Raw genomic sequence first — 72,089 nt, forward strand, 5'->3', positions numbered from 1 at the left:
GCCAGCTAGCCGCGCCGAGATTTGTTCCCAGCGAAGCTTAGGCCTAGTGTATCCGCCCAGTCTGTCTGCACGCTATCGGCGCGTCTAGGCTCAGGAATAAAGAAGTCTAACAAGGATAAATTATCGGTGTTCTGAAATGAACCATTTTTTCATGTCTACAGTGCCAGCAGAAGGCATCATTGAAATAAGGAAACGTTGCATATCCTTCGCGTGAAAAACAAGAAACGGCTATCGAAATCGGCAGTAATAGCCCATACAGGGTCCCGGGTCCGCGGTTCATTAAGGACCTTTTTCGAACTTAAAATACCAATTGCAAGCGAAAATCGATGTTGTGGCACTTCCGAGCATGCTACTGAAGACGGACACCAAATGTTTCTTTGTAGTACAGGCGTGAGCTTTACGTGTTGGGCGATAGCGCATCTGCCATGTCTGTGCGAGGCGTACCTCTGCGAAACTAAAGCTGCTTCGCGATTTCGACGCGGCAAATTATCCGTTCACGTTCACCTGCTGGCGTGGCGCAGAAGGTGAACGTGAACGGATAATTTGCCGTGTCAAAATCACGAAGTAGCTTTAGTTTCGCAGAGGTACGCCTCGCACAGACATGGCAGATGCGTGCGGCACTGGTGGACTCTATTTTCCCAGATCCTTTGTATCGTGCACCTTATTTAAACCGACCTTATCAGGATGTATTTAAGCGCGTCCGAAAAATGTGTGTACCTCCTGGAGTAAAAACATTTTTCTTTAAATTACATTCGGAAACACTCCCTGTTAAAACTTGGTTGAATTCGAGGGGTTGCTTTGTGCCGTGGTCAACAAACTGTCGGCTCTGTCCACGTGCCGAAACCATAGATCACTGCTTCATAGACTGTAGGGACGCTGTATTCTTTTGGGACATTCTCCAACGGACGCTCAAAAAGGACATTGACATGACCCCATATACAATTAGGTTTCTACCGTTTAAGGTTACGGGTGGTCCTCCCTATGACATGTTCATAGTACTTGGTTTACATAGCCTATGGAGAAGTAGACTGTGTGACCGCCATGCCGAAAGCCCGCGATCTACAAAGTCCTTCTTTCGCGAAAGTGCTGCTTATGTAAGAAGTGTCAACGCTGCGCAGGAACCTCCGCCAGACTGGATGCTCTTGTTGGATGCATGTGTGTGTTTGCCTGAGTTTTAAGTGTGTAGTCGTGTCCACTTTGTAATACACCTTCAGTTTGTAATACACCTTCAGTTTGTAATACACCTTCAGTTTGTAATACACCTTCAGTTTTCTTTTCCATGTATTAAAGAAAAAAAAAAAGCTGGCGTGGCGCAGCGGTGAAGTACCGTGTTTGGGCTCTGTAGATCGGGCGATCAAATACTGGCTGGAGCACATTTATTTTTACGTTCTTTTTCCTTTTTTAATTGCACTAAAACGCTCTCTGTTGTTTTCTTTTTGCAAAAAAATATATAGGGTCTGCAGGCATCGCGTATTTAACAAGCTAGAGCTGTTTTTCGCACCAGTAGCCAGCGCCTCCCAGTATATATGCTGCGCCTGCCCAGCGCCCCAGCATCAAGCGCGCGGCACTGGGCCATTAATCCGGCGCACTGGATACTGGGTGCTGGGTTTTGCAATAAGGTTTTTATACAAAGTCTATGCGTGTGTGAAGAATACAATAAAATATATGTGAAAAAGATATTTTACAGGGTGAAATGATGAGTATGAACACAGCAGCAGGGCGCAAAGAATTTCTAAGAAGTAACGTGGAAATACAGACGCCATTTCATAAACGTGCCTTGTTTACGTATGATCCCAAACCGTCAGGAATTGCATATGGCACAAGAGAAAATCATTGAATGATGCACCAAACTGACGTTTCGGCCGCACAATATAAATAAAAGAAAGTGAAAAGTAGGAGCGCGCATGGTAGCTTGAAATGCGCGTGCTCACCTGTTGAAGTTGGTCGACATGATGTCAAAATGCGTGCACGCGCATTTCTAGCTGTGATGCGTCCCTACTTGTCAATTCTTTTTTTAAGCCGCTTTTTTTCTGTCTTTTTTTATTGTACTGCCGAAACGTCAGTTTGGTGTATCACTGCCTTCCAACCATGTGGGGGTATTGGCCATCTTCAAGGTCGCAGCAGCGGCAACCCCTCTCAAACCTGTCACACGGACTGCATCTGTCATATTTCCTTGCGGTCACGACGGAATGGGCACCTCTTGACGCATGGGTCATTCACAAACTGCTTACCCATATAGATTTTCTTTGCTTTTCTTCTGATTCTTTTTTGTCTGTCACGGAAGTTTGTATTCACGGTTGTTTTCGTTGATTTCGAAGTGAGTTAGTGCTGGTATTAGTGCGGGTATTTTTGACATCACTCCATTCCTTTGTTATTTTCCTCTTTTTTTACAGGCTTAATTTCGTAAAGTTTGTATTCCCGTTTCTGTTTCCTCTCGCTGGCTTCTCTGTCTCCTTACTGAGAAAATGTACAAATTGAGCTCTCTGTGCTTGGTGTCACACTCTTGATGAAGGGCGTAGCCTGGCGGTAACGACAGTAAAGTCATGTTATTTCTTCTACGTGCTTCTATTCCTTGAACTATATATATATATATATATATATATATATATATATATATATATATATATATATAACCGCTAAGGTGTGTCAAATTACAGTTAAATTTTGTTGTTTAATCCCCTACAATTCAATTTTTACGACAAGAACGTAAACTTCGATTATTACTGCATGTTTTCTTTGGCACAAGCAGTAGTTCCTTGGGAAATAGTTAAGCAATTCCGGCAAAACAACTGTGTGTATAATATGCTTGTTCTATTATTTATTTTTATGATTTAGTTTTATTATTTATTTATTTATTATTATTTATTATTTATTTCGTGTAGCTATATATTATGGCGTGCGCGCGACTTCTTCTCTATCATTATTTACAGATGTTATGTAAATTTTTCTCATGTTTATGTGATTTGTTATGTGCACTCTTGCGAGTAGCTAGTTGTCCATTTTCCTGAAACTGATGTACTGCAATCCTTTTTTTTTTTTACTCTGTTGAACTCAAAGCGTGTGAGCTGCCACGAACTGCGGAGCGACAGGCACCTTTGTCAGGCTTGATTGCCTTTAGCCCCTGCCCCTGCAGTGAGCTTTGTATATTGCTTACTATTTCTATCGGGATGGTCGATTACTCGAAGAGCGCGGCCTAGCCTTTTACTCAGAAAAGCTCAAACATATCTTAATTTTTGCAAACGTGACTTGATGGTTTGCCATTCGCACGGTCACTGGTCAATAGTATATCGCGCAGAGCAAGAAGCAATGTTGAGCGACTGGCTAAACGGTAATCGTTCCGCGCTTGCCATTATAGTCGTCGCCACGGTGCACTATACACCCATCTGCTACACATGTGGCCTCATTCATCTCGTAGAGCACGCTGATGTCCATCGACACGCGTAGGGGATACCTGGCTCAAACTCCGTGCCCAAGCATGACTCCGATCATCACTGCACAATATCAGGCATCATCATATACGACGCTATCATTATGCGTACCCACCGCTGCCAGTAGTACGAACTTGTTGTCGAGAATGCTTGGGCAATGAAGTATATTCCGCAGCAGGATACAATGAGTGGTGAATAGTCGGCACAGCAGCAGGCTTGTGGGCACGTAGTTTTGGTGGAAGGTCGGCCTGTGCTAAGTTTGGCGGGTTTTACTTGTTGCATGCGCGCTCAAAATGTAAGGAGCAAATCTGCCTGTTCCTCAGCGGGGTCCATTCTAAGTGTCCAGAGACGCGCACAAACTGAGTACACTTATGTCAGTTGAAGGCTATCGCGGAGAAAACTATGCCTCGCTATTCCAAACCCTGAATGTGTTCGGCAGCAGTCAATGACGCAGCACATATGCGACATTGCGCTTTACTTGCAATTCGTGCATGGTAAGTGCAGCGCAGTCAAACTGATAGTGCGGCAAGTCCGCTGACACGACAAAAACTGTCGCCTAATTCTGCAGTTGCAGGAACACGGAGAGCGTCCTACCCCAATCAATAATTGAGAAGAAGACAACATTCAAGGAGGCATGGCAGCCAACGAAAACTTGTGACGTATTGTTTTCTCGGTTGTTTACATTCCTTTCTTGATGTCGATGTCGTGAGAGCCAGCGTTTTGCGGTTGGCTGCAAGCACGTACTTTAAAATTTAGTTTATATATGTTGGAAGCTTTATGCGCCGTTGATATATTGCAGACCATGTGGGGGTGTCCACGTTAATCGATCTCACTCGTTAAAACGGCTTCGAAATTTTTTGTCGGTACTCATTTAAGTACGGAATACTCTCCGGGAACGTAATGCCAGCAGGTTTCTCCGTAAATTAATGAATTTCTTTAACAGCATAACTACAAATGCGAGAAAAAGCAAAATCGGCGAACTGAGGGATCGCTATCGCAATTCATTGGGCCGAGTTAGGCGCATGTATAAGAATTGCCACTTTTGTAAGAAATGCCTTTAACAAAAGCTCGAATGTGTCACGCTACTACTTTCAGCAACGCTTCGCTCTCTCTCGACAAAGAAGTCCTTGTTAGAAAAAAACTTTTATTCTATAGAAGCGTGCGGCATGTGAAGTTCAATATTAACCTAAATGTCCATGTTACTGACGTAATCAGGAACATTAAGAAATGTTGCCTCCTCGCTTTTTTTTGTTTTCCTGTACTTGATGGGACGTCCTCATTGAAGTAAACGTGGTTGCATGTTTTATTTCAATAAGGGCGGCGTAATGAATACTATGTCGCCATAATTGAAAGAGACGGGGTGACATGAATTCAAGGCTGTATATATGTGAAGGGACGCGTGGCGTGTTTCTTTCCAGCTTCAACGTGGCCTTCTTGCATAAAAATGCGCAATTAAAAAAGCAACCAAAATAAACGTACGCAATTATTTGCTGTGCTCTCGAGCCCCAATTCGGTTTCCTTCCCCAAACGACACACCCACACACGTGCAGGCACACACGCACGCACACGCACAAACACATGCATACACGCCCACCCAATGTGGTAGCACGAACGTGAGCCCCCCCCCCCCCCCCCACCCCCCTATATATATAGCGCGTGTCTCGAATTCTGATCAGCGCATAGCGGTCGAGACAATTTTCACCTAGACCTACTGAAGCCCTGTCGCTGGCAGTAGCGCTTTGTAGGGTGCCCGTTCGCCCTCCTTGCAAGCGTCCCAATGTTCCCGCGTTCCCTCACGCAATTGGACACCTTTGCACAACATTGAATGACATGCATTGTGTATCAAATGCTTCGAATTTCCACAACTTGCTGGATGTAATTACTTTTATACCCATTGATGCTTTTGACAAAGGACCAGGTCCATTGCTAAGTTGAATGCGTATGTTTGGTGTGACCTGGAAGACGGTATACATTGTCTCGCATATGGTAAATACCGTTGGTAGGGATTTCTCCCAGGTTGGCTCATGTTACGGATGAAGTTGCGGTCAGGGTAGAATTCCAGGTGCATTTCTGTTTGGGTTGGGAGGGCAGTAATTGCCCGTTTATAGTAATTCTTGCATTAAATTGTGGGAATTTAGGGTACAAGTTGTTCAAGAGTGCTAGACATGGGAAGTAATCTTGAGGTAACCGATTATTCTCTATATCAGCAAGAACTCATGAGTGCACGGACGGGGATGCAAATGAGGTTCGCAGAAATTCCACTGAAACAAAATTGCCTTCAGGTAGCTGCATTGGTCTTCAATATAGCTGGCTGATTGTCGCAGACGGTTGTGCTGGCTGCTTCTTTTTGTATGTTGATATGTCATCTGTCTATAAAAGAAGTGGGCGACGAGGATAAGAAGCAAGAAATACTCGTGCTATCCTCACTTGTATGCCCTCGTCCAAACGAGTTGTTTTTGGGAACCAGGTGCATTAATAAACGCTGTCAGTACTAGTGATGACATGATTTATTTAGGCGTGTCACTACATTGAGGCAAAGAAGTCGCTAAATTTCCTCTTAATTTCCTCGTAAGCGTTTTGTAACTCTATATTATAAGCCAACGTGGCGTCGATCATTTAGCGCAACATCTCACTATCATCTAGGGTCCGTGTGGGTAAGATTGAATTTATCCGCGGTGTGTTGTGGACATTTAATTTATTTTTTGTGTACTTGGACAACAGCGGACATTGACAGCCGAAATTCCGCGTTCGCAGTCAGGTGTTGAGATAGCAAATGCAGCATGATTCTTAGGAACACGAGCAATCTCATCTTCCTAGCACGCAAGGATGCTGCTCCTTGTCTTGCTGGCGCACCTGAAAGGAGAGCTAAACTCTGTTACACACGCTTGTGCGAATGCTAACCTTACGATGACAATTACGTGGCCTTTATGCAGAAGCACTACGCTTTGCCTACTTGATCCACCTGAAAGCTCCTCGCAATACTGATTTGTCCGAAAGCTATCTGATAAGCAAGCAGTGTGCTTAGCATGACCTGAACGAGCGCCTGTGTCGTGTCTTACCTTCTGTCCTCGTCTTTTGCGCATATTGCAGACATGTCGATATTGAATCGCCAACTCGTCCTAGCTTCCCCTTTATCCAGCTGCTCCAGTTGATCGCTCTTACTATTCGCTTGCTGCGATGTATCACAATAAAATCTTGAGCAGCTTTTCTGCACATCAGGGACATCAGTTCGTGTCCGTGCCACCAACTGGCGTAGTGAGCTTAAAGTTTTCTAACTTCCCGCAGTCACTTATGATAATGTCGGCCAATCAAAAATAAAAGAATTACACGCCAGCCTTCCACACTGAACTTCGCCGCAAAGCTTGTCCCGCCGGCGTTATCAGTGTTCATGACAAAGCGTAGCTGCTCATCGGCTGAAAATGACTAACCAGACTAACCTGGACTTGCAATCAAGATTGACCTAGGCTAACCATGCTATGCCTTATCTTTCCTTACGTAGATCCTGGCACAGCTGAGCGAAGCCACTGTCATCTTTTTTTTCTTTTATGTTAGGAAGTAAACGGGCTAGGGTTATCTTGGGAAGCACTCGGAGGCGGCTTTTATTCAGTCGGCAAACATTCTTACCACCGTGTTCACAAACGCACCTCGTCTCGACCCTCCACTCGAGATGCTCCTTGAGGGCGGTTTTCATTTCACAAAACGCTCTCCACTTGAAACGCGCCTTGAGTGAAGGAAAGCTCGAGCGCTTTACTCAAGAATCGCAAGGTAGTGCCGCAGCTACCTTGCATCGCTCCTCGAGTGAAGTTAGTGCGTAAACATGACTGCCTTGTGATCTGTCGCCAGCCTCGTCAGCTTATTCCGATGGACGCCAGTTCCCTCCGTAGCTTTTCCTAGGTTAACCATGCTGCCCGTCTTGAAGGGCTTCGTTTCAGCGACCAGTGAAGTCCTCTGGAGCGCTTCAGCACCGGAATTATTCCACTACGGCGCCGAGAGAGATCGGCCGTCCTGTCAAGAAGGCTGCAAGCTGGTGCAGTGACATTCGTCTTACTGCATGCATGAGCCAGTTGATGACCTGCATATGGCTATTCTTCGTGTCAGTGCTCCAAAACTACTGTCGGCGTCAGTGCATTAAGGTATTTCTCGCAGCTGATCGTACAAAGCCACATCAGTTCAAGCATGGCGCAATACAGAACTGCGGTTGACTTCGAACTTATGAAAATAAACAACTACGACGATTCCTGTCATTAGTGCGTGCGCTGCCTGTGTGCGTATGTTGCTTGCGCGAGTGCCGGCAGTATGTTTGTAGTCGCGTAGATCGTCACTGCCTACGCTAATCCAAGGACGGCGAAGCACACTGCAGCAAAGCGAGCATTTCTATGAACGTGCAGGTGCGTCCACTTTCATTTCTGCAATTTTACTTAATTTGGTGAAGCTGGTTGCGCTAAGGAAAATAAGAAATGTACTGTAATTTTACGCAGACCATGTGCAGTTGGTGGAATTTAAAGTCATAAGAATAATTACGTAATCCGTGCTTAAAAATATTCAGTTTAATTAGCTTATCATCCCTATAAAGATTCGGCCTCAACGAGGAAGTCACCAAGCATGAAATGACATTCAGATTTATACCTGCTTGTATACACAGGTGAATGTAATGTTTCGTTTGAATAAAAGAGACAGAAAAACAATACAATAGAGTAGACTTTTTGGACATCACAGTATTTTTTATTGCGATAGAAAAAGGAGTAGCAGTGTAGCGACATCTCCTAATACAGACATTGCCAGCAAGTGGTAGCAGATATATCTCGCATATCTTTATTGCGAACATTCCAGCTCTCTACAGGGTGTTACAGTTGGCGTGTAACACGCCGGGCCAAAATGATGCTTGAAGACCATGGCTAATTGAAACGGAGGATGGATTCCTAATTTGCTATGGATGTCTCGAGTGGTTGCCGGGTTGGCAGGCGCCCCGCAGCGATGACAGGCCCCTTTTGTGTGTGTGTGTGTGTGTGTGTCTGGGGGAGATCCCTTTTCACAAACAATGTATTAGTGCAAAATGTAAATAAAACAAAACGACTACAGTACCTAAACTAGTTTTCCTGGACCTTTTTTTAACAAACATGGTATATTTATTACCAACCCCTTCTCTTATGCAGGAACCAGGTTGCCAACACACGCACGAAGAGCAACTGCCTTTCAAACTGTGCTGTGTGTGCTGCGCTTGCGTCGGTGTGCATGTGGAGGAGAGCTCCAGTTAATGTCCTGCTGAACTACAATAGCTGTCGGACTATTCTGCTTAAGAGACCTATCACCTTTCTGACATGCTACCAGCTCAAACATCACCACTAAAACAATTTGACCGCATGGATTTGCCTTCATAGACACGTTGTAGCTGAAGTCATTGTATTTTTCATCCAGATGTCTTTTCTTCAGTCATATTGATTAAGACAATATGTAACCCTTGATAATTTCTGGTAAACAGAAGTGCCACTTTCTTCTAAAACAATAATTTAACATCATTCTCGTGTTTTGTACTTTGATAGTATGCGAATACAGCGTGAACTGTTATCCTACAAACAAAGGTACAGTAATAAACGAGAAGAAAGGGGGTTAGTCGACGGGCGCGATGTTTAATAATCATATCATGAGAAGCCAACAAGAAAAAAAAAGTCATCAAAGACGACATAGGGGAAATTACTTGTGCTTACTAATTTAATTAAAGAAATTTTAAATTATTGGCAATGAAAGTGGATGAGAAAACAACTTGCCGCAGGTGGGGAGCGATCCAGTTCTAGTAGTAGTAGTTAGTTCTAGTAATAAAATAAAAGATACGCAAGAAAGTGGATGGGAAAACGGCGCCGCGGTAGCTCAATTGGCTAGAGCATCGCACGCGTGATGCGAAGACGTGGGATCATTCCCCACCTATGGTGAGTACCCATAGGTGAAGAACCGGCGCGAATAACGTATGACGTAGTGTCATGGCTGTCCTTTGAACACACACACGCACACGCACGCGCACGCACACGCGCACACACGCACATACGCACGCACGCACACGCGCGCGCGGCGCTTGCCTAAATCGCGCCGCGTTTGAACTAGCCCCAGAGCGCGCGTGACAGCTCCATTGCAAGGCTCAAGGACAGGCGACGTTTAAGGGCGACAGTGGTGGTCACTGTTTGAATAATAAAGTGACACTCGGCACAAATACTCAATTCACACTTACAGATTGTCCTTCGAAAAGTCTATTTTCTTTGTTTCGCGGTATGAGGTTGATTCCTATAGAAGAGAAACGGCACGAAGGTGAAAGGTTCATTCTTTTTAAAATCCCACGCGGATACACTAGCGGTGGTACCTCAGTCTGACGTCATGAACTTAAGATAGCTTTAGTGGTATTTTACACGTTTAGAGCAGTAAAATGTCCACAAAACTTGCCGAGTTCAATCGCTGGCTCTTTTAAATGATGTGCAATCCATCATCGGGGCGATAAAAAAAGTTTAATTCGGTTGGTAATATCGATGGATTGATCGATTAACGTTAGCTAGCTAATTCCGGTTTAATGGCCCAAAAACGACTGCAGCCATGCTGCGCCAGCCATAAAACGATCCCTCCAGACCTTCATTGACGTCCACCTTTCGTTTAATTGACCTAATCGATCAGGCCCGTTCGCTAAATGGTTTTAGAGAGTTTGACAGAAGACAAACGAAAATTTTAAATCGCACTCCACTCGCGAAGCCCGAGCAGTGAGCGTGCTGCTGTGGTAGAGCGCTCGTCGACTGTCCTCGCGAGTCTCGAGTGACGCCGAGCGTGGTGCCCCCCTTAAACGCTTTCACTCGCACGTACAGCTTGCGGCGCGCGGTGACGCCGCTATAGTCCTTGAAGCTTCATCAAAAGCGCGAAAGGATGCACCGACCACGATAACTGAAAGTTTAATGACGCTTTGGCTTCCCATACAGGAGCAGGGCGAGTTGGTGATTCAATATCGACATGTCTGCAATATGCGCAAAAGACGATGACAGAAGGTGAGACACGACACAGGCGTTTGTTCAGGTCATGCTAAGCACACTGCTTGCTTATCGGATAGCTTTCGGACAAATCAGTATTGCGAGGAGCTTTCAGGTGGATCAAGTAGGCAAAGCGTAGTGCTTCTGCATAAAGGCCACGTAATTGTCATCGTAAGGTTAGCATTCGCATAAGCGTGTGTAACAGAGTTTAGCTCTCCTTTAAGGTGAGCCAGCAAGACAAGGAGCAGCATCCTTGCGTGCTAGGAAAATGAGATTGCTCGTGTTCCTAAGAATCATGCTGCATTTCCTATCTCAACACCTGAATGCGAACGCGGAATTTCGGCTGTCAATGTCCGCTGTTGTCCAAGTACACATAAAAATAAATTAAATGTCCACAACACACCGCGGATAAATTCAATCTTACGCACAGGGACCCTAGATGATAGTGAGATGTTGCGGTAAATGATCGACGCCACGTTGGCTTATAATATAGAGTTACAAAACGCTTACGAGGAAATTAAGAAAAAATTTAGCGACTTCTTTGCCTCAATGTAGTGGCACGCCTAAATAAATCATGTCATCACTAGTACTGACAGCGTTTATTAATGCACCTGGTTCCCAAAAACAACTCGTTTGGACGAGGGCATACAAGTGAGGATAGCACGAGCATTTCTTCCTTCTTATCCTCGTCGCCCACTTCTTTTATACACAGATGACATATCAACATACAAAAAGAAGCAGCCAGCATAACGTCTGCGACAATCAGCCAGCTATATTGAAGACCAATGCAGCTACCTGAAGGCAATTTTGTTTCAGTGGAATTTCTGCGAACCTCATTTGCATCCCCGTCCGTGCACTCATGAGTTCTTGCTGATATACAGAATAATCGGTTACCTCAAGATTACTTCCCATGTCTAGCACTCTTGAACAACTTGTACCCTAAATTCCCACAATTTAATGCAAGAATTACTATAAACGGGCAATTACTGCCCTCCCAACCCAAACAGAAATGCACCTGGAATTCTACCCTGACCGCAACTTCATCCGTAACATGAGCCAACCTGGGAGAAATCCCTACCAACGGTATTTACCATATGCGAGACAATGTATACCGTCTTCCAGGTCACACCAAACATACGCATTCAACTTAGCAATGGACCTGGTCCTTTGTCAAAAGCATCAATGGGTATAAAAGTAATTACATCCAGCAAGGTGTGGAAATTCGAAGCATTTGATACACAATGCATGTCATTCAATGTTGTGCAAAGGTGTCCAATTGCCTGAGGGAAAGCGAGAACATTGTGAAGCTTGCAAGGAGGGCGAACGGACACCCTACAAAGCGCTGCTGCCAGCGACAGGGCTACAGTAGGTCTAGGTGAAAATTGTCTCGACCGCTATGCGCTGATCAGAATTCGAGACACGCGCTATATTTATAGGGGGGGGGGGGGGGGCTCACGTTCGTGCTACCACATTGGGTGGGCGTGTATGCGTGTGTTTGTGCGTGTACGTGCGTGTGTGCCTGCACGTTTGTGGGTGTGTCGTTTGGGGAAGGAAACCGAATTGGGGCTCGAGAGCACAGCAAATAATTGCGTACGTTTATTTTGGTTGCCTTTTTTAATTGCGCGTTTTTATGCAAGAAGGCCACGTTGAAGCTGGAAAGAAACACGCCACGCGTCCCTTCACATATATACAGCCTTGAATTCATGTCACCCCGTCTCTTTCAATTATGGCGACATAGTATTCATTACGCGGCCCTTATTGCAATAAAACATGCAAGCACGTTTACTTCAATGAGGACATCAGGTAAACGTCCCATCACGTACAGGAAAACAAAAAAAAGCGAGGAGGCAATATTTCTTAATATTCTTGATTACGTCAATAACAAGAACATTTAGGTTAATATTGAACTTCACATGCCGCACGCTTCTATACAATACATTTTTTTTCTAACAAGGACTTCTCTGTCGAGAGAGAGCGAAGCGTTGCTGAAAGTAGTAGCGTGACACATTCGAGCTTTAGTTAAAGGCATTTCTTACAAAAGTGGCAATTTTTATACATGCGCCTAACTTGGCCCAAGGATTTGCGATAGCGATCCCTCAGTTCGACGATTTTGCTTTTCTCGCATTTGTAGTTATGCTGTTAAAGAAATTCATTAATTTACGGAGAAACCTGCTGGCATTACGTTCCCGGAGAGCATTCCGTACTTAAATGAGTACCGACAAAAAATTTCGAAGCCGTTTTAACGAGTGAGATCGATTAACGTGGACACCCCCACATGGTCTGCAATATATCAACGGCGTATAAAGCTTCCAACATATATAAACTAAATTTTAAAGTACGTGCTTGCAGCCAACCGCAAAACGCTGGCTCTCACGACATCGACATCAAGAAAGGAATGTAAACAACCGAGAAAACAATACGTCACAAGTTTTCGTTGGCTGCCATGCCTCCTTGAATGTTGTCTTCTTCTCAATTATTGATTGTGGTAGGACGCTCTCCGTGTTCCTGCAACTGCAGAATTAGGCGACAGTTTTCGTCGTGTCAGCGGACTTGCCGCACTATCAGCTTGACTGCGCTGCACTTACCATGCACGAATTGCAAGTAAAGCGCAATGTCGCATATGTGCTGCGTCATTGACTGCTGCCGAACGCATTCAGGGTTTGGAATAGCGAGGCATAGTTTTCTCCGCGATAGCCTACAACTGACATAAGTGTACTCAGTTTGTGCGCGTCTCTGGACACTTAGAATGGACCCCGCTGAGGAACATACAGATTTGCTCCTTTCATTTTGAGCACGCATGCAACAAGTAAAACCCGCCAAACTTAGCGCAGGCCGACCTTCCACCAAAACTACGTGCCCACAAGCCTGCTGCTGTGCCGACTATTCACCACTCATTGTATCCTGCTGCGGAATATACTTCATTGCCCAAGCATTCTCGACAACAAGTTCGTACTACTGGCAGCGGTGCGTACGCATAATGATAGCGTCGTATGTGATGATGCCTGATATTGTGCAGTGATGATCGGAGTCATGCTCGGGCACGGAGTTTGAGCCAGGTATCCCCTACGCGTGTCGATGGACATCAGCGTGCTCTACGAGATGAATGAGGCCACAAGTGTAGCAGATGGGTGTATAGTGCACCGTGGCGACGACTATAATGGCAAGCGCGGAACGATTACCGTTTAGCCAGTCGCTCAACTTTGCTTCTTGCTCTGCGCGATATACTATTGACCAGTGACCGTGCGAATGGCAAACCATCAAGTCACGTTTGCAAAAATTAAGATATGTTTGAGCTTTTCTGAGTAAAAGGCTAGGCCGCGCTGTTCGAGTAATCGACCATCCCGATAGAAATAGTAAGCAATATACAAAGCTCAGTGCAGGGGCAGGGGCTAAAGGCAATCAAGCCTGACAAAGGTGCCTGTCCCTCCGCAGTTCGTGGCAGCTCACACGCTTTGAGTTCAACAGAGTAAAAAAAAAAAAAGGATTGCTGTACATCAGTTTCAGGAAAATGGACAACTAGCTACTCGCAAGAGTGCACATGACAAATCACATAAACATGAGAAAAATTTACATAACATCTGTAAATAATGATACAGAAGAAGTCGCGCGCACGCCATAATATATAGCTACACGAAATAAATAATAAAACTAAATCATAAAAATAAATAATAAGACAAGCATATTATACACACAGTTGTTTTGCCGGAATTGCTTAACTACTTCCCAAGGAAGTACTGCTTGTGCCAAAGAAAACATGCAGTAATAATCGAAGTTTACGTTCTTGTCGTAAAAATTGAATTGTAGGGGATGAAACAAGAAAATTTAACTGTAATTTGACACACCCTGGCGATTATATATATATATATAGTTCAAGCAATAGAAGCACGTAGCAGAAATAACATGACTTTACTGACGTTGCCGCCAGGCTACGCACTTCATCAAGAGTGTGACACCAAGCACAGAGAGCTCAATTTCTACATTTTCTCAGTAAGGAGACAGAGAAGCCAGCGAGAGGAAACAAGAACGGGAATACAAACTTTACGAAATTACGCTTGTAAAAAGAAGAGGAAAATAACAAAGGAATGGAGTGATGTCAAAAATACCAGCGCATGCACTAACTCACGTCGAAATCAACGAAAACAACCGTGAATACAAACTTGCGTGACAGACAAAAAAAAAATCGGAAGAAAAACCAAGGAAATCTAAATGGGTAAGCCGTTTGTGAATGACCCATGCGTCAAGGTGCGCATTCTGTCATGTCCGAAAGGAAATATGACAGGTGTAGTCCGTGTGACAGGTTTGAGAGGGGTTGCCTCTGCTGCGACCTTGAAGATGGCCAATACCGTGGCATGGTTGGAAGGCAGTGATACACAGTGATAACTGACGTTTCGGCAGCACAATAAAAAAAGACAGAAAAAAGCGGATTAAAAAAAGAATTGACAAGTAGGGACGCATCACAGCTAGAAATGCGCGTGCACGCATTTTGACATCATGTCGACCAACTTCAACGGGTGCGCACGCGCATTTCAAGCTACCATGCGCGTTCCTACTTTTCACTTTTTTTTTATTCATATTGTGCGGCCGAAACGTCAGTTTGGTGCATCATTGAATGATTTTCTCTTGTGCCATATGCAATTCCTGACGGTTAGGGATGATACGTACGTAAGGTACGTTTATGAAATGGCGTCTGTATTTCCACGTTACTTCTTAGAAATTCTTTGCGCCCTGCTGCTGTGTTCATACTTATCATTTCACCCTGTAAAATAACTTTTTCACATATATTTTATTTTATTCTTCACACACGCATAGACTTTGTATAAAAACCTTATTGCAAAACCCAGCGCCCAGTATCCAGTACGCCATATTAAGGGCCCAGTGCCGCGCGCTTGATGCTGGGGCGCTGGGCCGGCGCAGCATACTGGGAGGCGCTGGCTACTGGTGCGAGAAACAGCTCTAGCTTGTTAAATACGCGGTGCCTGGAGACCGTATATATTTTTTTGCAAAAAGAAAACAACAGAGAGCGTTTTAGTGCAATAAAGAAAGGAAAAAGAACGTAAAAATAAAAGTGCTCCAGCCAGTATTTGATCGCCCGACCTACAGAGCCCAAACACGGTACACGGTTCCAGTGTGACTCAACTCTTATCCAGCGTTCTCACTGACGTTCCAATAAGTCCCAGCGAGCGCCAGGGTACCCATCGTGATGCAGTTTCAAAAAACGCGCTGGTTTCACACGGGAAGGCACTGGAAGACGCTGGTTTTTTCTATAGGGAAACAGCTTGCCTGCATACAGAAATGATAACACTTGAGAAAAGACGGCGATGGAACGCAGCTTTCTTCAACTGAGGGGTCAGACCACGTCACGCTTTCAGGTGTCTGTCCATATGCAAGACACGAAATCCCCTCGTCCTTGTTACAGGACTGAATTTTTCAGCTTTATTTCCATGCGGAGGGAGCCGTGAAGAGCCATTCGATGGAGAAATGGCTCGGTGAAGCCAATGGCCGTGTCTTCGCCTGCATCAGGAGCCACAGCCCTTGAGCACCAAGAACTTGTCCCCGTTGGACCCCGAAGAATTATCAGGAACTCATAGGGCTCAGGAGTTGGCGTGAGGCTGAAGACATTTAAAGTTCCGTCTGTGTGAAACTGTCCAGTACGCTCATAGAGCACGGCGAAGACGTGGTCCTCATGCAGGAGCAAAAGGACCCGCGTGATGTGGTCTCTGCTTGCGGGGTCTTGCAGAACAACATCCGCACTTCCCTCTGCAGGACACAAGAGAGGACACAGCAAAAACTGGCATCAGGAACCACATCACCGCCTAGCTACAACACCCATCGCCGCTTTCTATCATGTTGGAGAGCGGTAATGTCGCTGCATGCAAGTGCTTAGACACTTTTTAACGCGATAGTGTCAAGGGCCCCTTGTCGCAAAAACTCCGGTGTCGGCTTCAGACGTCGCTTGACAAAGAATCGCTCCGAGCCGCAACCATGCAGTCGGTCAGCATGGAGCACAGGCCTTACTGAAGAAATCGAATTTCTCATAGTAAGATGCGTCATGAAAATCGTTAAGTACAGCCCAAACCCACGCTGCCGACATGATAGCTTCGGACTGTAATAAGAAGGTACCATAAAACGTTATCCTGTAACGCGGGACCCCGCACATAAACTCCTCTTCCAGCGTTTCTACCTTTCATAGAGCGACGCGGCCCGCTCGGTGTCGCCATACCCTGCTCCTCCGCTTACCGCCTCAATTGTTCCGCTGCACCCTCCGCCTTCGCTTTTCTCCTCGCGTTCTCTTCGTTATCGCCGTCTTTCATCCCTCGCAGCGCTCGCCGTTCGCTCTCTCAATCGTCGCTGCACTCGTTCGCTCGGATACGCTGACGGACACCGCCGACGCCGAGGGACGTCGAAACTCAACGCAGAAACGGGCGCCTAAGGGAGACGGTCTCAAACAGCTCATTTATTTTACGAGCTACTACATCCTTTGTCGTGTGCGGCACGTAAGCGTCAGACCCTTTTTCATTCTCATTAGGCTGACGTGTCTTCCTTTGTATTTAAGATGGGGAGACGGTATTCAACTACAAATAATGCTGAGGAGGTTCATGCCATGATGAGGCTGTGTAAAACATGCGCCTTAACGGGTAGGCGTCAGAGTGCTCCTGATGGCCCCTTCGCAATTCCTAATAGCTGAACATGACGGGTCAAAACATTCACTCACATCCGTTTGGCGCGTTAACATGCTTCCTGAATCCTTGTGATATAAATAATTTTTTTTCGACGTTAGCACTGAAGTTCATCAATGACTACTATATTTTAAAAGGTCGAAATCGATGCATTGCGGTTCCCTAGTCCACCTGGCACCTTAGAGCAGTACTCCTGCACAGCTAGCTCCGCATTGCAAAGGCCAGTTTCCAGGCTGCTGTTACGGTGACATGCAGCGCGAGTTATCACTCCCAATTGTTACATTGGAATACAGTTCGTGTTCACTTTCTTGTTGTACTGACTTATCCTGCACTTCAATCACGCTGACGTTGTGGTGCTGCGCCAGATGAGCGGCCAGCTCGTTCAAGCGGTGGACCCAGCCGCAGCCCTTGTGGAGGCAACGAACTTGTCTGCACACAAAAAAAAAACATTGCACCACTCATTATCCTTGAGGTTGCACCAGGAATTCCGCTTGTCTTACAGCGAAGCTGTTTATGAGTTTAGAAGCTCACGAACACCTTCCATGCCTCCTTCACGATTTTCTGAGAAATACAAATAAACCCTCAAGTTTATATCTTGAGAAAGCAGAAAATATTTTAGGGGTGATAGGCGGCCAACATTTGACTACGTCGATTATTTGGAATTGATGAAATATTGCTAAACCTTTGTTACCAGCCACTTTAGAGTCTGTATACGAAACACATAAAGTTACTATGCCCTGGGGGGGGGGGGGGTCGGCGAAGAACTGCTGTAATTTAATAATTAGAAAGAAATTGACGCCACGCCATCATTGACGTTTATGGAACGTTTCAACTGGTGTAGGCTATTTTGTTTGAAAAATACTTATCGAATATTTGTGATACTTGTTTATTCCCTATTTTGATACGTTCTACGAAGCTGGTAGTCTAGTTTTCCTGTCGCCTTTGAGACCTAGGTGAATCACGTAGCTTTTATTGTATTAAAGTATAGAATCACGTTAGGAATGGCGTCCGATAAATGCTTCGTATGCGTTCATTAATTATACCCTTCGTAAAGAATATTTATAGAAGTCATGCACAATGCCATACCGCCATTATCTGCAAGGATACAAGGAGTCCTAGAAAAACTGACATTGAGTAGAAAATCAATAATATTGGGCGGTATAGCAAGTTTGATGTATGCCAAGCGTTGACGGTGCGCTAATTGGAAGCATTGCAAATAATAACTCAACCCTCATTTTCCTGCCCTGTCATTAGCGTTTTACGAGGTGTGTAGTGTGTTGCCATCATTTTCTCAATGAAATCCAGAAAACTACGTTAGTACTTGGTGAAAAGGGGACCCGTTAATTGTAATTGCAGGCTACCATTAATGTCCGTCGTTTAATTTCGTCCTTTGCAATAAATAAGGTATTCATATGCTCACGTGTTTTATGGGTAAGCTTTATCGGCAGTGCAAAATTGCTCTCGCTGAATAGCAATAACAAATTCCGCCAAGTTTTAATCTAGCGAAAATAGGGGAGAATGCTATGAAGAATCGGCATACGAAGCTAAATACCTGCGCAAAAAATACTGCCTTTACAAAAGATTCCTGACAGAGTGCCTGAATGTGTCTTACAGCCGAAATCAGCTATCCCTGGCAAAAAATCTCTATGATAATAATATTTAGAACTCCTACACAGTGTCTCTTTACTTTACTGACAATATATTTAAATTTACATTCTGGTAACATTTCTTCATACACTGTCAAAACACTTCTTTCTTATTTTTGTATGAAGAATACTTTAACTACACCGTTCACAGACTTCCTTCAGAGTTTTGTATGAAGGATATTTTAAATACATTGTATTAAGCATTCCTCCTTACTCTTGTATAAAGAACATTTTCAATACACTGTTAAAAATCTTAATTCTTACTGTTGTATGGAGAACATTGTTTGTACACCGTTATTAGGGTTCCAATTTAATTCTGTATAAAGAATATCTTAACCATTAACATACTTTCTTCTAACTCCTGCCTAAATACCCACATTATTACTCCGTCAAAAGGACTGTAAGTTTTGTCTAAAGAATGCTTTATTACTATACATGAAAATATTTTTTTTTCTGTTGACGTACTGAGCATGTAGTACGTCACAGCTTGTATTTATTTGCCAAAAATATTTAGAGTAGGAAGTGCCTTGAGAACTTTCGATGAATTTTTCTTAACACAATAATGTCGATATATGACACACTCACGAATCAAGCCCTTTGTTTAAAGCACCATTCCAATCCAAGGAGATGGCGAATTATTCACAGAGTGCTACTAAAATGTTTAAAGGAATATGTTAGTAAACTGCTATTAACGATAACTTCTTATGGGTTCTACGGGACTAAGTGAGCCTACGGTGAAGCTACCGCAGTCCGAAAAAATTAGCTCGCGCTACACCAGTGGACCGGTCTGACGATATCGGAGTCCTATGCAGGCCGCGCACCTGGTGCACAGATTTATCCCAGCTTTAGGGCGGACGATTAGAGGCCGATTTGCGCTCGAGCGGCACCACCCGCTGGCCGCACGCGTGCGGTCATGCGGAAAACTGCACATTTCGCGCATTGGTGCACAAATATCGATCTACACTGGGCCCGCACATACAGTGTACACTGAAGCGTGTGTACCAGCCTGCGAAATCAGCAGTCGCCCGACGACAGGCGTGCGGCAGGCAGGCGGTGCGGCGTGCGGCTTCAGCGTAAATCGGCCCTCACCGCGCACTGCTTCTGCAAGGCCACCAATTTGATTTCTAACGAGATCATCAGGTCAATGCACTCCGCGATATAAAAAGTACGTCCTAATCTGGAACATGCCAGCACGTAGCGTCACAATACCTGTTAAAACAAGAGAAAAAGAGCCGAAACTCGGAGTAACACGGTGCCGGAACGTTGCCTCTAAAAGACTAAAAGGTTGCAAAATACAGCTCCTGTTGAGTGAGAGCGTGTTGCCATGAGAAAGCGCAGAGGGCGAAGACCGAGAAGCGCTGAACTCGTTGCAAGGGTCAACTTTCTGTGACGAAAGAAGTGATCCTTGCTGTATAAAAAAAATGCAGCCTTGTTCGCTCGCTTTCGTCTCTGCCTGTTACAGACGGCTCTTCCACATTAGAGGATACTATTAGGACGTTGCATCAAAGCTAAATCAAATTAATTATAAATTTCAGCTGATCTGCTTTACGCGTGATTTTGGCTTGATGTCTGAAACCATATCGATTAGCGATAATTGCTCACTCATAATATTCACTGCTTTTGCTTCGCAGCACGGCAATAAGTTCTAAGCTTAGGTAAGGTTTTCCGGTGGCCTTACGGAATTCCTAATTATTGCATTCCACGGTACCAAGAGCCAGGATATCAGTGGTGATGCTTTTGCCATGCTTAGCACGCCTTAAAATTTTTAACGTTGGACATCTATTTAACTATAAAAGTACTACTATAACAGGTTTCAACATTATCTTGCGCTGGTCTCCACGAAGCAAGGTATTGTGTTTGAGAGCGGCAAGTGCTAAGAGATATTTTGTGCAAAATATATTAACCACCTGATTCACCCTATATGATATTATTTTTAAATCTTTATCTTGTTTGGAGGGAAGGTCCGTTTTAGGAACAATAATTGTCACGAAAAATAAAACCACGCCGCCCCTAACAGCCGAACAACATTAAGCTGGGGGGGGGGGGAACAGAGTTGTCTCTTCAGGTTCTTTTTCGACCTCGGCCATAAAGCACATTTCTCCATCTAAGTCCCCGAGAAAACGATGCACACACGAAGGCCCGCGCACTTGTCACCGAGAGGTGATGGATGTCTTGGTGTCATTCAACCTTCACAAGATAGAGGCGTGTACATGGTTTGACGAAAAGGGGGGTTTAGTTCGGCCGTGGTCAAGGCGAAGCGGGTGGATTCAAAGAATGTCACATGCTTCTCTCGCGCGACAGCACGAATTTAAGAGTGGTCGGAGTCGATGCAAAGAAGGAGACTATCGCCATCGATATCAGGTCCTTTGCGACGCCGGCGTGGTACGTAGTGTATTGGTGTACGTGGTGTACGTGGTGTATTGTAGCAGCAATTTAGCTATTTCTGCTGTGGTTTATGATCATGCTGTGTCGTGGCTGGATCAGCAACAGAGGCACATAAGCCACCATGCTGGCGAAACCCACGGCGTTTTCATCTTTCCGTTACGTGGACGTTTCAGCAACTTCGCTGCCAACTGCGATACAGGAAGTGTACAAACACTACGTTTTCACCAATGTCGTGATGACTTAATGCGTGTTAAATAATGTATAACCATGCACTCCACCTTGCTTTTTCCTACTCAGGCTGTACAGGGTGAGAAGTCGTGAAATATTTAGCTTATAATTTCAAGCTTGCCTGTCTTACTTGTTTAAAGCACACATCTGATTGTCAGACAGTAATACACAGGCTAACTGCTACTCACTTCCTTTTTTCTTTCAGGATACAACGGCCAGAACTGCAGAGCAATGAGGTCACAGAAAGAAACATATCTATTATAGGTAAGGTGCAACGTAGTCAAATACTTGCTTACCGAAACCCACACGTGGATTCATGGCTGGCGATAAGGTCTAGCCTGGCTATGGCAGTACACCCGGCAGCCCAATTCATACACCGGGTGTACGGAATCTGCATTAAAAAGTAGGCAAGTTTGTTAATCGTAAAAGGCACAAAAATAAGGGTGAGCATTCTATAGCTGATAAATGGCACGCGTTCACTGCTATAATAACACGTATCTCATAAATAAGCCAAGGAGGGCGAGTGCTAGTCTGTGTTTCAAGGAACAAGCGCGCTTCTAGCGGTTGTCAGGCATCCCAAGATCTCGCAGAAACAAGTAAAATAAGATGTGAATGTTCACATTTCTTGTCATTCAGAAGTTCTTAAAAACAATAAAATTTCAATGAACGGTAAGCAGCTCTTCCTTCTGTTTAGTTATTTTTATTTCTCTTTTTGTAAATTTCAAATCTGACGAAGTGCGGGCTCGCATCCACTCACCGTTGCCACTCGCTCAACAATATCACAAGTCGGACCGCGCTTCGTCATCTGCTTCGGTTCTCGTGCCAATTGTGACGATGGGAATATGAGCAGGATAGGCGTGATCAGGTGTGCAAGGAACGGAAGACGCAGGAAACCAGGTCAACTAATCATTAGACGAGGATGGCTAAATCGGGATGTCACATGTCTTATGCGGCTCTAAGGTGTTCTAGCACCACCATTTTCACTTCTGCGTAGTTTTGCAGGTTTCTGAATGAGACCAGGTAAGGACAAGTATATATCGCTAATTTCTGAGCAGGTATTCATTTTGCCATAGTAAAACCGTTCTGTGAAAGCCTGCGTGGACTCTCATAGGACCAGTGTCGACTCATTCGCCATGACGACAGCCCGTCTGCTGTCGGTGAAAAAGGTGTAAGGAAGGGCTTGAATGCGTGTACGTCGATTTTGTTCACTCTATGTTGACATGCACCGCCAAAGCAAGTAGTTCAAATGATAAGAGCTATTATAGGCAGCTTCCTTTCATGCAGCTTAACATATCCAGTTTAAAATTCTGCCACTTTTTACTTCTAATACTGCCGCTGAAATGCATGTATTGAACTGAACTTTCTATGAGGCACAATAAATGTGCACCATCATAACAGACCCTATGACCAGCTCGTGACGATAATAATTTTCGCATTGGTTTCGATCTTGTAGAATCTATGTTCGCATATTGTGTACAAGTTTGAGTTGTGAATGAAGATTGCGTCTGCAGGCTGATAATTTCGTCTTTTCCCAGTACGAAATGTGTCAATGAAAAGAAAAACATTCGAATTTTACTTGTGTTGAGTTTTCACTAAATAAGAAATAAACTCGCTTTACTTGATCCACTTCAGAATACACGAACGAAATTAACGATTGATGGTGCCATCAAGTTATTTTCTTTATCCTACCTCCCACTGCAAGTTACGAATTTCAAAGTGACTACTTTCACGACATGACGAAATTTAACATTTTACCTGGGAATATTGGCGGTTAATGAGCTTTGCTATATAAACATTTCTCATAACTACTCGGCACTTGTGTGAATAGAAGTTTGCAAGGCAAAGGCGGCAGAAGAAACAGCGCTTCGTAAACACTGAACACTCCAGCGGGTTCTACTCCGCAATTCGGACAGTGTCGCCGTGCGCCCATGGGGGCCTGCAACAGAGCACCAACGCATCCCCCTTGCATACGATGTGGGAAAGGAGGATTCTCGCGGCATCCCTCTTCCTCATCACTGAGTACCCTTTCCTTGTACCTTTCGACCTTATCAGAGACGTTAACAAAACATTGCTTTGATGGCGAATTCTTTGCAGATGGATACTCGGCTACCAGCAGTGGGGTGGTACCCGGTTGCCTATACGGCTATCTATACGTGCCTATAACCCACTTCCGCCGTCTACAGGCACGCGACAGAGAGTACCAAGGGAGGAATGGGGAATTTCGGAACCCTGGTTTCATTAACACCTCAGAATCAGGGCTATTTAAAAAGAAGAAAACCATGATTGAATGGGGTACCCGCCGTGGTGGAGTAGTGAAAATGGAGTTGCACAACTGATCGCGAAGGCGTGGGATCAAGTCACACAAGCCGCATTTAAATAGGGGCGAAATCTCAAATCGCCCGTGTACCATTCCTTGGGTACACGTTAAAGAACCCCAGGTGCTCCGGAATGATACGAAGTCTAATGCTACGGCATGCCTCTTAATCATATCGTGCCTTTAGCATGGAAAATCTCACCAAAAGGAACGGAAAAAGTAAGTGAGCGAGTAATCTGACGACATTGCGGCTTCGGATAGAGTTGTAGATTCGGAAGCGTTGGGGCGATAGCAAAGAATTGTGTCCACAAACGAGGGAGGTTCGCGACCATAAAGAATAAAAAAGTGAGAGAATCCCGTGGTAGACTGAGTGGTGCTTTTGTAAGTATACTGCAACAAACGGGGGTGGGATGCGGTCCCAGTTGGTGTGGTCAGCGGAGATGTACATGGCGAGCATGTCACCGAGAGGACGATTAAAGCGTTCAGTCATACCATTGTTTCGCGGAAGATAGGCACTTGTAGTTCTACGGACAATGTTGCATTAGCTAAGGAGGGTTTCTACAGCTTCGGATAGAAATGAACGACCACGGTCAATCAGTAACTTGCGAGGCGCACCGTGTCGAAGGACAAGGTTGCTAAGGATCAACAAGCCGAGCTCACGTGCTGTGGCCACCGGCAGCGCTGAAATTTCGGCGTAGCGCGTGAAGTGGTCCACAGTGATGATGACCCAGCGGTTACCATCTGGGGTGTGTAGAGGTCCGTACAAATCAATGCCGATACGGTCGAAAGGTCAGGAGGGACAAGGCAATCGTTGGAGCGGCCCTACTATCTTGTGTGGTGGGCTCCTACGGCATTGGCACTTGGAGCACGAGTGGAGGTGCTGCCGAGCGAAGCGGTGCATTCCTCGCCATTAGTATCGAAGCCGTAGGCGTGCATACGTCTTTAGTACACCAGCATGCGCGCATTGCACATCCGCGTGAAAAGAGGCACACAAGTCGGAACGTATGTGGCGAGCAATCAACAGCAACCATTCACGGCCATCACTTAAGTAGTTGCCGCGGTACAGAAGCCCTTCACGGAGGCCAATTCGACTAGGTACAAAATGTCCTGAATGACAAAGGCGAGCTGAGCATGCCACTGCAAGTTGAATGTGGTACGCGCTTGCAGTACGCAGGGAGACGTCGGAAAGCGGAATCGCGTTCTTTGTTAACTTGCGGTACAGTTCTCCACTAAGAACAGAAACAGCGGCTCCAGTATAAACGAGTGTTTGCCCGGAAACAGCCTCGATATTCATGGTTATTTCGTTCGCAGGTAGAAATCAAGGCCATGAAGTTGTCGACATGAGCGCAGTTCTTGCCTCCGGCTCTGCGATGCCGAGTACTGCGAATCCGGGAACGGAGTTCCACATCGAAAAAGGAAGCCAGCGCCTCCAACAATTGATAGCAGGCTTTGAAGGCTAGATGAGCTCGGCGTTTTATATAAATTCAAAGAAAGAGACAACGGCTGATCGGGCCGAGCACGAGCAACAACAACCGTCTTCTGCCTCTTCCGTCTTCTGATGGCGACCGGGTATATTATATATATATATATATATATATATATATATATATATATATATATATATATATATATGTATATATATATATTGTAAGCATTTATGCGGACTTCATCTTCATCTGTACAAAGTCATCATCAACCATCGGCTCGTGTTCGTTTTTGCATCGGCGCCATTTTTCCTTTTTGGAATAAAGCGTCGTCTCGACCGTGGTATTTCAAGTGGTGGAGGCGCTTTAAGATCCCTTCGACCTCAATCTACTTCAAGATCTCTCCTGGAGCTACGTTCGGGACGCCGCTTACGCCAAAAGGCCGTCATGTCGCAAGACCAGACCGCAGCGTCCACCATCTCGGTTCAAGTGCCAACCACCCCCACTCCGAGCCCTACCAACAACCGGTATCGCGATCCTGACATCTTCTCTGGATTGCCTGGTGAGGACGTTGAAGACTGGCTCGACAACTACGATCGTGTCAGCGAATACAGCAACTGGAACGAGACATCGAGGTTAAACAACGTGCCATTTTACGTCTCTCAAGTAGCCAAGACATGGTTCCTGAATCATGAGAGAGACTTCCGTGATTGGTCGTCTTTCAGAAAGCAGCTACGGCGGATTTTCGGCACACCCACGGTTCGTTCGGAAGTTGCAAAAAAGAGGCTGTCTGAACGCGTCCAGCATTATGGCGAGTCGTATACTCGTACTTTGAGGACATCCTCGCGCTTTGCCGCCGTGTCGACAGTGCCATGCCAGAACCTGATCGCGTGCGACACCTGCTTAAGGGTATCGGATCTACTGCCTTCAACGCACTCGCCGCTTAAAACCCTTCGACGGTGTCGGACGTCGTCTCCGTCTGTCAGCGCCTCGACGCCCTGCAATCAGTCCGCTTGCAACCGGACGTTTCCGACAACCCCCTGGCAAACAGTATTGAGCTCCGGTCTATCATTCGAGCCATAATTCGTGAGGAATTGCAAGCGCATGGCTCACCCCCTTGCAGCAGCGCTCACGTCCAACCTGCTTCTACTGACCTGCGCGGTATTATTAAGGAAGAATTGGCCTCCCTGCAGAACGCCCAGCATACCAACGCTTCTCCTTGCCCACAACCGGCTTCTTACGCCCTGATTGCTGCAATGCCAGTCGCGCCGTCTCCAATCACACCACCTGCGCCTGTTCACGATCACCTGGCACCTTTAGTCACCCGAGCTCCGAACCCGCCTTGCTACTCTGCCTGGCGTTCATCGCGCCCTATCTGCTACTACTGCGGCTTTCGAGGACATATCTCCCGGTTTTGCCGACGCCGCCAACAAGACGAACGTCGTGGTTACGCAGCCTTTGAACGCGATGAGCCACCTTCTCGCGTTTACCGCACTTATGACGATAATCTCCCCGTTCGCCGATCTCCATCTCCAGCCGACTTCTCCAACACCGCACTCAACACACGTGCCTCGAGACGCCGCTCCCCATCGCCGCTCCGACGTTCTGTTTCGCCACTTCGACCTGTCTCCCAACTCCATGTCCAGCGACCGGAAAACTAACCAGTGCAGCTTTTGGAGGGAAAACTGCATCGCCGCGAAGTGCTCCAAGTCCTCCTGAACGTCCATCGAACATGTTATTGGTGTCTGTGGAGGGTGTGCCTTTGTTAGCTCTGATTGACACGGGAGCTACTATATCTGTTATGCGTGCGGACCTGTGCTCTCGTCTGCGGAAAGTGAAGACGCCTCATATTGGATCATCCCTGATTGGGGCTAATGGAGCAATCATTCGACCATCAGCCCAATGTACAGCACGCGTATTCATTGATGGTATCCGTCATCACATTAAGTTCGCGATTTTATTCCCGTGTGCTCATGAATTAATTTTAGGTTGGGACTTTCTCTCGTCAGCGTCCGCTTTAATCTCTTGCCGTCAACGTGTAGTCCATATGACCGAGGCATTTCATTGCAGCGGGAGTGCCGATGAGCCACGACTGCGTTTTCTGATTGCTGCCGATTCTGTACTGCCTCCCGGCCACGAGCAAGTCATAAGTCTCTTTTCTACAGACATTACCAATGGCGACGTGTTCATCACTCCTTGCGGTCGCTGTCTTGGCCGTGGGATTGTCTTCGCTTCCTGCCTAGTGCGGTTCAAAGAAAGCTCTGCGTTAATCATCGCTTTAAACGCGACCACTGAGACAATCCTCCTACCTCAAGGCTCCGCAGTGACCTGTTATGTGGATACGCAACCAGTCTCCCTGCTTCCTCTTGCCGCCTCGCAAGCTCTTCCTCAACAGGACAAATCTGCTTCATCTGCCCTTGCTTTCGTGATAAGTCCTGACCTTACTGCTGCTCAACATGAAGCGTTGCTAAAATTGCTTACTAAGCACCAGGCTTCCTTTGATATGGATACTTCGTCACTCGGACAGACATCCGTTGCCTTCCATCGTATCGACACTGATGGCCAGACTAATGTACGCCGTCGTCCCTACCGAGTCTCTTTGGCCGAACGCAAAATCATCGAGACAAGGCAGTGGGGGAATATGGCATAGGCACTAGGAATAGCAGGGGAGAGTTATTAGTAGAGTTTGCGGAACAGAATAATATGAGGATAATGAATACCTTCTTCCGCAAGCGGGATAGCCGAAAGTGGACGTGGAGGAGCCCGAACGGCGAGACCAGAAATGAAATAGACTTCATACTCTGCGCTAACCCTGGCATCATACAAGATGTGGACGTGCTCGGCAAGGTGCGCTGGAGTGACCACAGGATGGTAAGAACTCGAATTAGCCTAGACCTGAGGAGGGAGCGGAAGAAACTGGTACATAAAAAGCCGATCAATGAGTTAGCGGTAAGAGGGAAAATAGAGGAATTCCAGATCAAGCTACAGAACAGGTATTCTGCTTTAACTCAGGAAGAGGACCTTAGTGTTGAAGCAATGAACGACAATCTTATGGGCATCATTAAGGAGTGTGCAGTGGAAGTCGGTGGTAACGCCGTTAGGCAAGATACCAGTAAATTATCGCAGGAGACGAAAGATCTGATCAAGAAACGCCAATGTATGAAAGCCTCTAACCCTACAGCTAGAGTAGAACTGGCAGAACTTTCGAAGTTAATCAACAAGCGTAAGACAGCTGACATAAGGAAGTATAATAAGGATAGAATTGAACATGCTCTCAGGAACGGAGGAAGCCTAAAAACAGTGAAGAAGAAACTAGGAATTTGCAAGAATCATAGGTATGCGTTAAGAGACAAAGCCGGCAATATCATTACTAATATGGAAGAGATAGTTCAAGTGGCTGAGGAGTTCTATAGAGATTTATACAGTAGCAGTGGCACCCACGGCGATAATGGAAGAGAAAGTAGTCTAGAGGAATTCGAAATCCCGAAGGTAACGCCGGAAGAAGTAAAGAAAGCCTTAGGAGATATGCAAAGGGGGAAGGCAGCTGGGGAGGACCAGGTAACAGCAGATTTGTTGAAGGATGGTGGACAGATTGTTCTAGAGAAACTGGCCACACTGTATACGCAATGCCTCATGACCTCGAGCGTACCGGAATCATGGAAGGACGCTAACATAATCCTAATCCATAAGAAAGGGGACGCCAAAGACTTGAAAAATTATAGACCGATCAGCTTACTATCCGTTGCCTACAAAGTATTTACTAAGGTAATTGCAAATAGAATCAGGAACACCTTAGACTCCTGTCAACCAAAGGACCAGGCGGGATTCCGTAAAGGCTACTCAACAATAGACCATATTCACACTATCAATCAAGTGATAGAGAAATGCGCAGAATATAACCAACCCTTATATATAGCTTTCATTGAATACGAGAAAGCGTTTGATTCAGTCGAAACGTCAGCAGTCATGGAGGCATTACGGAATCAGGGAGTAGATGAGCCATATGTAAAAATACTGGAAGATATCTATAGCGGCTCCACAGCCACCGTAGTCCTCCATAAAGCAAGCAACAAAATCCCAATAAAGAAAGGCGTCAGGCAGGGAGATACGATATCTCCAATGCTATTCACAGCGTGTTTACAGGAGGTATTCAGAGACCTGGATTGGGAAGAATTGGGGATAAAAGTTAATGGAGAATACCTTAGTAACTTGCGATTCGCTGATGATATTGCCTTGCTTAGTAACTCGGGGGACCAATTGCAATGCATGCTCACTGACCTGGAGAGGCAAAGCAGAAGAGTGGGTCTAAAAATTGATCTGCAGAAAACTAAAGTAATGCTTAACAGTCTCGGGAGAGAACAGCAATTCACAATAGGCAGCGAGGCACTGGAAGTCGTAAGGGAATACATCTACTTAGGGCAGGTAGTGACGGCGGATCCGGATCATGAGACGGAAATAATCAGAAGAATAAGAATGGGCTGGGGTGCGTTTGGCAGGCATTCCCAAATCATGAACAGCAGGTTGCCATTATCCCTCAAGAGAAAAGTATATAATAGCTGTGTCTTACCAGTACTCACCTACGGGGCATAAACCTGGAGGCTTACGAAAAGGGTTCTACTCAAATTGAGGACGACACAACGAGCTATGGAAAGAAGAATGATAGGTGTAACGTTAAGGGATAAGAAAAGAGCAGATTGGGTGAGGGAACAAACGCGAGTTAATGACATCTTAGTTGAAATCAAGAAAAAGAAATGGGCATGGGCAGGACATGTAATGAGGAGGGAAGATAACCGATGGTCACGAAGGGTTACGGACTGGATCCCAAGGGAAGGGAAGCGTAGCAGGGGGCGGCAGAAAGTTAGGTGGGCGGATGAGATTAAGAAGTTTGCAGGGACGGCATGGCCACAATTAGTACATGACCGGGGTTGTTGGAGAAGCATGGGAGAGGCCTTTGCCCTGCAGTGGGCGCAACCAGGCTGATGATGATGATGATGATGATGATGATGATGATGATGATGATGAAAATCATCGAGGAGAACGTCGCCGATATGCTGAAACGAAACGTCATACGTCCCTCCGCCAGTGCTTGGTCATCACCCGTCGTTTTAGTGCAGAAGAAGGATGGATCGGTACGATTTTGTGTTGACTACCGTGCGCTAAACAAGATCACCCGTAAGGATGTATATCCGATGCCCCGTATCGATGACGCCCTTGATTCGTTGCAAGGCGCGCAATACTTTTCCAGCCTTGATCTTCGCTCCGGATATTGACAAATTCCAATGCACGAAGCGGACAAAGAAAAGACCGCCTTTTCTATTCCGGATGGTCTTTACGAGTTTAATGTAATGCCCTTTGGTCTATGCAATGCTCCCGCTACATTTGAAAGAATGATCGACACTGTTCTTCGCGGCCACAACTGGAAAACTTGTCTATGTTACCTCGACGACATCGTCGTGTTTTCCTCGACTTTCACTGACCATCTGCAACGCTTAGATGAAGTGCTCACATGCCTTTCTAATGCCGTACTTCAACTAAACACGAAGAAGTGCCGTTTCGCTAGCACAACGATTAAAGTCCTGGGTCATCTCGTTAGCAAAGACGGCATCCAGCCCCATCCGGATAAAATTGCCGCGGTGCTCAACTTTGCACGCCCACTTCGTGCAAAAGAACTGCGCAGCTTCATTGGACTCGCCTCATACTTTCGACGTTTTATTCGGAACTTTGCCAGCATTGCCTCGCACCTTCACAAGCTTCTTGCTAGTTCCAGTTCCTTCGATTGGAACGATCAGGGTGAAGCCGCGTTCCAAGAACTCAAGCGCGCACTAACATCCCCACCTGTTCTTTGTCATTTTGATGACAAGGCGCCCACATTACTGCATACTGACGCCAGCGGTCACGGAATTGATGCCGTACTGCTGCAGCGCGACCACGAATTTTGCGAAAAGGTTGTTGCATATGCAAGCCGAACTCTCATTTCGGCGGAAAAGAAGTACTCGATAACCGAACAACAGTGTTTGGCTGTTGTCTGGTCAATTCAGAAATTTCGTCCATATCTCCACGGTCGACATTTCACGGTTGTGACCGACCACCATGCCCTATGTTGGTTGTCGACGATCAAAAACTTGTCTGGGCGCCTTGGCCGCTGGATACTCCGATTACAAGCATATGATTTCGATGTCATATATAAGTCCGGACGGAAGCACAAAGCTGCCGATGCTCTTTCACGATGCCCATTACCACCATCATCGGAGCACATCACATCACCGTGACAAATTGGCCGCACGGAGCACGCTTCGTCTATTACACCGATTTCTTCCTTGACTCCATCAAACCGCCCTTCAGTGCTTTCCACTCACCAGCAGGCCGATTCCTATTGCCATGGTATCATCAATCGCCTTAGCGGTGTTTTATCTCCACCCAATGCCAGGCTACGGAAACAGCTGAAACTGTTCAAGTTTGAAGACGACGTGCTCTACCGGTACATTTTTCACCCGGAAGGCCATCGATGGGTTCCCGTTCTACCGCGCTCTCTTCGCGCTGCAGTTCTGCAGGCCTCACACGATGACCCTACGTCAGGCCACTTGGATTACCACAAAACACATGAGCGCATACGCAGTCGATTCTATTGGCCAGGCCTTTCCACGAGCATAGCTAGATATGTTGCCTCGTGCACGCTTTGCCAACACCGTAAGCGACCTACTACTGCTCCGGTCGGGACCCTACAACCACTTCCTTGTCCAGCACAACCCTTCTCTGTCGTCGGCATTGACCTTTTCGGGCCTCTCCCACCTACTCCCGACGGCAACAGATGGATCGTCACTGCTGTTGACCATTTGACCCGGTACGCTGAAACAGCCTCAATACGCTCAGGAGCTGCCTCAGAAGTAGCGGCCTTCTTGCAGGCTGTCTACTTACGTCACGGGGCGCCTCACGTTCTTTTGAGCGACCGAGGCAAGGCATTTCTTTCAAGCACTCTTAATCAAGTGCTGCAAGCGTCCAACACCGTGCACAAGACGACGTAGCTACCACCCTCAAACCAACGGACTAACAGAGCGATTTCATCGCACGCTGTGTGACATGCTATCCATGTATATTCACCCTGATCATCGTAACTGGGATGCGATTCTCCCATTTGTAACGTTTGCGTACAACACGTCTGTTCAACGGACCACCGGATATTCTCCATTTTTCTTAGTATACGGCCGCCACCCAACCTCATCACTCGACGTTTGTTTCTTCTCTGGCCGCGTCAACGCTTCACCATTCATTTGCGACCAGTTTGTGTCTCGTCTTGCCCAATGTCGTCGTCGCGCCCGTATGAACACTGTAGCCAGCCAAGACGATCGCAAACATCGGTACGATGCCTTTCATCGCGTCGTTTCCTACCGCCCTGGTGACGATGTGCTCCTATGGACACCTGCACGAACACCCGGTTTATGTGAGAAGCTTGAGTCTCGATATATTGGCCCCTACAAAGTCGTAGAGCAGACCTCGCCGGTGAACTATCGCGTTACACCTGTTGAGACCCCAACTGACCGACGCTGCCGCGGAACGGAGATCGTGCGCGTTTCTCGCCTGAAGCCCATTCATCTCCGTTCCACTGTCTAATGTGCGGCCAGGCTGGCCGCTTCCGTCCACGGGGGAAATTAGTGTAAGCAATTATGCGGACTTCATCTTCATCTGTAGAAAGTCATCATCAACCATCGGCTCGTGTTCGTTTTTGCATCGGCGCCATTTTTCCTTTTTGGAATAAAGCGTCGTCTCGACCGTGGTATTTCAATATATATATATATATAAAATAAGACCGAGACCGACCAAGCTGTCAACGCTCTTTATTCCTAAAAGGCGACGCCCCAGCTCACGCACGAAGAAGTAGAATAACAGGGAAGATGATGACGGCTATGTACAAATGAAACCGACAAAGTTCGTGAATAGTCCTTACACTAACTTCCCGCCGTCATGGAAGCGGTCAGCCTGGCCGTAGATTAGAGATTATCAAACGAGGAGTGAAGGGCTTCATCCGGGAGTCGTGAACAATTGCGGCATTCCGGCGACGCCGGCCATTGATGGAGTGTACTGGGCGGACGAAATAGTTCACTGCAGATCTTTGCTGCACAACGGTGTATGGTCCAATGTAGCGTGGAAGGAAGTTCTCACAGAGGTCTGGAGTGCAGACTGGAGTCCAAAGCAGGACTTGGTCTCCAGGGTGAAAACGCGGGTCACGGCGTGTGTTGTCGCAGCGACGTTTGCGCTCAGCTTGGGTAGTTTCAGTGCTTTGCTGGGAGATTTGAAGCAACGTGCAACTCTGGCAGCAATATCTTCTGGAATGGACGCGTTAAGTGAAGGTGCTAAAAAGAATTCTCTGTCGAATATGGTGGAAGGAAATCGTCCATACTCAAGGAAGAAAGGGCTGCAGCCGGTATTCGGTTGAATAGCAGAATTATATGCGAATGTCACAAAAGGAAGAATTTTATCCCAGTAAGCGTGGTCAGGACATATGTACATGAAAATGATGTCGGACAGCGTACGGCGGAAGCGCTCAGTAAGGCCATTGGTTTGCAGATGATAGGTATAGACGTAGATTTGTGCATGGTATCAGCGGCTCGAAGGACTTCCTTGAAAACTTAAGAAATAAACGCCTTGCCACGGTCACTCAGAAGAACGAGAGGAGCCCCGCGCCGCAAGACGATGGAGGGCAAGAAAAAGTCAGCGACCTCACAAGCGGTACCGGATCGCAGAGGGGCAGTCTTGGCAGGTCTTGTTAATAAATGGTCGAACGAAGTGACAATCCAACGTTGACCGGAGGGTGTCAAAGGCAAGGGGCCATATAAATCAATGTCAACAAATTAAAAAGGTGCGTCCGGGCAAGGGAGAGGTGGTAGTAAACCGGCAGGAGGGGATATCGAGCGTATGCGGTGCTGACATGACGCACAAGAGGCAATGTATTTGGCCACCGTTGTGGATAGGCCAGGTCAGAAGCACCGGGTCTTGATTCGGTCGTAAGTCTCGTGAAAGCCTAAGTGGCCAGCCGATACGGTGTCGTGAAGTGCCTCTAAATCTCGCAGGCGAAGGCAGCGAGCTAGAACTGCGACCCACCGGTGACCTGTTGGGCGGTAAATGTAGTAGTGTAGCACGCCACCTTGAAGGCGGAATGGTTGAAGTTGGCGTCGCAAGCGGCTGTTGGGTGGTTGGGCGAACCCACTAAGGCGATCCATGAGAGTTCGACAGTAGGAGTCGGCTCGCGGATGCAAGACGAAAACAGAGCGTGATTGAAGCGTAACTTGGTCCAGGGCTGTTATCGAGAGCTGGTGTGAGGCAGGTGTAGCATCGGAACGAGGTGGTGGGGAAGACGAGGGCGCGTTACCGGGAGAGAGCGAGAGTGGGCTGCGAGACAATGCCTCTGCATCATCATGACTTTTTCCGCACTTGTACGTTATGGTAAGTTCATATTCCTGCAAGCGGCGTATCCCGCGTCCTAAGCGTCCTGACATGGTTTTCATTGATGACAGCCAACACAGAGCATGATGGTCGGTGGCGATCGTGAAGTGGCGACCATGAAAGTATGGGCGGAATTTCTGAATCGACCAAACGATAGCCAGGCACTCCTACTCTGTAATTATGTAGTTCCGCTCAGTTGGAGAAAGTGTTCGGCTGGCATATGCTATGACTTGCTCTTTAGAGGCTGCATTACGTTGCAGAAGTAGTGCGCGAATGCCTTGTGCGCTTGCGTCAGTATGGAGTATGGAGTATGGAGTATGGTGAGGGCTCGATAATCGAAGTCGCGATGCACTGGTCCGGAAGCAAGATATTGCTTAAGAGCTTGAAAAGCCGACTCGTAGTCGTTAGTCCATGTGAAAGAGGCACCGGTAACCAGTAGCTTGTGTAGAGGAGCTCCTATTGCGGTGAAGTTGCGTATAAATCGACGAAAGTATGAAGTCAAGCCGAGAAAAGTACTAGAGCTTTCTGTTGCTGGGGGAGAGGAAACTGGAGAACAGCGCTAATATTTTCAGGGTCTGACTGGATGCCATCTTTTGAGACGACGTGGTCCAATACCTTTATTGTCTGGCTTGCAAATTTGCATGTTTTGTATTGATCAGGAGAGCGGGATTGGCAAGGCATTTCAGAACTTGGTCTAAGTGATGAAGATGTTGGCGGAAGTTAGACGAAAAGATGACAATATCGTCCAGATAACAGAGGCAGGTCTTCCATTTTGATCACGATCAAATTGGAAGACCTGAGATTTGACCTATTAAGCCTTCAAATGTGGCGGAAGCGTTACAAAGACCAAAAGGCATCACGTTAAATTCATAAAGTCCGTCTGGTGTAGCGCATGCTGTCTATTCTTTGTCAGCCTCGTTCATCGGGATTTTCCAAAATCCTGATCGAAGATCAAGGCTGGAGAAATACTCCGCCCCGTGTAATGTGTCGAAAGCGTCGTCAGTTCGAGCTATTGGATATACGCCCTTGCGTGTGATCTTATTTAGCGCTCGATAATCGACGCAAAAGGGAACCCAGCCACTTTTTTCTTTACCAGAACCACGGGAGAAGCCCAGGGGCTAGATGAAGGCCGTATAATCTTCCGCTCAAGCATGGCAGCAACCTGTTGTTCAATAACCTTTAGTTCGGACGGCGAGTCACGATAGGGGCGTCGTCGTATTATAGCGGAACCATCGGTTTCGATTGGGTGTGTAGCAACAGAAGTTTGGCTCAACACAGGGGAACAGCTATCGAAACAGTCTTTGTGCTTCGTCAAGAGCACCAGTAAGGCTTGGGACTGCGCGGCTGTTAAGTCAGAACCAAGAACCAAGCCACAGTCATCCCTTTGGGCAGTATCACAGGATCTGGTGTCGTGTTGCAAGCATACAGAAGGCGTGGCCACGTCAAAACCGGACGAGACAAGCGGCAATGGGAATCCCGCGAGAAGTACAGCGGGAAGAAGGGGCGACTAGAGCGCCTCCGTTGGCGACCTGACTGGATGTTACTGCTACAACGACTTCATGACCAGGACGCAGGACGTAGTCTACAGCAATGGCCAAGTTCACGCAGGCAGCAGGTGAACGCCTGAGGTCTTCGATTTGAAGCTCTTCGCGCATGGTGGTGCGAATAAGAGCACATAGACCTGAATAATGGGGAACCTGAGGATCGCTGCTGCCATGTTGAAGACGAAGAGACTGCCGCTCCTCTAGGCGCTGACACGTGGAAGTGATGTCTTCGACAGCAGCCGGATTTTGCACGATTAAGGCGCTTAACGCGACAGACCCAATGCTGTTTAATGTGTCGAACGTGTTCGGCTTCCTTCATTTTAGGGTTCGCAAGGCGGCCAGAGCAAAGATATCCTCTATGTAAGTCCTGACAAGGCATAACTTTAAGACAGAAAGAGAGCGGTTTGGATCAGAGAGCAAACGGGTATAGACGATATTCTAATAGACATTAAGAGAAGAAAATGGCGCTGGGCAGGTCATGTAATGCGACTATTACATAATATTTGGACCATTAAGGTCAGAGAATGGGTACCAAGAGAAGGGAACCGCAGTAGAAGACGACAGAAGACTAGGTGATACGACGAAATCAGGAAATTGGCGGGTGCTATATACTTGGAATCGGCTGGCGCAGGACCGGGTAATTGGAGATCGCGGGAAGAGGCCTTCGTCCTGCAGTGGACGTAAAATAGGCTGATGGTGATGATCATTATGATGGTGATGATGACATCTGTCGAAGTGATTCCGGCGAAAGCACTTAGCTCACTGTACGAGTGGGTTGACGAAGTAGAGTTTCGCAGCCACGCCGTAGACGGCGGCTGCGAAACGATGCCTGCACTTCTGCGCGGTTGTGGGGCACTCATGAACGCAAGCAAAAAGGACAGCCAAAAAAGAGATCTTTACACGTTTCCCGTCATGACTCTGCAGCCTTATCACCCGAGCAAAGGATGCGCGGGAGCTGCCAGCTTTAACCTTTCTGGCTTCTCAATCGCGATCTGCGTGCTATGGCCGCTGGTGATAGTACCCGGAATTCGAACTCGCCATGGAAATGTTTCCTCTGCATTGGCTTTGGAAACTGAGGTCACAGGTAAGCCGAACCAGCTCTTCTACTAGCCAATGACAGTAATTGCGACAGCAACTTCCTGAACAGTGTCAGAAACAGAGATCTGGTTCATTAAAAAGAAAAGAAGAAAGGAAATGATATCATGCTGATAACTCGCATGCCGTTCGTTACCGGAAAGTACCGGACTCGCAGCGTTAAAGAAAGAAAACTCATCAAGGCAGATGACGATTATCGTTGTGTGCCAGAAGGGGCACTCCAAAGGGTGTAGACTGTTCTTAGAGTGTTGTTTGAGGAGCTTTATGGAGCACTTCCTACACTCTTAAGCAAAATTACAACCTTTTGCCACGCAACGATAATCGTCATCTGTCTTGTCCGCACTTCCTTTATTTCAGGCGGCGAGCCCGGTACTTTCCTGTAACGAATGGCATGCGTGTTATCAGCATGACATAGCACTCCCGACCGGAAAGTAGCGCGCGCGGTGTTTTCAAGAAAGGAAACGCAAGCAAGGCAGATGACGATTATCGTTGTGTGGCAGAGATACACTCCCAAGGGTGTAACTTTGCCTATGAGTGTAGATATGTATCTAGCAGGCGTTGCTTCATACAACCCCCCTGTGAAATAGAAGGTTGGTGTAAAGTGAAGCTGCTCGCACGTCATTCGTACCTCGAGCTTTTATTGCTGCTTTGCGCGGCACCTGATTGAACAAACAGTCCCTTCAGCACCAAGACCGCTTGATTATGCGACATGGTGCAGCTTCATTTTACGTCGCCCTACTATACGTCACTACGTGGTCGCTTCGCACGCCGCCGCGTGAGCATTCGAGTGAATATAGCAAATAATTTGACGGTAGCCATATTGATCCACACGATGAATATGAAATGCACGAACGCGAAACAAGATTGCTATCGCGATTTCTTTTACCACTTCTCTATACATGGCTTCCGTAATTGTAATCGAAAAGGTAATTATTTTAGTTACATCGTTTAGTGAACGGCTTCCCTTGATTTTATTGCTTTTTTGTTCAAAATGATGCCCACCTGAACAAATAATAACTCTCCAGTTTCCTCATTCTAGTAAACTGTATACATGCTTTAGAATTAAAATTTATATCATGGGGTTTTACGTGCCAAAACCACTTTCTGATTATGAGGCACGCCGTAGTCGATGACTCCAGAAATTTCGACCACCTGGGGTTCGTTAACGTGCACCTAAATCTAAGTACACGGATGGTTTCCCATTTCGCCCCCATCGAATGCTTTAGAAGGAAAGTGTCTGAAGTAGAAAAAAAGTTCTGGCTACGTAACTTAATTCGCATGTATGCGTTCAACACACACGTCCAAGTAAATACAAACACAAGCACTTATAATAACAAAGCATTAAAATATCGTCAATATGAACATTTCCAAGCCGTAATCAAAAAGTATTATGGGTAAGATAGCATCACAATGAATTACAGGGTGTATCGCCAAATGTTTAAAAGAACTATAGCAATCGAGAGAAATATAATCAGTGAAGTTGCGAAGTTAGATTTAGCCCCAAGAAGCACTTCTTAAGCATTGAAAAATAGTTTCCCTCGTCTTATTTGTACTCGCAGTTAATGCGAAACTTAGGCCAACTAAACGGAGTCAAACGCGGACTAATTCTTACTAGAAGGAAGATTAAACTTTCCGAATGTATGACGCATCGTCGCCCGAGAGGATGAGTAAAATACCTACTGCTAAAAGGGCAGATTATTTTTGAGAAAACTAAAAAAAAAATTCGGGCAATTTTTATTATATGTATCCTATCATATGACAATAAATGCATTCTACTAACAAAGCCAGACTAGGTTCGTAACTAATGAGTGAGTATATTTTCGCTAGGTTTGTGTAGCTGGCGGATCAGTTCAAGAGATATTCAAGAGAAGATTCGTTGCCGTACGTTAGATGACAGTGGATGAATGCAAAGGATAAAATACGCAAGGTGTTTATATTAAAATGATGTGTTGGTTTGAGTGAAGGCATCGCGATGTCTGCTGTATGTAGACTGCGCTTATGTGCTTTTACCAGTACAGGTTGTTATCAAAGAACACGTCAAGGTATCGAAATGAAGCAACTTCATCCAGTGCCATGTGGTTTATGAATAACAGTAAACGTTTAAGAGGTAGGGACTTGCTACATGCGCGAAATGCAACATATTTAGTTTTCTTAACGTTAATTGTAAGTTTGACGATTAAAACCGTGTATAGACCCTTTAACTCTTCGTTTGCGTTAATATATAAGTCATAAACGTTGTCATCTCTAAGCACAATGCAAATGTCGTGGGCATACAAAAAGACTTTATTAATTTTATTAATATTGCTAAGTCGTAATAGTTAAAGAAAATAATTTTTTCCGGAGAAAATAACCTTTCGTGACCCCAGTGCTCACCATATGGGTGTCTTCGTTGCTGTTTTCGCTCTCCGCCATTGCTCGACCGGGCGTGCTGTCGGGACCCCGCGGTAGGACCTCGTCCCCCGGCTTCACCGGCACTCTCCACCGGCTAAAGTGAGCATAATTTCAAAATAAGAGATTACTGTCCCATTACAAAATACATAAGTAGCATGAACAAGACTTAGGACGAGAAGGAGTAGCACGCAGAACACGCCATAAGTCAGTTCAGCTCTTGTAGTCTTGTCTCAGTAGTTATTCTTTTTATTTGCCATCTTGTACACTTATAGAGATTCCCTCATACATGTTGTACACTCATGCAAATGGGAATACTTGGGTGAAAAGCTGCGTTTTGCCACCTTGACGAGGCCCGTTGCCCCTGAAGTCAGTGCTTGGAAGCGGTGCAATTACCAAGCATTCGTTCATAAAAAAAACAGCAATAAAGACAAATAATGAAAATTGACAAACGACAATACCTTTATCAAAGAGAAAGAAAGAAAGCAAAAGCGGTGGAACCCATCTCATGATGAATGTCGACGGTTTACTTGCGCGTAATACACAAAAAGGTGTATTACGCGCAAGTAAACCCATTTTCTCCGGCAGGTGCGAGTAGCCAGTGGCTGAGCGATCCGCGGCAGCCATCTTTTATTCCTTGCGGAATGGGGCAGCATGCGGCTACTCAGAAAAAAATTCAGTTTTGTTCGGTATAATAATGAACCGTTAACGCGTACACGTCACTATGACGCGGTAAGTTTTTGCAGCTTTGTGACGTCGCGTGACAAGGAGGTGAAGTGGGTGCAGCCCGAAAACTCTTGACCAATAGCCCAGGGCTAATTGGGAAAAGGCGTCGAATCAGAAATAACTATTTTCTTTTGTTCGGGCAAATCATGCATAATCAGTGTGTACATGTCATATAAGATGGGGAGCTATCGCTGTTTTCGTGACGTCGCGTGACAGATTGCAGAATTGGAATAGAGCAGTTTGGAATAGTTTTACGTTATAGCGCCCCAAATTACGTCTCTCCGTGCCACTGAAAAAAACAATTGTTGTGGTCCCACGTAGGTTGCATTCGAAGTTATGCCATCATTTTGCAGGTAGCTGGCCATGGCATTGACTCTGCGGCGGCGTCTCGACCGGCTCTGTCACTCTATCGATGAATTCGAGCAGGTGCTCATTGCCGAGTTAGGACATGCTGAGAGTTAGAAAGAATGTGGGCTTGCCTAGCTTCCGAGTTATTGCGAGCGTGTCCCCTTTACTCTGCGCAAAGTTGTACCCCAGTAGTGCACCGTCTTCGAGCTGCTCGAGTAAACCTCTGAGGAAAGCAGTGTCCGATTTGGCACTTTTCTAGATGAAGTTGCGGTCTTGCAAGAACTTCTTTGTGATTTTTTAGGAGCTGCTTTGGAGTGCGCGGGCTGGGAGACTTGCTTTTGAATCGCTGTTCGAAAGGAGGAACCCACGATATGGTGTTTCGCAGCCGATATATACACGTATCTCACGCGCACCATCTGGCTCGGCGCAGGTAGTAGGCGAGAAATCAGAGGTGAAAATTGAATGACGGATCTCGAATCATTACCGGGCAACATCCGTTCAATACCACTGAAAGAATTGACGCAAGCCCTCTTATAATTGTTTGTATTTTGTTCGTCGCACTCTTACAATAGCCTCATTGAGCCTGCAATATGTATAAATAAATAAATAAATAAATAAATAAATAAATAAATAAATAAATAAATAAATAAATAAATAAATAAATTATTGCTTCGGTGTTACCGTTTTCTCTGTCACATTTCTTGCTTTGCTATTCAATGACAAAAAACAAAATGCTAATTTCCTTTGCATATTGTGTTCATCATCATCATCATCATCATCATCATCATCATCATCATCATCATCATCATCATCATCAGCCTAGTTACGCCCACTGCAGGGCAAAGGCCTCTCCCATACTTCTCAAACTACCCCGGTCATGTACTAATTGTGGCCATGTTATCCCTGCAAACGTCTTAATGTCATCCGCCCACCTAACTTTCTGCCGCCCCCTGCTACGCATCCCTTCCCTTGGAATCCAGTCCGTAACCCTTAGTGACCATCGGTTATCTTCCCTCCTCATTACATGTCCGGCCCATGCCCATTTCTTTTTCTTGATTTCAACTAAGATGTCGTTTACCCGCGTTTGTTGCCTCACCCAATCTGCTCTTTTCTTATCCCTTAATGTCACACCCATCATTCTTCTTTCCATAGCTCGTTGCGTCGTCCTCAATTTCAGCAGAACCCTTTTCGTAAGTCTCCAGGTTTCTGCCCCATATGTGAGTACTGGTAACACACAGCTGTTATACACTTTCCTTTTGAGGGATAGTGGCATCCTGCTGTTCATGATTTGAGAATGCCTGCCAAACGCACCCCAGCCCATTCTTATTCTTCTGGTTATTTCAGTCTCATGATCCGGATCCGTGGTCACTACCTGCCCTAAGTAGATGTAGTCCCTTACCCCTTCCAGTGCTTCGCTACCTATCGTAAACTGCTGTTCTCTTCCGAGCCTGTTAAACATTACTTTAGTTTTCTGCAGATTAATTTTCAGACCCACCCTTCTGCTTTGCCTCTCCAGGTCAGTGAGCATGCATTGCAATTGGTCTCCTGAGTTACTAAGCAAGGCAATATCATCAGCGAATCGCAAGTTGCTAAGGTATTCTCCATCAACTTTTATCCCCAATTCTTCCCACTCCAGGCCTCTGAATACCTCCTGTAAACATGCTGTGAATAGCATTGGAGATATCGTATCTCCCTGTCTGACGCCTTTCTTTATAGGGATTTTGTTGCTTTCTTTGTGGAGGACTACGGTGGCTGTGGAGCCGCTATAGATATCTTCCAGTATCTTTACATATGGCTCATCTACACCCTGATTCCGTAATGCCTCCATGACTGCTGAGGTTTCGACTGAATCAAACGCTTTCTCGTAATCAATGAAAGCTATATATAACGGTTGGTTATATTCTGCACATTTCTCTATCACTTGATTGACAGTGTGAATATGGTCTATTGTTGAGTAGCCTTTACGGAATCCTGCCTGGTCCTTTGGTTGACAGAAGTCTAAGGTGTTCCTGATTCTATTTGCGATTACCTTAGTAAATACTTTGTAGGCAACGGACAGTAAGCTGATCGGTCTATAATTCTTCAAGTCTTTGGCGTCCCCTTTCTTATGGATTAGGATTATGTTAGCGTTCTTCCAATATTCCGGTACGCTCGAGGTTATGAGGCATTGCGTATACAGGGTGGCCAGTTTCTCTAGAACAATCTGACCACCATCCTTCAACAAATCTGCTGTTACCTGATCCTCCCCAGCTGCCTTCCCCCTTTGCATAGCTCCTAAGGCTTTCTTTACTTCTGGCGGTACCTGTGGGATTTCGAATACCTCTAGGCTATTCTCTCTTCCACTATCGTCGTGGGTGCCACTGGTACTGTATAAATCTCTATAGAACTCCTCATCAACTTGAACTATCTCATCCATATTAGTAACCATATTGCCGGCTTTGTCTTTAGTGTATGTCAAATCTCTTTATTTGGGGAAATTTCTAAGGCAGAATCCAAGATAGCTCTTTTTCTAGAATTGTCTTGATTCGTCAACATGCCATATCATACACCTTAAGAAAAGTTTACACCCTTTCGAGTGCCCCTTCTGCCACACAATAATCGTCATCTGCCTTGATGCGTTACCTTTCTTGAAAACGCCGCGCGCGCTACCTTCCTGTCGGGAATGCTATCATACTGATAACGCGCATTCCATTCGTTACTGGAAAGTACCGGCCTCACAGCGTTAAAGAAAGGAAACGCATCAAGGCAGATGACGATTATTGTTGTGTGGCAGAAGGGGCACTCCAAAGGGTGTAAACTTTTCTTAGAGTGTAAGCTCGTACTGTGGATTTGTTCACCCAGCAAAAGCAAAACTATTTACTTCATACATGAACGAGTGTTCTGACGCCGAGTTTCAAGGCTGGAAAATTTGAGAAATATGCTCTTCTTAAGCACAGATGAAAAAAATTGAACTTCCGTCAATACTGCATAATGTTCCCTTCTTCCAGATTTTGTTAATTTTTCTCAGAAGAATAGCTGTGATATTCTATGGTAATATGCTACAATCGATGGTATGTAACCGCCAACTCTCCTGCTGAGTATCCTAAGAGCCACAGACTAAGTTTTTCTCTGAGAGCTAACCACGAGGTGAATTGCTGTGGCAAAATCCACAAGAACGGCGTGTGACGGATATGGTGCTTCCGCATTTTATTTTTTTCGTGTAGAATTTTTCCCGCAATAATAAGTTTGCATTGTCATCGGCAATCTGGCAGAAAACTGACATCTTTTTTTAATCAGAATTATGAACGGTCGCCGTATGTGCTCGGCCGAATTTATCTGAACGCACCCTTCCCACACGTTCACCGCCTTCGAGATCGGCGCAGGAAATTGAGTGCTCGGCGTTGCGTATCGCTCTATGCAAAAGCGAGACGACCGTTCGCGAATGACACCACAGGCAGCAGCGCGTATTACTGTCGTGTATTGCATGCACTACGAGGCGTAGGCACGGAATAGCCGCGACCAACGACGACAATATCTGTTAAGAAAAGGAACCCAACACGGACAAGAGCGCAGTTACACGGTACAAAACAACATAACGTTCGCTTATTTCATACAATCGCCTTGATAAACGCATGTTTTATTACGAATCCTATCTATATGTCCCTGCGTTCTGGCAGAAGAAAAACCAGCCAATTCTACGAGCACTTAGGATATGTATATAATACGTGTCGCGCAGTAACTACAATAATAGCCGCAATCAATCTCTGGAGATGTGTGTGTGTGCTCGAGTACCCTTTCTTTTGCCTGCATAAGCACATCACGTGGTCTGCGAGCTTAGGAAGCTACTTTGCGTTGTGTGAAAGTTGTGTCACGTGTATAGCCGTATTGGAATAGACGTGCAGATGGACAACAATCTCAATGGATACTTTTATTCGGTGAGAACGGCTGCTGGCACTGAAATAGCTCCCAAAGTAAGCTGTTATGTCTACAGCTCTAAGAATATTCAGCAAGATAATTCGCAGGTAAAAAGCATCGATAGTAATACACTACCTCAACGTATCACAGCTATTATAAGCAATCACGTTTATTGGAGAGATCAGAAGCAATTTCGACATTTGCAGATCTAAAACCAGACCCTCATGTTGCAAGTCGCTTTCCACTGTGCTCCCTAGCAAGCAATTGTTAAATTCTGAAAAGGAGGCCACAGGTAGGGCATACACACACACACTGAAATTGTGTGAGACAAAATTGGCGCCGCTAACATGACGGCGTCTTCAAAAACTTGCTTACCGAAATGTACAGAACTTTTCATGAGTGGCCATGCAATGCAGGCTCAAAATTTCTGAACACCCGGACTGCCAGTTCTTGCACTTTGTGTAGGGGATCTGCATAAAAAAGTAGGCATGTTAATTATTCCTACAAGGCACGAAAATAGCAGTGAGGATTTTGGCGCTTGTAAATAGCTCGTGTTCACTACTATAAATTAAAGGGCCCCTGAACCACATTTCTTCAAGCCGAAAGTGTAACTTTGAGCGAGTACGGTACCTACCCAGAATATATTACTGAAATAGTTACGTTCGCCTTCAATTATCTCTTGCGTAGGATTATAGAGGAACGCCGGTAGCGATAGAGTTACCGCACTCCGCCTTACGGAGTACGGCAAGTGGGACGTACGGCAAATCGATGTATTTACGCTATGCAGAAGAGGCAGTTGTGTGTGGCTACGCGCAACTGTAAGTTCACAGCAGGGCTGGAGTTCGGGCTCCTGTGCTCCAGCCTAGCCGTGCTGTGTGGTGCGGACCGGCTTTGCCTCACGGGGACAGCAGGCAAAATCAGATTGCGCATTGTGTAGTGCTCAACACGAAGCTCAATACGAAGCACGTTTAGCCACGAACGCTCGGAAGTGATCGAGCACTGGCGCGTTTTTTGAATACATGCTAACCGCGTCATCCATCGCGAGGCGCGGTAGGCACAGCGTGCATGTGGTATTGGTTACGTTTCGCGTAACTAAGGCAAGTTGAGCTATCCAGACTAATTGAAGTTAGCGAGAGCTGACGCCTACGGCACCCGGATAAGCAGTGTGGCCAAAGTTTTTTTTTTTTTTTTAATGCGAGGGTAAATGCCTCAAGGCATACAAGGGCATGGGATGGTGGTGAATAAGGATGATTAAATGAATGAAAAAAGATTTGCTGACCTAATGAATTCCAAGAGGGATCGATAATGCGGTCCCTGTGTCCAAGCAGTGTAATCGCTCGGATTATGCGGCGAGAGTGCCGCTGCTGCGAGGTGCCGGAGCCTCGTCGGTTTCAGTGCAGGGCACACCCACAGCAGGTGGTGGATGTCGGCTTCAGCATTTCGCGACTTGCCTCAGACGACATGCGTCAGACGACATGCACTATATCTATGGATCGGGGAAGTAGAATTGGCCTACAGTTCTGGCGGAAGCCTGTGTCGCCGTGTCTGAGACCTCGTGGAACCGCTGTAGGCCAGCGTGGTCGGATAGCAGTGTCGGCCGTCAGGTCGAACAGCCGTGTAGTACGGCCGGGTCGGACCGCCTCGCGGGGCTCAGGTGGTCGGCCACTGTCACCGGGTCGCGTCAACAGCTGGCGGGGTAGCCCTGTGGCCGCTCACCCGAACGCTCGACCGCCCCGGTTCAGGACCACCGGCCCTTCTGGACCAGTGCCCAGCGGAAGAGCGGGGCGAGGTAACGTCCCAGCGGGCGACAGCGTTGACTTGGGTGTGGCGTATTGGCGCGGGCGGCGATAGCTCCTATAGGCCAGACGCCCAGCGAGGAAGCTATTTTCCGTCAACGCCGAACCTCGCGCGCTGCTCACGGCACGGGCCACGGGCCACCTCGCGCCACGCTTTTTGAGGCGCCACTGCCGCCGCTCCCAAATTGGTGTCGAGGATGATGATGACGCTTGCGGGTATTTGCAAAGAGTCGCTGTCCTCTTCGCCCCCGCACGGCGCACCGTCTTCGTATGTTTATGTTTCGCACTCCCGCATACCACATATCACAAAAACAACAACCGCGAGTGGTGAAGATGTTCTTCTGCCGAAGAGCTTGCGACGAGAAGGTCGTCAATGTATGCAAAATGAAAGGCAAACCTCGGGTGACGGAATCGATGAAACGCTGAAAGGATTGGCCCGCGTTCCGTAAACCGAAAAGCATACAGAGAAATTCGAAAAGACCGAAGGGTGTGGTGATGGCGGTCTTACGAATGCCTTCTTCAGAGACCGGTAGTGGATGGTAGGCGCGAACGAGATCGATCTGGAGGAAGGGCGGATGATGCCAAGTTGCAGCATGTGTTCGAACTCCGCGCGAGCGAACTTGAGTTTCTCCGGGGACAAACGCCGGGGTCGGAAATAGACCGGTGGGCAGGAGGTGACGATGTGATGGCACACGTCATGTTGCACCGGTTGCGTCCAGTCCGGCAGGCGCGTCAAAGTGGGAAACTTGCGTAGGAGCGCGGCGAAAGGTTCGTCCAACATGGCAGAAATAGGCGCTATGGGCGATGTGCCTGATGATGGGACGCCGGGAACGGATAGCTGGGTCACGGAGTCGATGAGACGGCGTCGTTGGATGTCGACAAGGAGTCCGTAGTTATGCAACAAGTATGCTCCAATGACTGCACAACGGACGTCTGCAACCAGGAAAACCCAGCGGAACACTCGTCGAAGGCCGAGGTTTAGCATGACGGAGCGTGACGAGAAAACTGGAATCCTGGTGCCGTTGACGGCTTGCAAAAACGACACAGGTGTCGCTTTTCGGTCGGAGTGTTGAGCGGGGAGAATGCTGATGTCGGCACCTGTGTCGACTAAAAATCGTTGTCCCGTAACTCTGTCCGTCACGTAGAAAAGGCGACTTGTGTGTTGGGCCGGACCACTCGTCGCCGTTAGAGGTCGGCCTGCCTGTTTCCCTGCCAAGCGCTGGGACGCCGACAGTGACGAGCGTCGTTTCCAAAATGGTGGTGGTAGTATCAAACGCCACGCGTTGTAGTGGAGATTTCATTGCGGGTGCCCGTGCGTCTTGATCTGCTGGAACTACGGCTGCGTGGGCGACGAGATGACCGGCGATGTTCCGTTCCACAGATGATGCGTTCCAGGCGCTCACTCAAGGAGTCGAGAGGAGATTGCACTGCGGAAGAACAGGGAAGAGTTTGCAGAACGGTTGTATTGTCACCCAGAGACGTTGCCGTGGCTGCGATGGTTGGGGTGGCTACTTCCATGACTTTGTCAGCCAAAGCGGCAAGTCCGGTATGGTCCATGGTAGAGGCGGTCGCCAGGACCGTCTGCACGTTAGCCGGGAGTCGTTGCAAAAATATTCGCGCCACAGCGTGTTGTCGATGGATCTCGCGTTGTTTCCGAGCAGCTGGCTCATTCGGCGAAGAAGTTGACTAGGGCGTCGGTCACAGAGTTCTTCAGCGGACAGAAGCTGCTGGATGCGAGAACGCTGTGAAGCTGCTGTGCGCTGTAGCAGTGCTGCCTTGAGATCGTCATAGGCGGCGGCAGACAATGGGGAGTTCAACCATTCTACCTCGTCAATGGCGGCGGGCGAGAGCGCTGACAGGCATAATGGAACTTCGAGGCTTGAGAGCGGATACCACCGACTTGAAATTGCTCTTCGGCCTGAAGAAAACACGCCGAAGGATGCTGGTCCCAGTTCTGTGGGAGACGGACAGCGATGGCGGAAAAGGAGGGCTCACCGCGTTCCTCGGAAGGGTTCTGGCCTTGAGCTCTCGTAGCGTCGGTCTGGTCCATGGTCGTCTCTACCACAGGAGCGCATGGCAGTATCACGTCCGGAGTCACCAAATTGTGGCGAGGAGCGACCACGTAGACCGGTAAAGTCTCGGGCTCTCGCAGGAGAGGAAAAACCGACACCCGATCGCTAGAGTTGCATTCTTATAATAATCTCCTTGGGAACGCTAGCCCGCGCCGGAGCGTGCCCGCCGCTCCTGCTTCGTGTAGACGCGAGCGTCTACGTCATCTCTCGTGCGACGCCGATGCTGCTGCCGCTAAAGAGGCACCCCTCTGTAGCGGCAGCAGCATCAGCGTCGCACGACAGATGACGTAGACGCTCGCGTCTACAAATTGTATAGGCGACTGAATATAGACAGAAATTCATTGTACGCTTGACTAGCACCTTTACTGTTAGAGGGAGAAGACCAGTCTGTGCGCAAAGCAAGCGCGTGGAAGTGTTCCGTATTTTCGCCTGACAGGCATCTGTAGCTGAACGTGGTATCAGGTAAAGTTCTTTCGTGAATATAAAATGAGCATATTATGAATATTGGACAATGATCACTGATATCATAGCTGATAGTCGCGGCTGTGTAAATTTCTGCACCAGCGTTAACAATGAAATTGTCGAGACCTGATTGACAAGATGGTGTCACGCGAGTAGGTGTCGTAATAACGCTGCAGAAACCGGAAGAATTGATTACCTTAGTTACTGCACGAGTTGGAGCGCTTTCATCAAGCACGTTAATGTTGAAGTCACCACCAAGAAGCACTGTGTAATTGGGAAATGTAGCATGCTCTAATAGCTTTTCAGTAAATTCTAAGAAATTAGATATATTACCAGAAGGTGGTCGGTACATCCCAACAAACAGGTTATTGTCAGATTTAACGCTTAGCACTTCGTAATGCGGCGTGACGCAGGTGAATTCGTCAAGCACATCACACTGTATGCCGTGCTTGACGTGCAATGCTACACCGCCTCCCCGTTTATCGGTGCGATTAATAAAGAAATGTGTGTAACCATCTATGATCAGCATTTCACGGTGTTCCTCATGCCACGTTTCAGAGAACATGATAATGTCAAATGGAAAAGTAAACTCGGCTAGAAACACAGTTATTATGTCGTGCTTATAGGCAAGTGAACGTGAATTCACGTGAAGCGCGGAAATGGTTTTTGTGTGTGCGGGCAGAGCAATTTCGCTTGGTAAGCTATACTCACGATACATCGTGCAGTCAAAAGAGAGCGAAGTTGAACTTCTTTAGACGCTGCAATTTAGGCGATCTTTTGAAGGTCAGCCTCTAAGGCAATGTGGACGACGCTACTGGCTTCAGTCTTGCGTGCAAGTACTTTCCCATTTCGCGCCCAGGCAAAGCACCACTGACATTCGCGCTTTCTTGCTAATGCCAGCGAAAGAAGACCTTTCAAGGTGGGACAGAGGTGCTCATTAATAAGTACTCTGGTATCATCAATAATTTCAACATGATTGTTTCGCAACCTAGCCTTCCGCGCTTTTTCAAGAACGCTGTCCCTCTTCTGTTTGCTCTTAAACTGGACAACTATATTAGATTTTCCAGCTTTTCAGGTGAGCACACGGTGACAGACTTCAATGTCAGAGGGAGTTATGGGCTCAGCTAGCACATCACCAATTTTCCCAAGAAGTTCAGTGACGCGTTTATTGTCCTGTTGCACAAGTCCCTTAATTTCTATATTGGACCTGCGCGAGTATTGCTCCGAATGAACAACCCTCTTCAGAAGTTGTTGAATAACGTTTTCATTTTCCTTGCTCCTAGCACAAAACCTTTCATTCTCCTTTCTCAAGTCTTCCCTATCATCTGTGGCTTCTCTAAGCCTTTATTTCATGTCCTCAAATTCATCGCTCATAAATTTAACACTGTCCATGAGAGACTTCATTTCAGCACTTTTATTCTACTTCCTTCCTCTGCTTCTGTTCGCTTTACAATACGCTCGGCTTCTCCTGCTCTAAGTTATCTAGCCGTGACCCTAGCACGGTCATCCCACAGATAAAAGCTGGACCGTTCGCTTCGCGTACTGACTCAAATCGCGTTTCTTCCAACGCGTAAGAGCGCTTGCACTCAGAACAACGCAAGCGTGGGTTCCGCCTAGTACCAATCATTACAACGCACTAAAAAGGCGCAGTACAATGTAACCCTAGATGTGGCAAAAAATTGTAATTATTCGTTAGCTACTTATATCTAAGCAAAAATTATTGAAAATGAAAAGTATAGGAAAAATAAGTTATAAAGATTGCTCGGCTAACCTAACACTCAAAAACGAATAAACGGGCGAAATATCAAATATGAAGCTTATCGCTTTGGCATGTTACTCCGCCTGCGCTAAGAAGGCTCCTCCACTCAGCAAGACAGTTCCCTTCCGAGTCACTCGACAGAGTGACGCTGAGGTCCATATATAACACAAGTTAACTTGTTTCAGCAACATACCCAAGCTTCCACGCTAAGTTGTTTAATCCAGGGAGCTTAAATGATGCTGGCTAACAGCGCCACCTCTGGGCCGTCAAGTGCACTCGCCGGACTATGTTGCTGTGGGGCGCCCATTCTTGCTATACTTCCTATACTTTTCATTTTCAATAATTTTTGCTTAGATATAAGTAGCTTTTATCCCACAGATAAAAGCTGGACCGTTCGCTTCGCGTACTGACTCAAATCGCGTTTCTTCCAACGCGTAAGAGCGCTTGCACTCAGAACAACGCAAGCGTGGGTTCCGCCTAGTACCAATCATTACAACGCACTAATTGCTGAAACAAGTTTACTTGTGTTATATATGGACCTCAGCGTCACTCTGTCGAGTGACTCGTGTTATATAAGGCGTCGCTGCCTACCGCAGCGCCATGAGCAGGCGCGCGCTTGGAGCCACCCGAGGGAGAGGAAGAAGATGGAATAAACGCAGAGGATGTCTTCATTTCTGTCGTACTGAATAATATGCACGATATAACATAATTGGCGACGAGGATTTAACAACCCATGTGCTACCGGTTTCCCCTTCATCTGTGCCGTCGTTTGCTGCATATCATCCTCTACCATGAGTATTTCGGGGCTACATCCGCCACCCCCGTTCCTGTCCTCACCTGGAGACCCAGTCATCCCATGGGAGCAATGGATTCAAGCGTTCAAGAACTACATGGTGGCGTCGGGCGCCTCCGACCTACCTGCCTTGCGTCGGAAGGCGATTCTGCTCAACTGCCTGGGCTTGTAAGCAGTTTCACACTACTTCTTGGCCTGACAAGAAATCCTTGTCAAAAGAGCTGCTACCTTACTTTCACGTGCGATCTGAACTCTCTGTTGTTAGCGACATTCTTTGCCGGGGTGACAGGATTGTCGTGCCTTCCGCTTTGACCCGCCGTCTTATGGATCTGGCTCATGAGTCACACCCAGGAATTAGTCGTACCAAAGCTCGTCTTAGGGAGTCATATTGGTGGCCGTGCATGGATAAGCACATCGAAGAACTTGTACGCACATGTGTAGCCTGCCAGTCATGTGACAAATCAGCGCGTACATCTGCAGCACCAATGCAACCCGTGACTTTTCCCGAGAAAGCCTGGGACAAAGTTGCTATCGACATTGTGGGACCTTTCACGCATGCTCCAGCTGACTGTCGATTTGCCATTACGCTTATTGATTATCACAGCAAGTGGCCAGAGGTGACTTTCGTACGCGATGCGACCACGTCTACAGTGACCAAATTCCTACTTGAACTTTTCGCAAGAGAAGCATATCCACGTGGTGTCGTATCCGACCATGGACCGCAATTTTCTTCAGCGAGTTTTGAAGATTTTCTGACAGAGCGCGGAATCGCCCATTACTACTCTTCTGTGTATTACCCGCAAGCTAACGGCTTAGTGGAAAGATTTAACAGGGTATTAAAGTCCTATATTCAATTAGCCCTGTTAGAACGTCGTGAGATAAGAACAGCGATGTTCGATTACCTACAAACATATCGCTGTACGCCTCATGCGACTACTGGTGTTGCACCCGCTATTCTTCTTCATGGACGCCAACCTCGCACCAAACTTGACATTGTGGGATTTCCTGACAGATGTTTCACCGATGACCCTTCAAAAGCACTACAGCAGTTGAGAGAGCGCATCAAGAACAAGCAACTGACGTCGAAGCGCTACACCGATCAAAAACGCGGTGCCAAGGAACCCAACTTCGCCGTGGGTGACTACGTGCGGGTTAAATTACCTGCAGTTCATGGGAAGTTATCTTCACAGTTTTCTGCGCCCAAGAAAATTATTGGAAAGCGCGGACCCGCCTCTTACCTATTGGAGGATGGGCGGATGTGCAATGCTTCCAAATTAGCGGCCATTCACCCTGAAGCTATCAGCAGAATGAAATTAGGTACCACTGCTGTCATGACCTGGTCACCGGCATCCGATCACTCAACTAGTGCGGCTGTAAGCAATTCATCACAACCTGGCACATCAAGCGCAGATAAGGCACCCCTGATTCCTGAACCACCTGCTGCAGGGCGCACGCAAAAAGCTTCAGGTAATTTGCCAAGTTGCGAAGAGCGCGTGAGGAGAAGCGCCCGCAACAAGAAGACACCAAAGAAGCTGCATGATTACATCAGGAAGTAACGGACAACTTTTTTTTTTTTCTTTCACGAGGGGATATGTTATATAAGGCGTCGCTGCCTACCGCAGCGCCATGAGCAGGCGCGCGCTTGGAGCCGCCCGAGGGAGAGGAAGAAGATGGAATAAACGCAGAGGATGTCTTCATTTCTGTCGTACTGAATAATATGCACGATATAACAACTCGGAAGGGAACTGTCTTGCTGAGTGGAGGAGCCTTCTTAGCGCAGGCGGAGTAACATGCCAAAGCGATAAGCTTCATATTTGATATTTCGCCCGTTTATTCGTTTTTGAGTGTTAGGTTAGCCGAGCAATCTTTTAAACTTATTTTTCCTATACTTTTCATTTTCAATAATTTTTGCTTAGATATAAGTAGCTTTTATCCCACAGATAAAAGCTGGACCGTTCGCTTCGCGTACTGACTCAAATCGCGTTTCTTCCAACGCGTAAGAGCGCTTGCACTCAGAACAACGCAAGCGTGGGTTCCGCCTAGTACCAATCATTACAACGCACTAATTCACGAATTCCAAGATGGCGCCCTGCCAGCGCGCGCCATCTTGGAGGTCGTTAACCCGAACTATATTACACTGTAATCTCACTCGCCTGTAATGGACGACACGCTAAAGCACCCAGGGGAGCCCTGCCAGCCGGCGACCACCCGTAGATGGAACTCAGCGCTAGCATCCGGTTGCGTCATCCTTATCCATGGCGGTCATTTGACCGGAAACTGGCTGGTGGTCGCGTTGCGGTGTCGCTCGACGTAGTCAACCAGGTCTGAAGCAAAAGATCAATTTTCAGGACCAGGGCGATGTCGGCCCCTGGGCGCCGTCACCTGGAACGGGGTTCGAATACGCGTGCCACGGGCCACGCGCGAAACTCGCGTGCCACGCTTCTGCTGCTGATGACGATGCCGAGTGTTCGAAACACCAAAGGGACCGACCGGTGGGCGAGTTGGTGTCCGGCATCATTTACGCAGTAGTGCAGAAGCGCATGCACGACGAAAGAAAAAAAGCGCCGTGTCCCGTCGTTTTTTTTCGCCGTCCATGTGCTTCCATGCTAATGTGTATATAGTCGAAAATCGCCCACATAAATCACAACGGATCGCCTGCGGTTGTGTGGTAGTGGCTTTGCCGTGGCGCTGCTAAGTTCGAGAGCGAGGCTGAAAGGCCGGACGCGGGAGCCTCGACGGGGGCGATATGCAAAAAGCCCGTGTAGCGTGCATTGTGTTCACGTTAAAGAACCCCAGGGGGTCAAAATTAATCTGGAGTCCTCCGCTCCAGAGCGCTCTTCATAATCACATCGTAGTTTTGGCTACGAATTTATTTTCATAAAGCACGCAACGGGGGACGTGGAAGACCTGAGCCCGGGTCACGTTAAACTTTGCCGGACGTACAGGAAAGTTGTATCCATCCATCCACAACGGGGCATCATCCACGAATCGGGTGCATTGTAGAACAACACCAAATGGGAAAGTTATTCAGGTGCAATGCACGTGGTAGAATTCATGCGAGGAAAGGCAGTAAAGCGCTGAAGTTATTGCTATAAAATTAAATACAACGCATATGGTATTTTAGTGCCGCTAGCTTGTTGCTAGCTGATGCAAGAAAAACAAGTCGACAAGTATAAATTCATTTATGCGCAAAACTTTTCAGATTTATCGGGAAAGATTTAAAAAAATCAAAGACGTTGCCTGTAAGTTCCTTGCACATTCTTTTTTTTTCCCCCATGCTCGAGTCAACTAAGGGATAGGGTTTACACTAGGAGTGACGCGTTTCCCGTTGCCAGTTTTCGCCGAATGTCCCCTCTCGTTGAATTTCTTTCTCTATGCAGCTGTTTAGAAGCCCTTCCACGACGCTTTGCTTGCTACTTGCGCCTTGACTTTGTTTTAAGTAACTTGTTGCTGTCGTCAGCCCCTACTGTAGCATTAGAAATTGTTGACGCGATCTCGGAGGTACACATGGGTTGTGTGCGATGTTTCCAGGCGCATTGTATCCTTCAATCATCATCGTCATCATCAGCCTGGCTACGCCCACTTCAGCGCAAGGCCTCCCGATACTTCTCCAACTACCCCAGTCATGGGCTAATTGTGGCCATGTTGTCCCTGCAAACTTCTTATTCTCATCCGCGCACCTAACTTTCTGCCGCCCCCGGCTACGCTTCCCTTCTCTTTGAATCCAGTTCGTAACCCTTAATGACCATCGGTTATCTTCCCTCCTCATTACAAGCCCTGCCCATACCCATTTTTTTTCTTGATTTCAACTAAGATGCCATTAACTCGCGTTTGTTACCTCACCCAATCTGTTCTTTTCTTATGCTTTAACCTTGCACCCATCATTCCCCTTTCCAAAGGTCGTCCCGTCGTCCTCAATTTATGTAGAACCTTAATTCGTAAGCCTTCACGTTGCTGCCCCACAGGTGAGTACTGGTAAGACACAGCTGTTATACACATTTCTGTTGAGGGATAATGGCAACCTGTTGTTCATGATCGGAGAATGCCTGTCAAACGCATCCCAGCCCATTCTTATTGTTCTGATTATTTCAGTCTCATGCGCCTCGCGTGCAAAGAGGACCGTGGTTCAAATCCCGGGGCCGCGCAATTTTCCAGCGGATTAAAAAAAAGATTCGCGCGTTGATAAAATTGCATAAACTGGCCAGGAGTACGGCCTGATTCCGCTGACCAGAACCGGTAACCCACTCCCTCACTAGAGCAGCATTGGCCACCCTGGTGCATTACTTGGCCACATCCTCCTAAATGAATACAACAATCAAGCTTTCAATGAGAATGCATTAAACATGAGGATTCATCGCTCATGTGGCGCAGGTTACGCTAGTGTCGTCCGCATCGCGTTGTTGTGTTGAATGTGTGCGGGTTGTGCTCCTGTCGCCCATGCTTCTGTATTTATCGTGCGGCCCACCAAGATTCCTCGAAAAAGACCACATATCTCTGCAGCGTGAATGTGTCTTATGTGGTGCGTGCCAGAAATCAGCGGCGGTGTACAGTGTGTTTGCAGCCAAGTGCTACTGTGCATTCCAGTGGATTGACGCGGATGCTCACGTGCAGTTTTGTTTAATGTTTCTTTTTTAGCTTTGCGAGTTACCTGCATCTGCGATAGAACCTACAAAACTCAAGACGTTATACATTGTGACTGTAATTTTGTTAAAGTATGGGGTTTTACGTACGAAAACCATTTTTGATTATGAGGCACGCCGTAGTGAAGGACTCCGGAAATTTAGACCACCTAAAGCTAAGTACACGGGTGTTTTCGCATTTCGCCCCCATCGGAATGCGGCCGCCGTGGCCGATGTGTAATTTTGTCTTGTTCGCTTTCTTCAATGAGTGTGCTTTTAAAGATATTTCAGCTTGACAGCAAAATGCCTGTATTGGGGTTGAAGTATAGCAATCTAGCTATGGAAATCGAACTATAAAGCAAACTTATCTATACTTTTTATAGTACGTTAATCTCACGATGACGTTTCAAGATCTCTGTGTGTTCCCAGTGTTGACGACCTTGCACTATGTTAAAAGCAAATATAATTGTCAACCTATCTGAATAGTGTATGTCATATCTTGATATCAGTACTTCCAAGCACAAAATTTTCGTCGGTGCGCTGTTGCTTTTTCGAGTTAACAAGCTATTTTGAGATATTATTCAACAGTAGTTGTTTCATTGGTTCGACATAAATTCAGATGTAGTTAGGTTGTGCCAAGCGTAGTTACTACGTTCAAGCATTTGTATTAGTACGCAAAATTCCATTCCGCCATCGCCTGTAGTTTCTGTCATGAAGGGGAAAAAAAAAGTAAATGCAGCTTGCTCTGAAATATGATTCCCCACAACCTCGTTAGTTTGATAACTGACTTCGCCAGCGAACCATATGTAGGATGTTCATATGCATTTGTCGGGACTATGGCAAAGAACGTTACATCGGCGACAATCTGTTCACTAAAAAATAAGCTCCTATGTCTAAAACGACAGATTTAGTGAGCTAACGTGTGTGTGCTTTCCTGAGTTACAGAACAGCCAAGCCATCTGTACGCACCGTGTTTGTATTTAATAAGTAGCCTTTAATTGTTCCCTTCACAATGTGGAATTCTTATCAGGTTCTCACATGATGTATTGTATAACGTAAGTGAAATCTAGCATTATGAAACACGAACCTTAGGCACAAGTACCCGCTTTCAGCACATCACTCATTATTGATTTTATGAAAGCTAGAAGCACAAACTTTCATGATGATAAGCGCATTCTTCCATGCCTTTCTACGAAGTGTATGAATGGTACGCATTAATTACTCATTACGTTAATATATATCAAAGCTACTTATTCTTTAAGTCTTCATATTAGGCAACCACGTGGAAGCAGGACACTAGGATAAAACAAGCATAATGTACACGCAGTTGTTTTGCCGGAGTCGCTTAACTATTTGCCATGGAACTACTGCTTGTGCCAAAGAAAACATGCAGTGATAATCGAAGTTTACGTTCTTGTCGTAAAAATTGAATTACAGGGGATAAAGCAAGAAAATTTAACTGTAATTTGACACTTCCTGACAATTATATATATACAGTTCAAGGAATAGAAGCACGTAGAAGAAATAACATGACTTTACTGACGTTACGGCCGGGCTCCGCCCTTCATTAAGAGTGTGACTCGAAGCTTAGAGAGCTCAGTATATACATTTTCGCAGTAAGAAGACAAACACGCGAGCGAGAGAAAACAAAAACGTGAATACAAACTTTACGAAATTACCCTTGTTTAGAAAGAGGAAAATAAGAAAGAAATGGAGTGATGTCAAAAATACCAGCACATGCACCGGCTCACGTCAAAGTCGACGAAAACAACCGTGAATACAAACTTGCGTGACAGTCAAAAAAAGAATCAGAAGAAAAACAAAGAAAATCTATATGGGTAAGCAGTTTGTGAATGACCCATGCGTCAAGAGGTGCTCATTCCGTCGTGTCCGCAAGGAAATATGACAGATGCAGTCCGTGTGACAGGTTTGAGAGGGATTGCCGCTGCTGCGACCTTGAAGATGGTCAATACCCCCACATGGTTGGAAGGCAGTGGTGCACCAAACGGACGTTTCGGCAGCACAATAAAAAAAGAAAAAAAACGGATTAATAAAAGAATGGACAAGTAGAGACGCATGACAGCTACAAATGCGCGTGCACGCATTTTGACGTCATGTCGACCAACTTCAACATGTGCGCATGCGTATTTCTAGCTACCATGCGCGTTCCTACTTTTCACTTCTTTTTTTTATGTATATTGTGCGGCCGAAACGTCAGTTTGGTGCATCATTGAATGATTTTCTTTCGTGCCATATGTAATTCCTGACGGTTAGGGATGATACATAAGGCACGTTTATGAAATGGCATGTGTATTTCCACGTTACTTCTTAGAAATTCTTTGAGCCCTGCTGCTGTGTTGATACTTATCATTTCACCTTGTAAAATAATTTTTCACATATATTTTATTTTATTCTTCACATACGCATAGACTTTCTATAAAAACGTTATTGCAAAACCCAGCACCCAGTATGCAGTGCGCCGGATCAAGGGCCCAGTGCCGCGCGCTTGATGCTTGGGCGCTGGGCAGGCGCAGCATACATACTGGGAGGCGCTGGCTACTGGTGCGAAAAACAGCTCTAGCTTGTTAAATACGCGGTGCCTGGAGACCGTATATATTTTTTTGTAAAAAGAAAACAATAGAGAGCGTTTTAGTGCAATAAAAAAAGCAAAAAAGAACGTAAAAATAAAAGTGCTCCAGCCAGTATTTGATCGTCCGACCTACAGAGCCCAAACACGGTACTTCACCGCTGCGCAACGCCAGCAGGTGAACGTGAACGGATAATTTGCCGCGTCGAAATCGCGAAGCAGCTTTAGTTTCGCAGAGGTACGCATCGCACAGACATGGCAGATGCGCTATCGCCCAACACGTAAAGCTCACGCCTGTACTACAAAGAAACATTTGGTGTCCGTATTCAGTAGCATGCTCGGAAGTGCCACAACATCGATTTTCACTTGCGATTGGTACTTTAAGTTCGAAAAAGATCCTTAATTAACCGCGGACCCGGGACCCTGTATGGGCTATTACTGCCGATTTCGATAGCCGTTTCTTGTTTTTCACGCGAAGGATATGCAACGTTTCCTTATTTCAATGATGCCTTTCAGTCAACACGTCTGTCTAGTTCTATATATTCGTCAGAGAAGCGCAGGCTAGTGCTGAGAGCCTTCGGCGACAGCAGATATACGTGTGCTTATGACGCGTCACATCGGCGGTCATCGCTGCTTCTGCTGGCACTGTAGACATGAAAAAATGGTTCATTTCAGAACACCGATGATTTATCCTTGTTAGACTTCTTTATTCCTGAGCCTAGACGCGCCGATAGCGTGCAGACAGACTGGGCGGATACGCTAGGCCTAAGCTTCGCTGGAAACAAATCTCTGCGCGGGTAGCTGGCGAAAGTTAAAATGTGTGTATTTGAGCCTCAGGACTTTTTTTTTAATACAATAGGAAAAGTGGAAGCGCGCGAATCACCTCAGCTTTGTTATCGGTGCGATAATGTCAGTCAGCGGTAGGCTTCGAACTCGGGGTCCGTTCGAGCGCGTCTGAACGACTTCTGGAGTTCATGGCCACACCACAACATTGTGACAACGGCGACAACTCCCAGTGATATGTTACGTGCATACTACTAAAAAACGGGACGTTCTCTGCGTTTGCGGGGTTTCGTTCAAGAATTTAGCTATCCGCTCAATCAAAAATGAAAATTCAAAAACCGAAAGTGATCTTCAGTGTCAAATGTGCATGAATAAACAAGGCAGCTCACCTACCTTTTTGCAAACTGCGACACGAAATAAAGTTTTATGACCCGAAGATATAGCGTTATTTAGGACAAAAGACTATTATCAAGCGATAAAGTTGCAGAAACATTTCATATTCAGAACTGCAGCGAGAACCAGTGCCTGTACAGCACAAGCCAGTGCGCCCCAGCGTCATGGCAGTGGAATCAGCGTCTCTTCCAGTGTGACTCAACTCTTATCCAGCGTTCTCACTGATGTTCCAATGAGTCCCAGCGAGCGCTAGGGTACCCATTGCGATCCAGTTTCAAAAAACGCGCTTGTTTCACACTGGAAGGCACTGGAAGACGCTGGTTTTTGCAATAGGGAAACATCTTGCCTGCAGGCAGAAATAATACCACTTGAGAAAAGACGGCGATGGAACGCAGCTTTCTTCAACTGAGGGGTCAGACCATGTCACGCTGTCAGGTGTCTGTCCATATGCAAGACACAAATCCCCTCGTTCCTGTTACATGACAGATTTTGTCAATTTTATTTCCATTTTTAGGATGCCATCGCGAGCCATCTTGTTGATGAATGAGTCACTGAGCCCCACTGATGTGTCTTCGGATGTTCCACATACAAGTGCCCGTGACCGCCATGAATTGACGTCAGAGGGTCCACGAATAATGAGGGTCCACGAATAATAATCTCAAACTCGTACTCGCCACACCGAGGAGTCAGCGTGACGACATCGAGTTTGGCTTCCGTATAGAACGGGCCAGTCCGCTCGTATGTGACTACGAACACGCTGTCGTGATGCAGGAGGAAGACCATGCGCATGCTGTTCTGCTTGTTGGTGGGATCTTGCAAGACGAGCTCCGCGCGGTCCTCTGCAGGACACAAGAGAGGACACTCAGCAAAAACTGGCATCAGGAACCACATGACGGCCTAGCTACAACACCCATCGCCGCTTTCTAGCATGTTTGAGAACGGTAATGTCGCTGCGTGCAAGTGCTTATTCCCTTTTTAACGCGATAGTGTCAAGGGCCCCTTGTCGCAAAAACTCCGGTGTCGGCTTCAGACGTCGCTTGAGAAAGAATCGTTCAGAGCCGCAACCATGCAGTCGCTCAGCATGGAGCACAGGCCTTACTGAAATAATTGAATTTCTCATAGTAAGATGTGTCATGAAAATCGTTAAGAACAACCCAAACCCAAACTGCCGATATGATAGCTTCGGACTGTAATAAGAAGGTACCATAAAACGTTATCCTGTAACGCGGGACCCCGCACATAAACTCCTCCTCCAGCGTATCTACCGTTCATAGAGCGACGCGGCCCGCTCGGTGTCGCCATACCCTGCTCCTCCGCTTACCGCCTCAATTGTTCCGCTGCACCCTCCGCCTTCGCTTTTCTCCTCGCGTTCTCTTCGTTATCGCCGTCTTTCATCCCTCGCAGCGCTCCCCGTTCGCTCTCTCAATCGTCGCTGCACTCGTTCGCTCGGATACGTTGATGGACACCGCCGACGCCGAGGGACGTCGAAACTCAACGCAGAAACGGGCGCCTAAGGGAGACGCTCTCAAACAACTGATTTATTTTACGAGCTACTACATCCTTTGTCGTGTGCGGCACGTAAGTGTGAGACCTTTTTTCATTCTCATTAGGCTGACGTGTCTTCCTTTGTAAGATGGGGAGACGGTATTCAACTACAAATTATACTGAGGAGGTTCATGCCATGATGAGGCAGTGTAAAACATGCGCCTTAACGGGTAGGTGTCAGTGTGCTCCTGATGACCCCTTCATATTTCCTAATGGCTGAACATGAAAAGTCAGAACATTCGCTCACATTCGTTTTGCACGTTAACATGTTTCCTGAATCCATGTGATTATGATTAATTGTTTTTTGACGTTAGCACTGAAGTCCATCAATGACTAGAATATTTTAAAGGGTCGAAATCGATGCATTGCGGTTCCCTAGTCCACCTGGCACCTTAGAGCAGTACTCCTGCACAGCTAGCTCCGCATTGCAAAGGCCAGTGTCCATGCTGATGTTACGGTGACATGCAGCGCAAGTTATCACTCCCAATTGTTACATTGGAATACAGTTCGTGTTCTCTTTCTTGTTGTACTGACTTACCCTGCACTGCAATCACGTTGACGCTGTGTTGCTGAGCTAGGTGACCTGCCAGCTTGTTCAAGCAGTGGACCCAGCCACAGCTGCTGTACAAGCATCGCACTTGTCTGCATACAAAAAAAAAAACATTGCACCACTCATTATCTTTGAGGTTGCACCAAGAATCCATCTTGTTTTACAGCGAAGCTGTTTATGAGTTTAGAAGCTCACGAACACCTTCCATGCCTCCTTCACGATTTTCTGACAAATACAAATAAACCCTCAAGTTTATATCTTGAGAAAGCAGAAAATATTTTAGGGGTGATAGGCGGCCAACATTTGACTACGTCGGTTATTTGGAATTGATCAAATATTTCTAAACCTTTGTTACCAGCCGCTTTAGAGTCTGTATACGAAACACATAAAGTGTCTATGCCCTGGGGTGGGGGGGTAGGGGGTTGGGCGAAGAACTGCTGTAATTTTATAATTAGAAAGAAATTGACGCCACGCCATCATTGACGTGATGACATTTATTGAAGTGATGCACAATGCCATTCCGCCATTATCTGCAAGGATGCAAGGAGTCCTAGAAAAACTGACATTGAGTAGAAAATCAATAATATTGGGCGGTATAGCAAGTTTGATGTACGCCAAGCGTTGACGGTGCGCTAATTGGAAGCATTGCAAATAAGAACTCAACCCTCATTTTCCTCCCCTGTCATTAGCGTCGTACGAGGTGTGTAGTGTGTTGCCATCGTTTTCTCGATGAACTCCAGAAAACTACGTTTGTACTTGGTGAAAAGGGGACACGTTATGTGTAATTGCAGGCAACCATTAATGTCCGTCGTTTAATTTCTTCCTTTGCAATAAATAAGGTATTCATATGCACCCGTGTTCTATGGGTAAGCTTTATCAGCAGCGCAAAATTGCTCTCGCTGAATAGCAATAACAAATTCCGCCAAGTTTTAATCTAGCGAAAATAGGGGAGAATGCTATGAAGAATCGGCATACGAAGCTAAATACCTGCTCAAAAAATACTGCCTTTACAAAAGATTCCTGACAAAGTGCCTGAATGTGTCTTACAGCCGAAATCACCTATCCCTGGCAAAAAATCTCTATTATAATAATATTTACAACTCCTACACAGTGTCTCTTTACTTTACTGACAATATATTTAAATGTACATTCTGGTAACATTTGTTCATAGACTGTCAAAACACTTCTTTCTTACTTTTGTATGAAGGATACTTTAACTGCACCATTCACAGACTTCTTCTGAGTTTTATATGAAGGATATTTTAAATACATTGTTTTAAGTATTCCTCCTTACTCTTGTATAAAGAACATTTTTACTACACTGTTAAAAATTGTCATTCTTACTTTTGTATGGAAACATTGTTTGTACACCGTTACTAGGGTTCCAATTTAATTCTGTATCAAGAATATTTTAACCATCAACATACTTTCTTCTAACTCCTGCCTAAATACCCACATTATTACTCCGTCAAAAGGATTGTTAGTTTTGTGTAAAGAATGCTTTATTAATATACATGAAAATATTTTTCTATTCTGTCGGCGTTCTGAGCATGTAGTACGTCACAGCTTGTATTGTTCGCCGAAAAATATTTAGAGTAGGAAGTGACTTGAGAACTTTCGATGAATTTTTCTTAGGCACAATAATGTCGATATATGACGCACTCACGAATCAAGCCCTTTGTTTAAAGCACCATTGCAATCCAAGGAGATGGCGAATTATTCACAGAGTGCTACTAAAATGTTTAAAGGAATATGTTAGTAAACTGCTATTAAAGATAATTTTTTATGGGTTCTACGGGACTAAGTGAGCCTACGGTGAAGCCACCGAACTCAGAGAAAATTAGCTCGCGCTACACCAGTGGACCGGTCTGACGATACTGGAGTGCTGCTTGAGCGTAAATTACCGTATATGACCGTAATTGACCGCGCACTGCTTCTGCGAGGCCACCGATTTCCTTTCTAACGAGATCATCAGGTCAATGCACTCCTCGATATAAATAGTACGTCCTAATCTGGAACATGCCAGCACGTAGCGTCAAAATATCTGTTAAAATATGATAAAAAGAGCTGGAACTGAGAGTAACACGGTGCGGCAACGTTGCCTCTAAAACAGCTAAAACGTTGCAAAATACAGCTCCTGTTGAGTGAGAGCGTGTTGACATGAGAAAGCGCAGAGGGCGAAGACCGAGAAGCGCTCAACTCGTTGCAAGTGGCAGCTTTCTGTGAAGAAGAAAGTAATCATCCTTGCTGTATAAAAAAAAATGCAGCCTTGTTCGCGTCCCTATTCGCTCGCTTTCGTCTCTGCCTGTTACAGACGGCTCCTCCCCATTAGAGGAAACTATTAGGACGTTGCATCAAAGCTAAATCAAATTAATTATAAATTTCAGCTGATCTGCTTTACGGGTGATTTTGGCTTTATGTGTGAAACCATATCGATTAGAGATAATTGCTCACTCTTAATATTCACTGCTTTTGCTTCGTAGCACGGCAATAAGTTCTAAGCTTAGGTCAGGTTTTCCGGTGGCCTTACGGAATTCCTAATTATTGCATTCCACGGTACCAAGAGCCAGGATATCAGTGGTGATGCTTTTGCCATGCTTAGCACGCCTTAAAATTTTTAACCTCGTAGCCGCAATGCGATGGACATCTATTTAACTATAAAAGTACTACTATAACAGCTTTCAACATTATCTTGCGCTGGTCTCCACGAAGCAAAGTATTGTGTTTGAGAGCGGCAAGTGCTAAAAGATATTTTGTGCAAAATATATTAACCACCTGATTCACCCTATATGATATTATTTTTAAATCTTTATCTTGTTTTGAGGGAAGGTCCGTTTTAGGAACAATAATTGTCACTAAAAATAAAACTACGCCGCCCCTAACAGCCGAACAACATTAAGTTGGGGGGGGGAGGGGAAACAGAGCTGTCTCTTCAGGTTCTTTTTCGACCTCGGCCATAAAGCACATTTCTCCATCTAAGTCCCCCAGAAAAGGATGCACACACAAAGGCCCGCGCACTTGTCACCGAGGTGATGACTGTCTTGGTGTCATTCAACCTTCGCAAGCTAGAGGCGTGTGCATGGTTTGACGAAAAGGGGGGCTTTAGTTCGGCAGTGGTCAACGCCAAGCGGGTGGATTCAAAGAATGTCACGTGGTTCTCTCGCGCGACAGCACGAATTTGACAGTGGTCGGAGTCGATGCAAAGAAGGAGACTATCGCCATCGATATCAGTTCCTTTGCGACGCTCGCGTGTTGTGGTCAGAGCAATGTAAATGTTTAGTCGTGTATTGTAGCAGCAATTTAGCTATTTCTGCTGTGGTTTATGATCATGCTGTGTCGTGGCTGGATCAGCAACAGAGGCACATAAGCCACTATGCTGGCGAAACCCACGGTGTTTTCATCTTTCCGTTACGTGGACGTTTCAGCAACTTCGCTGCCAACTGCGATACAGGAAGCGTACAAACACTACGTTTTCACCAATGTCGCGATGACTTAATGCGTGTTAAATAATGTATAATCATGTACTCCTCCCTTGCTTTTTCCTACTCAGGCTGTACAAGATGAGAAGTCGTGAAATATTTAGCTTCTAATTTCAAGCTTGCCTGTCTTACTTGTTTAAAGCACACATCTGATTGTCAGACAGTAATACACAGCCTAACTGCTACCCACTTCCGTTTTCTTTCAGGATACAACGGCCAGAATTGCAGAGCAATGAGGTCACAGAAAGAAACATATCTATTATAGGGAAGGTGCAACGTAGTCAAATACTTGCTTACCTGAAGCTCCATATCTCTTCATGGCTGGCCATCAGGTCTAGCCTCAGTATGGAAGTGCAGCCCGCTTAATCTGCATTAAAAAGTAGGCAAGCTTATTAATCGTAAAAGGCACAAAAATAAGGGTGAGCATTCTATAGCTGATATAATAACACGTATCTCATAAATAAGCCAAGGAGGGCGAGTGCTAGTCTGTGTTTCAAGGAACATGCGCGCTTCTAGCGGTTGTCAGGCATCCCAAGATCTCGCAGAACCAAGTAAAATAAGACGTGAATGTTCACATTTCTTGTCATTCACAAGTTCTTAGAAACAATAAAATTTCAGTGAAAGGTAAGCAGCTCTCCCTTCTGTTTAGTTATTTTTATTTCTCTTTTTGTAAATTTCAAATCTGACGAAGTGCGGGCTCGCATCCACTCACCGTTGCCACTCGCTCAACAATATCACAAGTCGGACCGCGCTTCGTCATCTGCTTCGGTTATCGTGCCAATTGTGACGATGGGAATATGAGCAGGATAGGCGTGATCAGGTGTGCAAGGAACGGAAGACGCAGGAAACCAGGTCAACTAATCATTAGACGAGGATACCTAAATCGGGACATCACATGTCATATGTGGCTCTATGGTGTTCTGGCACCGCCATTTTCACTTCTGCGAAGTTTTGCCGGTTTCATAATGAGACCAGGTAAGCACAAGTATTTCTCGCTATTTTCTAAACAGGTATTCATTTTGCAAGAGTAAACCCATCTGTGCAAGCCTGAGTGGACTCGCATAAGACCAGTGTCACTTGACTCATTCGTCATGACGGCAGCCCATCTGCTGCCGGTTGAGTAGGTGTAACGAAGCGCTTGAATGCTTGTTTGTTCTATTTGTTCACTCTTTCATGACATGCGCCGCCAAGGCAAGTAGTTCAAATGAGAGCAATTCTAGGCGGCTTCCTTTCATGCAGGTGCATGTATCCAGTTTAATATTCTGCGACGCTACTTTTAATACTGTCATTGAAATGCATGTATTGGACGGAAGAAAGTTCCCACAAACGTTACACGGCCACACTAAAAGGTGTATTACGCGCAAGTAAACCCATGTTCTCCGGAAGGTGCGAGTAGCCAGTGGCTGAGCGATCGGCGGCAGCCATCTTTTATTCCTTTCGGAATGGGGCAGCATGCGGCTATTCAGAAAAAAATTCAGTTTTGTTCGGCATATTAATGAACCGTTAACGCGTACACGTCACTATGACGCGGTAAGTTTTTGCAGCTTTGTGACGTCACGTGACAAGCAGGTGAAGTGGGTGCAGCCCGGAAACTCTTGACCAATGGCCCAGGGCTAATGGGGAAAAGGCGTTGAATCAGAAGTAACTATTTTTCTTTTGTTCGGGCAAATCATGCATAATCAGAGTGTACGTGTCATATCAGATGGGAAGCTATCGCGGTTTTCGTGACGTCGCGTGACAGATAGAAGTAGGGGTGGTCTAAAAAAAGTTTTTGACCAATTGCGGAGGACTGATTGCAGAATTGGAATAGAAAAGCATGGAATAGTTTTACGTTAGAGCACCTCAAGTTACGACTCTCCGTGCCACTGGAAAGAACAAGAACAATTGTTGTGATCCCACGTAGTGTAGCATTCGAAGTTATGCTATCGTTTTGCAGGTAGCTGGTCATGGCATTGACTCTGCGGCGGCGTCTGGACCGGCTCTGTGACTCTGTCGACGAATCCTAGTAGGCGCTCATCGCCAAGTTCGGACATGCTGAGAGTTAGAAAGAATGTGGGCTTGCCTATAGCTTCTGAGTTATTGCGAGCGTGTCCCCTTTCCTCTGCGCCAGGTTGTACCCCTGTAGTGCACCATCTTCGAGCTGCTCGAGTAAACCTCTGAGGAAAGTAATGTCCGATTTGGCAGTTTTCTAGATGAAGTTGCGGTCTTGCAAGAACTTCTTTGTGATTTTTAGGAGCCGCTTTAGTGTGCGCGGGCTGGGAAACTTGCTTTTGAATCGCTGTTCGAAAGGAGGAACCCACGGTATGGTGTTTCGCAGCCGATATATACACGGATCTCACGCGCACCATCTGGCTCGGCGCAGGTAGTAGGCGACAAATCAGAGGTGAAAATTGAATGACGGATCTCGAATCATTAGCGGGCAACATCCGCTCACAACCTCTGAAAGAAGTGACGCAAGCCCTCTTATAATTGTTTGTTTTTTGTTCGTCGCACTCTTACAATAGCCTCATTGAGCCTGGAATATAAATAAATAAATAAATAAATAAATAAATAAATAAATAAATAAATAAATAATTGCTCCGGTGTGACGGGTTTCTCTGTCACTTTTCTTGCTTTGCTATTCAATGAGAAAAAACAAAATGCTCATTTCCTTTGCAGATTGTGTTAGTGTATGTCAAATCTCTTCATTTGGGGAAATTTCTAAGGCAGAATCCAAGATTGCTCTTTTTCTAGAATTGTCTTGATTCGTCAACATGCCATATCCTACACCTTAAGAAAAGTTTACACCCTTTGGAGTGTTCCTTCTCCCGCACAACAATAATCGCCATCTGCCTTGATGCGTTACCTTTCTTGAAAACGCCGCGCGCTACCTTCCTGTCGGGAATGCTATCATATTGATAACGCGCATTCCATTCGTTACTGGAAAGTACCGGCCTCACAGCGTTAAAGAAAGGAAACGTATCAAGGCAGATGACGATTATCGTTTTGTGGCAGAAAGGGCACTCCAAAGGGTGTAAACTTTTCTTAGAGTAAGCGCTTACTGTGGATTCGTTCAGCCAGCAAAAGGAAAACTATTTACTTCATACGTCAACGAGTGTTCTGACGCCGAGCTTGAAGGCTGGCAAACTTGAGAATTATGCTCTTTTTCAGAACAGATGAAAAAAATAATTTGAACTTCCGTCAATACTGCGCAATGTTCCCTTCTTGCAGATTTTGTTGATTTTTCTCAGAAGAATAGCTGTGATATTCTGTGGTAATATATTACAATCGATGGTATTTAACCGCCAACCCTCCTGCTGAGTATCCTTAGAGCCACAGACTAAGTTTTCTTTGAGAGCTAACCACGAGGTGAATTGCTGTGGCAAAATCCACAAGAATCGCGTGCGACGGATAGGGTGCTTCCGCATTTTATTTTTTTCGTGTAGACATTTTTTCCCGCAATAATTAGATTGCATTGTCATCGGCAATCTGGCAGAAAACTGACATCTTTTTTTTAATCAGAATTATGAACGGTCGCCGTATGTGCTCGGCCGAATTTATCTGAACGCACCCTTCCCACACGTTCACCGCCTTCGAGATCGGCGCAGGAAATTGAGTGCTCGGCGTTGCGTATCGCTCTGTGCAGTAGCGTGAGGACCGTTCGCGAATGACACCACAGACAGCAGCGCGTATTGCTGTCGTGTATTGCATGCACTACGAGGCGTAGGCACGGAATAGCCGCGACCAACAACGACAATATCTGTTAAGAAAAGGAACACAACACGGACACGAGCGCAGTTACACGGTACAAAACAGCATAACGTTCGCTTATTTCATACAATCGCCTTGATAAACGCATGTTTGATTACGCATCCTATCTATATGTCCCTACGTTCTGGCAAAAGAAAAACCAGCCAATTCTACGAGCCCTTAGAATATGTATATAGTACGTGTCGCGCAGTAACGACAATAATAGCCGCAATCAATCGCTGGAGATGTGTGTGTGTGCTCGAGTACCCTTTCTTTTGCCTGCATAGGCACATCACGTGGTCTGCGAGCTTAGGAAGCTACTTTGCGTTGCGTGAAAGTTGTGTCACGTGTATAGCCGTATTGTAATAGACGTACAGATAGACAACAATCTCAATGGATACTTTTATTCTGTGAGAACGGCTGCTGGCACTGAAATAACTCCCAAAGAAAGCTGTTATGTCTACGGCTCTAAGAATATTCAGCAAGATAGTTCGCAGTTAAATAGCATCGATAGTAATATACTACCTCAACGTATCACAGCTATTATAAACAATCACGTTTATTGGAGAGATCAGAAGCAATTTCGACATTTGCAGATCTATAACCAGACCCCAAAGTTGGAAGTCGCTTTCCACTGTGCTCCCTAGCAAGCAATTGTTAAATTCTGAAAAGGAGGCCACAGGTAGGGCATACACACACACACTGAAATTGTGTGAGCAAAATTGGCGCCACTAAAATGATGGCGTCTTCAAAAACTTGCTTACCGAAATGTACAGAACTTTTCATGAGTGGCCATGCATTGCAGGCTCAAAATTTCTGAACACCCGGACTGCCAGTTCTTGCACTTTGTGTAGGGGATCTGCATAAAAAAGTAGGCAAGTTAATTATTCCTACAAGGCACGAAAATATCAGTGAGCATTTTGGCGCTTGTAAATAGCTCGTGTTCACTACTATAAATTAAAGGGCCCCTGAACCACATTTCTTGAAGCCCAAAGTGTAACTTTGAGCGAGTACGGTACCTACCGAGAATATATTACTGAAATAGTTTCGTTCGCCTTCAATTATCTCTTGCGTAGGATTATAGAGGAACGCCGGTAGCGATAGAGTTACCGCACTCCGCCTTACGGAGTACGGCATGTGGGACGTACGGCAAATCGATGTATTTACGCTATGCAGAAGAGGCAGTTGTGTGTGGCTACGCACAACTGTAAGTTCACAGCAGGGCTGGAGTTCGGGCTCTTGTGCTCCAGCCTAGCCGTGCTGTGTGGTGCGGACCGGCTTTGCCTCACGGGGACAGCAGGCAAAATCAGATTGCGCATTGTGTAGTGCTCAACACGAAGCTCAATACGAAGCACGTTTAGCCACGAGCGCTCGGAAGTGATCGAGCACTGGCGCGTTTTTTGAATACATGCTAACCGCGTCATCCATCGCGAGGCGCGGTAGGCACAGCGTGCATGTGGTATTGGTTACGTTTCGCGTTACTGAAGGCAAGTTGTGCTTTCCAGACTAATTGAAGTTAGTGAGAGCTGACGCCTACGGCACCCGGATAAGCAGTGCGGCCAAAGTTGTTTTTTTTTAATGCGAGGGTAAATGCCTCAAGGCATACAAGGGTATGGGATGGTGGTGAATAAGGATGATTAAATGAATGAAAAAAGATTTGCTGACCTAATGAATTCCAAGAGGGATCGATAATGCGGTCCCTGTGTCCAAGCAGTGTAATCGCTCGGATTATGCGGCGAGAGTGCCGCTGCTGCGAGGTGCCGGAGCCTCGTCGGTTTCAGTGCAGGGCACACCCACAGCAGGTGGTGGATGTCGGCTTCAGCATTTCGCGACTTGCCTCAGACGACATGCGTCAGACGACATGCACTATATCTATGGATCGGGGAAGTGGAACTGGCCTACAGTTCTGGCGGAAGCCTGTGTCGCCGTGTCTGAGACCTCGTGGAACCGCTGTAGGCCAGCGTGGTCGGATAGCAGTGTCGGCCGTCAGGTCGAACAGCCGTGTAGTACGGCCGGGTCGGACCGCCTCGCGGGGCTCAGGTGGTCGGCCACAGTCACCGGGTCGCGTCAACAGCTGGCGGGGTAGCCCTGTGGCCCCTCACCCGAACGCTCGACCGCCCTGGTTCAGGACCGCCGGCTCTTCTGGACCAGTGCCCAGCGGAAGAGCGGGGCGAGGTAACCTCCCAGCGGGCGACAGCGTTGACTTGGGTGTGGCGTATTGGCGCGGGCGGCGATAGCTCCTATGGGCCAGACGCCCAGCGAGGAAGCTGTTTTCCGTCAACGCCGAACCTCGCGCACTGCTCACGCCACGGGCCACGGGCCACCTCGCGCCACGCTTTTTGAGGCGCCACTGCCGCCGCTCCCAAATTGGTGTCGATGATGATGATGACGCTTGCGGGTATTTGCAAAGAGTCGCTGTCCTCTTCGCCCCCGCACGGCGCACCGTCTTGGTATGTTTATGTTTCGCACTCCCGCATACCACATATCACAAAAACAACAACCGCGAGTGGTGAAGATGTTCTTCTGCCGAAGAGCTTGCGACGAGAAGGTCGTCAATGTATGCAAAATGAAAGGCAAACCTCGGGTGACGGAATCGATGAAACGCTGAAAGGATTGGCCCGCGTTCCGTAAACCGAAAAGCATGCAGAGAAATTCGAAAAGACCGAAGGGTGTGGTGATGGCGGTCTTGGGAATGCCTTCTTCAGCGACCGGTAGTGGATGGTAGGCGCGAACGAGATCGATATGGAGGAAGGGCGGATGTTGCCAAGTTGCAGCACGTGTTCGAACTCCGCGCGAGCGAACTTGAGTTTCTCCGGGGACAAACGCCGGGGTCGGAAATAGACCGGTGGGCCGGAGGTGACGATGTGATGGCACACGTCATGTTGCACCGGTTGCGTCCAGTCCGGAAGGCGCGTCAAAGTGGGAAACTCGCGTAGGAGCGCGGCGAAAGGTTCGTCCAACATGGCAGAAATAGGCGCTATGGGCGATG

At 46.4% G+C, this 72,089-nt stretch overlaps 2 protein-coding genes across 3 annotated transcripts in view; both read right to left on the bottom strand.

Moving 5' to 3' along the window:
* Window positions 1–17,342: 17,342 nt before the first annotated feature.
* LOC142574551 (uncharacterized) lies at window positions 17,343–53,733 on the bottom strand. Its single transcript, XM_075683605.1, has 5 exons — window positions 53,569–53,733; window positions 44,909–45,003; window positions 39,551–39,662; window positions 21,659–21,753; window positions 17,343–17,532 (listed from the first exon to the last, which is right to left on the bottom strand). The coding sequence occupies exons 1-5, from the start codon at window positions 53,647–53,649 to the stop codon at window positions 17,343–17,345; spliced, it is 573 nt and encodes a 190-aa protein (XP_075539720.1). The 5' UTR covers window positions 53,650–53,733.
* Window positions 53,734–59,804: 6,071 nt separating this feature from the next.
* LOC142575826 (uncharacterized) overlaps window positions 59,805–72,089 on the bottom strand; it is a 24,698-nt gene continuing 12,413 nt past the window's right edge. The window contains exons 1-5 of one of the 2 annotated variants that reach the window (XM_075685522.1): window positions 70,766–72,089; window positions 69,865–69,959; window positions 65,669–65,738; window positions 61,881–61,984; window positions 59,805–60,636 (exon numbers count right to left, since the gene is read on the bottom strand). The exon at window positions 70,766–72,089 is cut by the window's right edge and continues 1,484 nt beyond it. In XM_075685522.1, the coding sequence (XP_075541637.1) occupies window positions 60,308–60,636; window positions 61,881–61,984; window positions 65,669–65,700 (465 nt within the window). In that variant the 5' untranslated portion in view covers window positions 65,701–65,738; window positions 69,865–69,959; window positions 70,766–72,089 and the 3' untranslated portion in view covers window positions 59,805–60,307. The remainder of the gene's footprint in view (window positions 60,637–61,880; window positions 61,985–65,668; window positions 65,739–69,864; window positions 69,960–70,765) is intronic. The other variant, XM_075685523.1, reaches the window with a different exon arrangement.

Source organism: Dermacentor variabilis, chromosome 3 (genome assembly GCF_050947875.1).
Source record: "Dermacentor variabilis isolate Ectoservices chromosome 3, ASM5094787v1, whole genome shotgun sequence".
NCBI lineage: Eukaryota > Metazoa > Arthropoda > Arachnida > Ixodida > Ixodidae > Dermacentor > Dermacentor variabilis.

Excerpts from the sequence above, each read along its gene's own strand:
- LOC142574551 (XM_075683605.1), bottom strand. The coding sequence starts at position 53,649 with ATGCTAGCGCTGAGTTCCATCTACGGGTGGTCGCCGGCTGGCAGGGCT. Across the intron at positions 45,004-53,568 it reads TAGCGTGTCGTCCATTACAG|ATCCCCTACACAAAGTGCAA; the intron begins GCGAGTGAGATT and ends TTTTTTATGCAG. Across the intron at positions 21,754-39,550 it reads GCAACGAAGACACCCATATG|ATTCCGTACACCCGGTGTAT; the intron begins GTGAGCACTGGG and ends TTTTTAATGCAG.